Source organism: Paramormyrops kingsleyae, chromosome 3, assembly GCF_048594095.1.
Source record: "Paramormyrops kingsleyae isolate MSU_618 chromosome 3, PKINGS_0.4, whole genome shotgun sequence".
Lineage (NCBI taxonomy): Eukaryota > Metazoa > Chordata > Actinopteri > Osteoglossiformes > Mormyridae > Paramormyrops > Paramormyrops kingsleyae.
The window spans coordinates 36,326,225-36,394,945 of record NC_132799.1 but is presented as its reverse complement, the minus strand read 5'-3'; the positions used below and the strand labels follow the sequence as shown (position 1 = coordinate 36,394,945).

At 46.0% G+C, this 68,721-nt stretch overlaps 1 gene segment (V, D, J or C); it reads right to left on the bottom strand.

Moving 5' to 3' along the window:
* Positions 1-26,241: 26,241 nt before the first annotated feature.
* On the bottom strand, positions 26,242-64,064 carry LOC140588285 (Ig kappa chain V-V region MOPC 21-like). The segment is given in 4 exon segments: positions 26,242-26,785; positions 27,620-27,657; positions 63,470-63,791; positions 63,941-64,064. Coding segments are annotated over 4 exon segments (723 nt in total).
* Between the last annotated feature and the right edge of the window lie 4,657 nt (positions 64,065-68,721).

Genomic DNA, 68,721 nt, shown 5'->3' with positions numbered 1-68,721 from the left:
GTAGTAGAGGTATGGTGTTATATTTACTAGTCGGCAAAACAGCGAGATAGACATAAGTCACCGAAGTGTCGATTTTATAAGTCGGCAAAACGGCGAGTTATATTTACTAGTTGACAAAACGGCGAGATAGACATAAGTCGCCAAAGTGTCGATTTTATAAGTCGGCAAAACGGCGAGTTATATTTACTAGTTGACAAAACGGCGAGATAGACATAAGTCACCAAAGTGTCGACTTACAGTAGGTGTATCTCGTCAATTCTCTAAGTCGTCACTTTTAAGCTGGTCCCGCGAGTGTCGACTTAGACTGGTTTTACTGTACATGAAAATAAAACATTAAACCGTAAAACAGAACAACAATTGTTTTTGCACAGTGGCTTCTCAAGCAAAACATTGACATTCCTCAGTCACTGAACTATTTATGATGATCTTAAAATCTTTTAAAGATATTAGTGTTTGCAATTTAAGAACTTTTTGAAGGTTGTTCCATGACCATGGTGCGTAATAAGAAAATGCTGTTTTGCCAAGGTCTGTCAGGACCTGGGGGACATACAAAGGCAACCACTTGGAGGCACGCAAGTCGTAGCTATTGGAGCTGATGCAGAGTAGGGTACTGAGATATTCTGGGAGTTTACCCAGCAAGAGCTTTATAAACAAACATGTACCAATGCCGTTTTCTACGGATGGTTAATGACGTCCAGCCAACTAAGTCGTATAAAATGCAATGATGAGTGAGGGATTTTGCATTTAAAATAAAACGTAGAGAGGCATGATACATTGAATCTAGGCTCCTTAACGTAGAGGAGGCCGCATGCATGTACAGCATATCACCATAGTCTATCACAGGTAAAAAGGTAGCTTCCACTAGTCTTTTCTTTGAGGCAAATGTAAAACATGATTTATTTCTAAAATAAAAACCAATCTTCATTTTGAGTTTCTTAACTAAATTAGAAATATGTATATTGAATGAAAGCTTTTCATCAATCCATATTCCCAAATATTTATATGAAGAGACCCTTTCAATCACTATGCCATCAGTAGTAGAAATGTGCAAATTATCAAAATTTTGTGAGAATGCTTTTGTAAAAATCATAAACTTTGTTTTCTGGGTATTTAAGATTAATTTTAAACCTGTTAAAGCTCTTTGGAGTGAATGAAATGAAATCTGAAGTTCTTCTAAAGCCTGTGCTGCAGACTGAGCAGATGTATAGACAATTATTTCATCCGCATACAAATGCATTTTAGCTTGGATATGTTTATGTAGGTCATTTATGAAAATAGAGAATAAAATAGGAGCCAAGATTGAACCTTGTGGCACACCTGTACTTATATCTAGAAAATCTGATTTATAGTCCTACCTGTTAAATAGTTTCTAAACCAATTCAAGGCTGTCGGACTTAAACCGATATTCCTGAGTTTATCTAAAAGTATAACATGATCTACTGAGTCAAATGCTTTTGACATGTCTACAAATAAGGCGGCACAATGCTGCTTTCTGTCCAAGGCTCAAATAATATCATTTGTCACAGCCATAACAGCAGTGATGGTACTATGACCATTTCTAAAACCTGACTGCAACTCACATAGACTATTTTGATCAGCTAAAAACTGTTTCAACTGTAAATTGACCTGAGATTCAAGTATCTTCGCCAGAACTGAAAGTTTAGAAATGGGACGATAATTATTTATTTCAGAATAGTCTCCACCTTTATGTAGAGGGAGAACATATGCAGCTTTCCAAATTGTGGGTATTGTATTTAATTTGAGACTTAAATTAAAAATGTATGCAATAGGCTCAGCAATGACATCTGCAGCCACCTGATGCATACTGGGCACTGACATATTTGTGTAACTTTTTTTCTATGGTCCTTTGTTGATTGGGGTGTCTGGGCCGTGCATGAGAAGCATAATCAGGGATTAAGCTAGACTGCAGGATATGGGATAAGCACTGCCCCAAGCGAATCTCGGTGTTTGGACTGCCGCTTGGCTCTGATAAGTTTAGACTAGATCTTCAAGTGCAAAACTGTCATGCATCTGCTGAGTTCAGTTGGTCGGGAGCTCTTCCCTTCAGGACCTTGTGTGGCTGCCCATGCTGGGCTGCAGTAAATACAGGCTGAGCCTCTGAGGCACTGTATTTGGTTAGGCTGAGAAGCTGGACCCGATTGACCAACTAAGCTGACATTGGGTTAGTTGTAGCGATCCCTGAATCTCTGAACTGAGACCAGACATGGCAGATCCGAAGATCGCCTTATCCGCCGAGGTGAATCCGGTGTGACTCCACCACCCAAAACAAATTAAAGTTAAGCATTAGTCAGGAAAGCCCAGAAGTGACCTGAATAACAGAAATGTCATGATTAAAACATTCTAAATAAACCTTTAATTAAATTCGATTTCGTTAGGTTTTGCTTTATATGGGTAAGCAACTGTCCAGGTGGGCTTGGAAGGACCTACACACATTCAGAGCCTTCAGCTGTCCAATTGGATTCCATCGTTGGGCCAGTGGACAGCTCCCTATGGTCTCCTGTAACTTCAGCCTGGACTACAATGATGGTCAGAGTGAAGTCAGAACTGTAGTTAGATCCACTTTCAGTGAATCGTTCTGGAGCTCCAGTTGCATGGCTTTTTATTACTGCATGATGTGCTGCTGATGCAGAACAAAATTAACTGTATCCTTCAGGTTCTTATAACAATATCACTGGCAATCTGCTTGATTTCCTCACCTGAGGAAATGGGGTTCCCTACTGGCCAATTGATGGGGCATAAACTTACAAGAACAGTTGCAATGTGTGATCTGTTGCTGTTATTGTATGTCTTTAAAAAAAAGACTAAATGTGTGTGTGTGTATAAATATACAGTGGAACCTCGGTTCTCGAACTCACTAGAACTTGAATTTCTTGAAAGTCGAACAAACCAGTTTGACCTAGAACTCGATCTGAATATCAGAAGTCGAACCGTGAGCGCTGACATAGTATAAATTGTACGCGCCAGGAAATGAGTCATACTACAATGCAATTCTTACTTGAATGCCTTCTTCACAGACTGGACGATTAACCAAATAAAGCAGCGCAACATTACAGTAACTAACAATAAATAAACCACTAACTTACGTGTACTATTAGAGCATTTATGTCATTTATTTAAACTTTATTTTACCAGGTAAATGAACTGAAAACCAGTTCTCACTGCTTTACGTGATATTCTGGAGAAATAGCAGATAACGCATCGGAACTGCCTGGGATACAAACGTCATGCGTGTAACTAAACTCTTCAGCCAATAGGATTTTAACCCTTTTACACTTACCGAAAAGTGAACTTTATAGAGCTCTGGTTTAACTAACCCCTCAGCACCTGCAGTGAGTCCCAGCTGCAGCAGTGCAGTCACTGTGCAGTCTGACTGAGGGAGGTTTTTGTACGGCTCCGTATCACTGTGTGAACACATGTTTACTACTGATCCAGTGCTGACTCTGACAGTAATATTCTCCTGCATCTTCAGCCTGGACTCCACTGATGGTCAGAGTGAAGTCAGTACTAGATCCGCTGCCACTGAATCGAGATGGAATCCCAGAGTAACGGGTACTTGCATAATAGATCAAGAGTTTAGGAGCTTCTCCAGGTTTCTGCTGGTACCAGGACATGAGGTGGTTATTATTATAAGTACCAACCGGGCTGCTGGTTTTACAGTTTATAGTGACTGTCTGTCCTGAGGAAGCTGATATCAGCTCTGGTGTCTGAGTCACAGTCACTTGTCCTCTGGATTCTGAAAAGAAATAAGAAATAAAAACAAAAAAACAGAATGAACTGTTAAAACTAATTCAGACAAGGAAGCTCCAGATGTCTATTTCAAGTATTTAGCAAAATTCATCCAGCAATATGTTGCTACTGTAAATCTTCAGGCTTGTTCTGCTTTACCGTGAGTGAGGATGAAGAGCAAGATGCTGAGGCTGATCAAAGTCATGTTTGTTTGGAGTCTGTTGTGATGAAGGGCAGCTGTCAGTCATGAAGTGTTAAACCTCCTGGAATATAAACCCTCCCAGAGCACTGAGGCATGAGCTGAAAATGCAAAGTATCTTCTGACTGACATCATAACCGCAGAGCAAATATGTAATATTTGCTGTTCCAAAATGATAAACACTTCATTATGCCCTGGAGGCAAACCTTTTCATAGTCTGTTTGTTACAGTGGGGCACCGAGGGTTCTAAAGTGAAGTAAAATCAAAATGATGACTGATATATGTAGGAATTATTAGCTCAAATAAATTTTAATATTCTCCACCAATATGTTTGAATTAATTAAAGTTTAATTGATTATTATTTAATGCTGATTATTAACCAATTGTTATGCCGAATGGTCGGCTCCTCCAAACTCAATTGCGGTATCCCTGTGAGTCTGTTAATGTGAGACCTAAATGGGATTCACTAATTACCAGTATCGCTTAGTAACCTGGGTTAGAAGGCTCGTCCAGCGAGCTGCATCACCAGGTAATGTACACGATTGGTAGCGAAGCTCCCCTCACGGCCGATGAGAGAGAGTCTCACGATATTTCAGGCGAGTTTGAGGTTCAGAGCGTGTAGCAAGATCGCACAGAGGCAGGGACTTAGTGTGGGACACTCAATGATGGAGGCTAAAGTTGTGTAAAAGACATGCATTTATTCCTAGCTAACACTACAACTAACATAAGACAGACATTACATCTAACACAAACAACAAACACGAAATAACGGAATAAAACAAATGATGTAATTATGAAAATGCAATGACCGGATTTAAATGAGTAACCTTAAATGGGAAATACTGTTCTGCAAAGCAAGACCCGTTTGTGGAAACATGACCCTAAAGTCTTATAGCAGGCTAACAGAACAGCTTAAGTTGTTAGAATGAAAGGAAGTTGGTTTACTTGGTTGAAGAGTGGGGGGGGGGGGGGGGGGTCTTGGCAGTTGATGGCAGAGCTGCTGAGCTGATGGCACTCAGGAAGGCGCGGCGTTTGGAGCAGTGGAGTGGAGCCCCTCTGGATTCTCTCTCCTGGTGAAGCTTTGTCTTGGGTGCTGTTCTCTGTTCAGCTGGGCCTTCACCGGAGGGTTTCTTGTGGGCTTCTCTCCTCCCGGGCTGATGTTCTCCTTCGGGCTGGCGGTTATTCTCTGCGCCCCTTTGTTCTGAGGTGCTAGATTTTTATGGTCTAAAGTTCTTGAATAGGGATGACCAGGAATTCGACTCCTGGCCCAATGGCTGGCCATCCATTTGGCGGGCTTTCGGAAGGGGGTCTGTATCAGTCCTTTTGGGATTTATGGCCCGACTGATTCTCCCTTTACTGATGATTTTCATTAAGCTGTTATAACTTTTGATACATCCACTTTTATGGTAATCACTGACCAGATTTGGAATCAGGGGTGATTAACAATCAGTTTGACACCAAACATGCCATACCAGCTTCACAGGTACATACCTCATACCGTCTATATTAATTGATTAAACAATTAATTATTTTATCTATGTGACTGATTCACATCAGTATAGGATACAGGTGTTTTGGGTTGCACCTCAACAGATGTTACACTTTGTGCGGATATTACATCAAATATTCATATTACAAACAGCACATCTTATCCATAGATAGGCGTGGCCGTTAGTTTGTGGTAATATCAATATAAGTTGCACATCTGGAAACAACATATTTTGTTTGGTGTGGCTTATGCCAGTTCATCTTCTCCAGAATGGATAAGATACACCGTTCTTTTAACATAGCATGGTAGAAACAAAGAAACTTGGTGAGGTCCACCAAGGTCAGATAAGGACCACAAAGGAATGTTGGAAGAGAAGGGGGGGGGGGGTTTAACACAGAAGACTCTCTAAAAGTTAGGACACATTGGTTACACTAATTTTCCAGATTCTTCTGGTATACCATGAGAACATACAGTATATACAATGGTAGCTATACCTATCTATTTATTTAAATTTATATGTGTTCAAGTGCAAAGGGGTAAAATAGGTGATACTCTGTGAACATGGTTATAAGGGTGGCACACAAAACACTAAGATTGTCTAAGGACACATACAAACATAACCTATCTGTATATTGAGACTAGTAGTCGTGAGTAAATCAATATACAGGGTATACAAAAGCCAAACTTAAATGAAATTTCCTTTAGGGTGTTCGTCTGTTGGGTGAGTGAGATGTAAGGCAGAGTGTATGTGGAGGGGGTTGTGTGCCAAGTCGAGGGACCCCTGTCCGTGAAGTCCACTCTGCTTGTCTGTAGGTCCCTAAATCTTTGGGCAATAAAAGTTGGAGTGCTGGCCTCCCTTGATATCTGTGTGTGTGTGTTTATGTGTGTAACCCCCCTTTGGTGCCTCTCGTATCAGGCTCGGCCTTGTCTCAGGCCACCTGGAATTTAGGCCCTGTGATATGTGCATGTGTGATCCTACATATAAATGTGTTACCATCTGTCCCCTTCCAAGACTGTTAGACCTCATTTCTGTCCTTCCTGGTTCCTGTCCTTTTCATTTCTTCAAATAACAAACTAAAATTCTGTGATGAATTAGCAGGTGTCACGATCGCAAGCTGGCGAGCGGGGAAGCAGGCGAGCGGAGCCGTGAAGACAGACAAATGGGGTTTATTGTTAATGAAAGGCAGACAGGCACGAACATCCACTAACAACACAATGACGGATCTGGGGAATACTGACTGAGACATGGACTAAATACACAGGACAAGTCAAAAGGAACAGGAAACAGGTGATGACAATCAGGGATTAACACGAAGTAACGAGGTGGGCGTGGCACACACGAGGATCGGACGGAGCTGGGCGTGACAGCAGGTTGCATGTGCATCAGATATGTGTGCTAATGTGTAATAAGGCTAATGTTGATCCCATCTGCAGCAATAATTCTTATTACATAATGTTAATACTGTAGTTATGTTTTGCAGCTTAAAATATGTTTTGCAGTAATTTTACAAGACATGCATAAATTCCCTTCAGAAACATGACAAGTTCAATTTATAGTAGACAGGGGGCAGTAGATCATGAACTTTGTGGATGGAGACCTGTGTGTCTCAGTACAGTAACTGTAATATCTGGAGAGAATACAGATAAAATAACTAGGTAACATCACCTGAGTCTCTGCTGATATAAGTAACACTCTTACTGTCTCCTCCAGCCAGGATGTCAGTAACTGTCACACCTGTCCTCCATTGGTGGTCAGGTGCCTGAGCCTGTATTGTGTGATCTTACTCTGAGCCTGTGGTACTTAGCAGGGTGTCCAGCCTTGGCTGTAACCTCACTGTTGCAATAAAGACTGAATCTGAAGATCTACACAAGAGGCTCCTGACTCCAGATTGGTGGGGGAAGAAAAAACCACAACAGATCCTGCAGGCTCTTCCCATGGGCCAGTTGCAGCCCCTGTCTGCGTCTCAGCGCCTATGGACCTGCATAATCATGGACTTTATTTCAGGTCTTCCAAAGTCTCAGCAGTGTACAGTTGTGCCGGTTGGTCACAGGCCGGTTTTCAAAGATTTCAACTCATCCCTTTGCCCAAGTTGCCCTCCGCATCAGAACTCACCGAGACTGTTTTCATAATGTTTTTGGGATATATCAGAATCAGAATCAGAATCCGGATTCACTTTATTAACCTGGTACCAGTAATTCATTGTGGCAGCATTGGCGCTTGCATTCACAGATAACATAGAAGAACATAAATAATAATAATAATTCTAAGAACATCAAAGGGAACAGAGGTATGTTGAATATTGGAATTTATAAATATGAAAATACATGATGTCCAACATGAAAAAGATGTAGAAAGACGTGTGCAGAGTGAGTGGGGGAGTGACAGAGGCAGGGACTGTGTCAGCGGCGGTCAGGGAGCTTGTTGATGAGTTCAACTGCTGAAGGGAAGAAGCTGTTTTTGTGGTGTGTGGTTTTTGATGGACCTGAGTCTCTTGTCAGAGGGTAGTTTTTTGAACACTCCATGTTCAGGATGGGAAGGATCAGCCATAATGTTTCCTGCTCACGTCGGAGTTCTGGAGGTGTGTAGGTCCTGTAGGGATGGCAGATAGCAGCCAGTCACCTTGAATCTGGAAGGCATTTTGTCATAGGATGGGGTTGCCTTGAGTTTGTCATCTGGCTCCCACCCGCAAACCAAGAGTCAATGGGAGAATCTGAATCAAGACCTCGGTTGGTTCCACTACTCATTATGTGCAAATAATCAGTCAGACTGATTATTTGCTCCTAACTCTGCTCCTAACGCAGCTGTAGTGTGTGAAAGGTTACCGGCTTCCACTCTACCCCTGCTAGATGGCTCTGTCAGGTGTGACACCTTAAACCGATGCCTTATATCATAAAGAAATGTGAGCAACGGCACTCAGAACAGAAAATATTTATTTTTAAACAACATATACAGTAGGCAACAATGGACAGGTTTGGCAATGGCATTCCACACAAAATAGGCTTAAAAATGAAGGAATCAGTGGGCTTAATAGCCTAAAGAATATACAGGCTAAGCGCATCCACGTTTTAAATTTCTCAGTTATTTTCTGTTGATGCTGCTGCTGCGTCTCTCTCTATAAAATAAAATTTCACTGACAGCGTTACGTGAATTTAAAAAATCCTATTAGCCCTAATTTGAATGACAAACTAATTTATTTGATTACCAAATTATAGGCTTTTATACTTTTATTTACTTTATAGACTTCATATGCTACAACCATATAAAACTTGCTCACGTTTTGCTCTGGCCTCCGCGTGTTCGCTTAGCACACTCATGTTTCCGAGAAAGGTCTTTTTAGATTCCAAAGCGGATCTAAATCTTGACAATTGTATAGATGAATTCTGGGAAGATTTGCGCACGCCTCAGAATCGTAGTATGAGCGGTATCGGAGCGAAATTGGAGCAAGACAGAGCGACCGCTCCACCCTTAATTAAAAAACCGCTCCGCGCTCTGGCCAAATTTCGCCCACTCCGCTCCTCGCTCACGCTCCGCTCCTCGCTCACGCTCCGCTCCTCGCTCACGCTCCGCTCCTCGCTCACGCTCCGCTCCACTCCGCTCACATGCTCTGGTACAAACAGGTCAAATGAACAAATGTAGTCGCTACTTGAGATAAAACATGTGTCACGATTCATTAATGATGAACAAACATGCTGCAACGTGTGATCTGTTGATGTACATATTTAAACAAAAGGAAAGGTTTACATATAAATAATAAATAATAATAATGATAAGAGTTCATTTTTGGTGAAAATTATAATATTTTAAGGTGTAGTTTAACCCTGTTACATTAACCAAAAAGGGAACTTTATGGAGCTCTGGTTTAACTTTCCCCTCAGCACCTGCAGTGAGTCCCAGCTGCAGCAGCAGTCACTGTGCAGTCTGAGTGAGGGAGGTTTTTGTATGGCTCTGTATCACTGTGTGAACACAGCTTTACTACTGATCCAGTGTTCACTCTGACAGTAATAATCTCCTGCATCTTCAGCCTGGACTCCACTGATGGTCAGAGTGAAATCAGTACTAGATCCACTGCCAGTGAATCTAGACGGAGTCCCAGAGAAAAGTTGTGTTGCTCTGTAGATTAACAGTTTAGGAACTTCTCCAGGTTTCTGTAGATACCAGGCTAAATAATCATTGTTATACACAGCCGGACTGACTTTACAGCTCATAGTGACAGTCTGTCCATGGGCAGCAGACATTGCTGCAGGAGTCTGAGTCACAGTGATCTGACCACTGGATTCTGCAAGTGAAATCAAAATGTAAACATTTTAGTAATAAAATAAAATGATTAGTAATAACAGGTCAAATAGTAATTTTTGGATTTAATTTTTTTTTTTTTATTAAAAAGGAATATTAATGGTTATACTTAGCCGGAGAAGTATGAGCTGAATATCTATATTAAGCTTTAGATATTATTTTTGAATTTCTATATGAATAATGACCATTATTTGCCAATAAAAAGTACAGAATATTACCTTGAGTAAAAAAGGCAAAGACCACAATGAAGATGCTGATAGACGCCATAGCTGTGTTGGTGTCTGTCGCTGTGAAGTACAGACAGCTGTCAGTCATGAAGTGTTATGAACAGGATTATAAGCACCATCAAGGCACTGAAGCATGTGCTGCTTATGCAAAGTGTCTCCTCTATGCAAATTACCATCCTGTGCCATCAGACCCATAGAGTGAAGGTTAATGGGCCACGCTGGACTCAATCCAGTCTCAAGTGGTTGTGTAATATTATATAATTGTCAGGGTCTGTACTGTATGACCCCACCCTCTATGACTCTTCCACGTTTGGCCAAAATGCATTGCTGGCCATTCTATGTTTCCCCCTCTCTGTCATCTAGTCCATCCCTTTCCTATGCATTCAGTCCCTGGTCGGCCAGCAGATGGTGCTGGCCAACCTGCTCCCTTTGTGTTAGTTCCTACTGTAGTTCCTAGTGTGTTTTCCCAATTCCCTGGACTGCTGTGTAGCTTAGTGGGTTGACCATGTGACACGCAGTCTGTTAACCCTCTGCTCATGGGTTTGAAGCTGGCCTTGTGGTATTTTGTATTTATTAGTTTGCTGTTTTTTTCCCCCTAGTGTTTATTATTCGCCTTCCTGTTTCAGTTTTCCTTTCTTGTATCCTGTTGTTGAATTTGGTTTTGCTTGTACATGTTCCTAGTGCTGTTATCCCTATAAGTGCTTTGTTAGAGTACCCTAGTTCTGTGTCTATTATGAGTTACTCTACTCTACAATGTTCCATCTGTTGCTCCTTGTCCTGCCCCCTCTGTGATTGGTTAATTGTTTTGATGATTGACACCTGCCTTTTGTCAGTCCTCCTTGTCTGTGTATTTAAGTGCCTGCCTTTGTTCAGTTCCCCAGTCAGTCATTGTATTAGGTGCCTGTGTTGTGGTATGGTCCTGTGTGTTGTGGTCTGTCCCCTTACCTGTTCTTGGTCATTTTGGATGTTTAGAGTTCTGTTTCTTTAGTAAACTTCCTTTTTGTCTTGGAGCCGGTAAGAGGATCATCACCCCTTTCCTGCCTGCATCACACCCCTGTGCCGTAACTATAATATAATTTAATATAATTTGGAGTTTCCCAAATGTCTGTGCCTATTTTGGAAACTCAGTGATACAGTTGTCGATGCCAATTTGTAACTTGCAACTACACTTTGTTGGCAATTCCCAGAAACTAGTATCTTCAGAGTGATGGCAAGTCTCTCTGGAAAGTTGACCAGGGTGCAGTAGGAATAGTCGTGCTTCTGTATGGCTGGATACGCCGCTACAGGTCGTTGAACCAGTATACAGACATTCAAAAATACCTGAAGTGCATCTCTTCATCAGTATCACTCATTGTTCTGATAAGGCTATATTGACCTTCAGTGAGGCTGCCCACATGCAGTGGATGAACTGACCATCACCATTTGTGCTCTTGTCTTTGAAGAAGATGCCATAGTGATTCTTCCTCTTCGTTCAGCAGGTGATTTATTTATTTATTTACCTTTATTTTACCAGGAAGTCCCATTGAGATATAAAATCTCTTTTACAAGAGAGACCTGGCCAAGGTAGCAGCCATACAAAACGTAAACATATACAGTAAAACTGGTCTAAGTCGCCGGCTTGTAACTCGTCAATGTGCACAAGTCGACGCCAGGGACGGATTATGGGTTGTGTGGGCCCCTGGGCAAAACATTCGCGAGGGCCCCCCCCCACCACCAGCACCACCACCACAACCACCACAATTCAAGGGCCCTTGGCAGCCAAACGCCCTCCCTCCATGTTTCCATCAGAGGCCCTATAGGGTCAGGGGCCCTTGTAGGCAGAGGATCAAAGAATGTAGGCCCTCTAAAATAGACAAACGAAAATATATTGTTGATAAGCGTTGCAAATTGTTTTGGGCTAGGGGCCCCACGGGCCCCCTGCACCCCAAGGGCCCCTGGGCAGCAGCCCCGCTGGCCCGGTCCGTAATCCGTCCCTGGTCGACGCTCAAGCAAAAGTCCCGATTTTTCCTAATGATGTTTCCTTTAAAATTCCTTGTGTAACTCATCGCTTGTAAGTAGGACTGGACGATATGGCAAAAATTTATATCACGATATATTTCTTAATTTTGGTCGATACGATATAATTCCGATATCGATATGGACAATATTAAAAAGCCTCAGGAAAAAACTGCCGAGGACACACACAATGGATGTCTGCAAACTGAATTTGCAAAGTCTATAATACCTCCAGGCTCCTCCTATTAAAATTATATCATCTTTTAAAAAATAAAAACAGTACAAAAAAAAATAAGGTTCACTTTTTATTTGTATTTAGCCTTTACAAACAAGAAATGTGAAATAAACTATCAGATAAATAAAACTCTCAGACTCAGCTTATTAACAATAATATATTTCCATTTAAACTAGAACAGACTGATTATTCATATACAGTCGAACCCGGTTATGTCGCCAGCCTAGGGTGTTGCCAAAAAGCGTTGAGATAACCGATGATCGAGATAACCGAAAACCAATATGGCAGCAATATATTAACATGTGCTTGAAATTTATTTATGTGCGTTAATAACTGAGGATGTACATGCACGGGTTTTTGGTGTTTTTGGCATTGCCGCAATTTGTTTGACGCGATCGGCATGCTATAAATATGTACATACATCAGGGCCGGTTCTAGACATGCATATATGAGGGGGCAGACAGAAATGTGAAGGGGGCACATGGTGGCGACAAAGGCGGGAAAGGGGTGGGGTGGTGCTCTGGATAACTGTTTTTGTCATGTAATTGGATTGCACTTTGTCAGGCCTCTACCCTAAGACCTGTCCAACTTGGGTGTCCCACCTGAAGGCTAAGTTTCTGCTGGTGTAGCTCTTAGGGTCACTGAGGCACGCAAAGCCCCTGACCACAGTAAGGTGGCAATCCCTCAGGGGGAAAACTGAAAAGTAAAACAACAAAAAATAAAATAAAATATTCCTCATCAGATTAAAACAAGTAAAAACATTATGTTTACCTTAATTGGATGGCCTATATCAAACATATTTGAACCCAACAAAACACTTTTCACTATTGCCAATATTAACAAAACTAAAAAGGGTAGGCTAAGTTATGAAAAAGAAAAAATCAATTCACCGAGTCTTGAAATATAAAACTGAAAAATAGGATCGGTCAGGGTTCATTTCACTACATGTTGTACTTGTTATAACTATGTATGTGACGAATAAAGAATCTTGAAATCACAACGAACAACTCGCTCAATGAGAATGAATGACATAACCGACTGGCTAAGCTGCTTCTAGCACCGAGGTGGTTAAAATGGTACGGTCCACACTAGGGGTGTCTGAAATCGTTTTACATAAAATTTTCCTACAAGGTTAGGTTATCTTTCTTTAAAAAAAAAAAAAAACAAAAGAAAAATGTTAAGACCTTAACCCAACTGCTACTTTTGTCTATTTGTGGCGTGCTTGATCGGGGGGTACTGGGGGGTACAGTATCCCACGATCAAGACCCCCCCCCAAATAGACAAAATGATGATTTTGACGAGAGAGATTGCTGCTTCCTCTAAACCTCCCGCAATCGCGCAGCTCATTTCGCTCTGCCCTGCCTACTGAGAAACTGGCTCATTTGCATACTAACAGTGATTGGATGTTTAGCTGGGGGGAGGGTGAGTGGGGGAGCCCGTGCGCAAACAGAACGCGGAGGGAAAGAGCGAGCAAGAAGTGAAACTTATCATCTCGTTTGTGCCTTTTTCAATGGATTTTTCACCTACTGTAGTGAATCTTGTCCATATTCAGTTTGTGGGTAATTATTATTTTCTTCCTCAACTTCTAAAAGTTTGATTTAAGGGGGCAGGACGTTTGCTTACGGGGGCGTTGCCCCCTCTTGCCCCAGTGTAGAGCCGGCCCCGACATACATATTGTGCACCAACTTACAGCAGAGATTTACCAGTATACAATAAAAACCACCGTTGTTTCTAGATACAAACCTTTAATTATATTCTTTGAAATATAATTAAATATATTCTTCTATATTGAAAACACAAAGATCGCTCACAAAATCACAAAAACCTGCGGGGTGTACTGTAGTTCGTTTTCACAAAAAGCTAACCAGTGTCAAAATTAAATTCACGAGTCATTTCGCTCTGACACAGCTCTGAAAAGTATCATACACGCGGTTACTATGGTTTCTTTACAAAGTCTAAAATGCTTTGTTGCTTTTGCCTTTAACAGTCTGCTTGAAAACAAATGCTTCAATATTATTTATGCTGTCTAAAAAAGTTTTACCTGGATCGGTTTCACAGCTGCGTTGTTCAGCAAATTACCATGCGAATGCGATTTGAATACGCGCTGTTTAGCACTTGTGATACATTTTTAAAAGCCGGCGAATCGTCACCGGGATGGAGATAACCGATGTTAAGTGGCGATTTTGGCCCTCTTTTGTGCTCAAGATATTAGGGTTCGGCGACGTAAAAGAATCGACATAACCGATGAGAAAATGCTAAGACAAAGGGGAATTTGGCGGTTCCCTCTATACATTTGGTATATTCAAATGTATATCGAAATATCGGAAATGTGTTTAAAAATCGTATCACCGTTATTGAAAAAATTATATCGCGATATATATTGATATCGAATTATTGTCCAGCCCTACTTGTAAGTCGTCAAATTCCCTAAGTCGTCACCTAAATCCCGGTCCCGAACAACACAAATGAATGGATTTTCCTACCTGTAAGTCGACACCCCAATCGCTGCATTCCCGCCGCCTGCTTCACACCGCCTGCTTGTCACCACGGCCAAAACGGGGAATCCCCACCTATCGCACTAGTTGCTCCCTGGTCTTAAGTCTCTCGTGTATAGTGCGGTGTAGTAGAGGTATGGTGTTATATTTACTAGTCGGCAAAACGGCGAGATAGACGTAAGTCGCCGAAGTGCCGATTTTTATAAATCGGCAAAACGGCGAGTTATATTTACTAGTTGAAAACGGCGAGATAGACATAAGTCGCCAAAGTGTCGACTTACAGTAGGTGTATCTCGTCAATTCTCTAAGTCATCACTTTTAAGCTGGTCCCGCGAGTGTCGACTTAGACTGGTTTTACTGTACATGAAAATAAAACATTAAACCGTAAAACAGAACAACAATTGTTTTTGCACAGTGGCTTCTCAAGCAAAACATTGACATACCTCAGTCACTGTACTATTTATGATGATCTTAAAATCTTTTAAAGATATTAGTGTTTGCAATTTAAGAACTTTTTGAAGGTTGTTCCATGACCATGGTGCGTAATAAGAAAATGCTGTTTTGCCAAGGTCTGTCAGGACCTGGGGGACATACAAAGGCAACCACTTGGAGGCATGCAAGTGGTAGCTATTGGAGCTGATGCAGAGTAGGGTACTGAGATATTCTGGGAGTTTACCCAGCAAAGCTTTGTAAACAAACATGTACCAATGCCGTTTTCTACGGATGGTTAATGACGTCCAGCCAACTAAGTCGTATAAAATGCAATGATGAGTGAGGGATTTTGCATTTAAAATAAAACGTCATTAAGGCATGATACATTGAATCTAGGCTCCTTAACGTAGAGGAGGCCGCATGCATGTACAGCATATCACCATAGTCTATCACAGGTAAAAAGGTAGCTTCCACTAGTCTTTTCTTTGAGGCAAATGTAAAACATGATTTATTTCTAAAATAAAAACCAATCTTCATTTTGAGTTTCTTAACTAAATTAGAAATATGTATATTGAATGAAAGCTTTTCATCAATCCATATTCCCAAATATTTATATGAAGAGACCCTTTCAATCACTATGCCATCAGTAGTAGAAATGTGCAAATTATCAAAATTTTGTGAGAATGCTTTTGTAAAAATCATAAACTTTGTTTTCTGGGTATTTAAGATTAATTTTAAACCTGTTAAAGCTCTTTGGAGTGAATGAAATGAAATCTGAAGTTCTTCTAAAGCCTGTGCTGCAGACTGAGTAGATGTATAGACAATTATTTCATCCGCATACAAATGCATTTTAGCTTGGATATGTTTATGTAGGTCATTTATGAAAATAGAGAATAAAATAGGAGCCAAGATTGAACCTTGTGGCACACCTGTACTTATATCTAGAAAATCTGATTTATAGCTTTCAGCGTGAACGCACTGAGTCCTACCTGTTAAATAGTTTCTAAACCAATTCAAGGCTGTCGGACTTAAACCGATATTCCTGAGTTTATCTAAAAGTATAACATGATCTACTGAGTCAAATGCTTTTGACATGTCTACAAATAAGGCGGCACAATGCTGCTTTCTGTCCAAGGCTCGAATAATATCATTTGTCACAGCCATAACAGCAGTGATGGTACTATGACCATTTCTAAAACCTGACTGCAACTCACATAGACTATTTTGATCAGCTAAAAACTGTTTCAACTCTAAATTGACCTGAGATTCAAGTATCTTCGCCAGAACTGAAAGTTTAGAAATGGGACGACAATTATTTATTTCAGAACAGTCTCCACCTTTATGTAGAGGGAGCTTTCCAAATTGTGGGTATTGTATTTAATTTGAGACTTAAATTAAAAATGTATGCAATAGGCTCAGCAATGACATCTGCAGCCACCTGATGCATACTGGGCACTGATATATTTGTGTAACTTTTTTTCTATGGTCCTTTGTTGATTGGGGTGTCTGGGACGTGCATGAGAAGCATAATCAGGGATTAAGCTAGACTGCAGGATATGGGATAAGCACTGCCCCAAGTGAATCTAGGTGTTTGGACTGCCGCTTGGCTCGGATAAGTTTAGACTTGATCTTCAAGTGCAAAACTGTCATGCATCTGCTGAGTTCAGTTGGTCGGGAGCTCTCCCCTTCAGGACCTTGTGCGGCTGCCCATGCTGGGCTGCAGTAAATACAGGCTGAGCCTCTGAGGCACTGTATTTGGTTAGGCTGAGAAGCTGGGCCCGATTGACCAACTAAGCTGACATTGTGTTAGTTGTCGCGATCCCTGAATCTCTGAACCGAGACCAGACATGGCAGATCCGAAGATCGCCTTATCGGCCGAGGTGAATCCGGTGTGACTCCACCACCCAAAACAAATGAACGTTAAGCATTAGTCAGGAAAGCCCAGAAGTGACCTGAATAACAGAAATGTCATGATTAAAACATTCTAAATAAACCTTTAATTAAATTGGATTTCATCAGGTAGCTTTATATGGGTAAGCAACTGTCCAGGTGGGCTTGGAAGGACCTACACACATTCAGAGCCTTCAGCTGTCCAATTGGATTCCATCGTTGGGCCAGTGGACGGCTCCCTACGGTCTCCTGCAACTTCAGCCTGGACTCCAATGATGGTCAGAGTGAAGTCAGAATTGTAGTTAGATCCACTTTCAGTGAATCGTTCTGGAGCTCCAGTTGCATGGCTTTTTATTACTGCATGATGTGCTGCCGATGCAAAACAAAATTAACTGTATCCTGCAGGTTCTTGTAACAATATCACTGGCAATCTGCTTGATTTCCTCAACTGAGGAAATGGGGTTCCCTACTGGCCAATTGACAGGGCATAAACTTAGAAGAGAAGTTGCAATGTGTGATCTGTTGCTGTTATTGTACAGTATATCTTTTTTAAAAAAGAATGTGTGTGTGTGTATATATATATATACAGTGGAACCTCGGTTCTCGAACTCACTAGAACTCGAATTTCTAGAAAGTCGAACAAACCAGTTTGACCTAGAACTAGAATATCAGAAGTCGAACCGTGAACGCTGACCTAGTATAAATTATACGCGCCAAGAAATAAGTCATACTACAATGCAATTCTTACTTGAATGCCGCCTTCACAGACTGGACGATTAACCAAATAAAGCAGCGCAACATTACAGTAACTAACAATAAATAAACCACTAACTTACGTGTACTATTAGAGCATTTATGTCATTTATTTAAACTTCATTTTACCAGGTAAATTAACTGAAAACCAGTTCTCACTGCTTTACGTGATATTCGGGAGAAATAGCAGATAACGCATCGGAACTGCCTGGGATACAAACGTCATACATGTAACTAAACTCTTCAGCCAATAAGGGCAAAGGTGTGTCGTCACCGAGGCGGTTCGAGTTTGTGCAGCCGGGTGAGAGGTCGCAATGCATCTAACCGTAATGCATTGAGTCAGGATCAGAATGCGTTGCTTTAAGCCAGCGCTGTAAGCAAGTCGAACGCATCCAATGACCGGACTGGGGAAACAAACTGAAACGCGGACTTAATACAGAGGACTAATGACAACTCCAGAAACAGCTGATCACATGGGGATCCCACACGAGGTTAACGAGGGGGCGTGGCACACGGAAGGAGCGAACGATCGGGGCAGGGCAGGGCAGGACAAGGGTAATGTTGAGATGAGATCTTTATCGTTTTGGAAGCCATTAAGAAAATAATGCTCTTTTCATGTTTAAATGCTAAAAAAATAAATAAAAAAAATTAATTGGTTTTCCATTATTTCTTATGGGAAAAATTCGATCAGAACTCGAACTTTTTAGGATTCGATCTGGAGTCCGGAACGGATTAAGTTCGAGAACCGAGGTACCACTGTGTATATACACTCACCTAAAGGATTATTAGGAACACCTGTTCAATTTCTCATTAATGCAATTATCTAATCAACCAATCACATGGCAGTTGCTTCAATGCATTTAGGGGTGTGGTCCTGGTCAAGACAATCTCCTGAACTCCAAACTGAATGTCAGAATGGGAAAGAAAGGTGATTTAAGCAATTTTGAGCGTGGCATGGTTGTTGGTGCCAGACGGGCCGGTCTGAGTATTTCACAATCTGCTCAGTTACTGGGATTTTCACACACAACCATTTCTAGGGTTTACAAAGAATGGTGTGCAAAGGGAAAAACATCCAGTATGCGGCAGTCCTGTGGGCGAAAATGCCTTGTTGATGCTAGAGGTCAGAGGAGAATGGGCCGACTGATTCAAGCTGATAGAAGAGCAACTTTGACTGAAATAACCACTCGTTACAACCGAGGTATGCAGCAAAGCATTTGTGAAGCCACAACACGCACAACCTTGAGGTGGATGGGCTACAACAGCAGAAGACCCCACCGGGTACCACTCATCTCCACTACAAATAGGAAAAAGAGGCTACAATTTGCACGAGCTCACCAAAATTGGACAGTTGAAGACTGGAAAAATGTTGCCTGGTCTGATGAGTCTCAATTTCTGTTGAGACATTCAAATGGAATTTGGCGTAAACCGAATGAGAACATGGATCCATCATGCCTTGTTACCACTGTGCAGGCTGGTGGTGGTGGTGTAATGGTGTGGGGGATGTTTTCTTGGCACACTTTAGGCCCCTTAGTGCCAATTGGGCATCGTTTAAATGCCACGGCCTACCTGAGCATTGTTTCTGACCATGTCCATCCCTTTATGACCACCATGTACCCATCCTCTGATGGCTACTTCCAGCAGGATAATGTCACAAAGCTCGAATCATCTCAAATTGGTTTCTTGAACATGGCAATGAGTTCACTGTACTAAAATGGCCCCCACAGTCACCAGATCTCAACCCAATAGAGCATCTTTGGGATGTGGTGGAACGGGAGCTTCGTGCCCTGGATGTGCATCCCACAAATCTCCATCAACTGCAAAATGCTATCCTATCAATATGGGCCAACATTTCTAAAGAATGCTTTCAGCACCTTGTTGAATCAATGCCATGTAGAATTAAGGCAGTTCTGAAGGCGAAAGGGGGTCAAACACCGTATTAGTATGGTGTTCCTAATAATCCTTTAGGTGAGTGTATACATATATATATATAAATGAGTCAATTTTCATAATCAACTGGTTTTGCTTGACAGATAATGCTAGTTTGGGGAAATTGCTTAAAAGATCCTAAAGTGTTATCAAATTAATAGGGCTAAATTATTATCTTCCCCCTCAGCGGCTCAGTGAGTCCCAGCTGCAGCAGTGCAGTCACTGTGCAGTCTGACTGAGGGAGGTTTTTGTACGGCTCTGCATCACTGTGTGAACACACCACCACTATGGTAACTCTGACAGTAATAATCTCCTGCATCTTCAGCCTGGACTCCACTGATGGTCAGAGTGAAATCAGTACTAGATCCACTGCCAGTGAATCGAGACGGAATCCCAGAGTTACGGGTACTTGCATAATAGATCAAGAGTTTAGGAGCATCTCCAGGTTTCTGCTGGTACCAGGACATGAGGGGGTTATTATTATAAGTACCAACCGGGCTGCTGGTTTTACAGTTTATAGTGACTGTCTGTCCTGAGGAAGCTGATATCAGCTCTGGTGTCTGAGTCACAGTCACTTGTCCTCTGGATTCTGAAAAGAAATAAGAAATAAAAACAAAAAACAGAATGAACTGTTAAAACTAATTCAGACAAGGAAGCTCCAGATGTCTATTTCAAGTATTTAGCAAAATTCATCCAGCAATATGTTGCTAAATCTTCAGGCTTGTTCTGCTTTACCGTGAGTGAGGATGAAGAGCAAGATGCTGAGGCTGATCAAAGTCATGTTTGTTTGGAGTCTGTTGTGATGAAGGGCAGCTGTCAGTCATGAAGTGTTAAACCTCCTGGAATATAAACCCTCCCAGAGCACTGAGGCATGAGCTGAAAATGCAAAGTTCCTTCTGACTGACATCATACCCAGAGCAGAAATAGATCTTTTGCTATTGGAAATGATGGAAACTTCTTCATACACTTGAGAAAAGCAAACCCTTACCTGGTCTATGCACCTTTTTATATACTGACCATCCATGTCCACTGTTCAGGGTTGTTTTATAAACAGACCAGAACTGTAGGTGAAACGGGGTAAGAGACAGTCAAGCAAACTAGATGCGTGAAAAATAAAGGTACAACGTGTCCAGTGATCTTCACTGTAAGTTAACTTCTAAAAGGGTCCCAGTAAGTAACTGTAAGCCATTCAGCCACTTCGACTGTATGACCAGGTGAACGTAACACCTCCAGCAAGGCTTCTCTTCATTATTTAGTCTCAGGTATCGTTAGTCTAATCTAACAAAGACAGGAAGGAGTTTTTAAATCCTTATTATCTCCACATTTCACAAGGCATAATCTCTTTGGCAAAATAAGAATGGACAGTGTGCTGATTAATTATGTTATTAACTTTTATTTTTATGCCCTGTCATGAAAACAAAAACAGCCATGACTCTGCCATTCATTGCTTAGGGCAGGTTTGTGTTGTATTACAAATGTGTGAAATTTATTTTTAAATGTTCTTTTGCTTCCCTCTAGTGGTTGTAGTTGTCAGTAGCTTTACAAGGAATGAGCCCATGATGTGGTTTATGAACTCAGTATGGAGGAACTGTTCAATATAAACCTTTCCAGACCTAAATTAAACGTCTCTCAATGTATCTATGTGTCTTTCTGTTTAATAAACAGGGATGATTTTGTACTTCAAACAAAAAATAGAACTGTGTTTAAATTCAGACAAAAAATCTTTAAAGTTATAGAAAGGTTCAGGATCATGTCTTGACAACAGTGTTATGATGGCATCACTGTGTGCTTGTTAAAATAACCATATTTCTGCAGCATTCAGGAATAAAACACATGGGAGGCTCTGTCACCCAGGGGGCACCAAAGAAACTTTGGATCAGAGTCCAGTGCAAACGTTAAGTGCTGTATAACAATACATACTAAGTCAATATGACATAGTGGACAGAATCTATGACTGACAAAACATTTCTTTATGATTCAACAGAGAGTAAAGTGTTGCATTGGTTAGCACTGTCACCTCAGACCTCTAAGACCAAGGTTCCATGTGTGTGGAGATGGCATGTTCTCCCTGTGTCCTTATGGGGAAACTGACAGTAATAATCTCCTGCATCTTCCGCCTGGACTCCACTGATGGTCAGAGTGAAATCAGTACTGGATCCAGTGCCAGTGAATCGAGACGGAATTCCAGAGTTACAGGTACTTGCATAACTGACCAGGAGTTTAGGAGCTTCTCCAGGCTTCTGTTGGGGTCAGGCTATTTTAGTCAAATCTCCCCCAGCAACATGCACTGGAGTGCAGCAGGAATTATTACTTATATTATTACATATATGATGATGCTGGTTCTACTTTTACATCATATGTTATAATGGAGACAGTGAAAATGAATGCATGCTTATCATGTGGTCAAGTTTCAGCCAATCAGTTGTTATAATGATGTATACACTTATACACATATGAATGTATACATATATGTACTTTATATGCATTATTTATATTATATTTTATACATACATACTTATATGCAAATGTAGTAGATTCTGTAACAGATACTATAAGGTGTGGTTACAAAGTATTTGGCCATTACAGTTTTATAGCTAGATGTACTCGTGATGCACTATGTCAGCATCTAGCTCCATGATTCTCTGAAGCAGAAAAGGCAAGAGCCTTAGAGAACACTCTCAACAGATGTGGAGTAGTCAATACTGTATGGTGTAATAATGCACTGTTATACCGTATCTATACGTTATACGGGTTTGTGTCACACTAGTTGTTCTTTTGCTCCCTCTAGTGGTAGCATGTGGCATGTGTATAGTGATTTTGAGGTGTTGATCCATGCTTTTATTTCCTCGCGCCTGGACTGCGCTGTCTTATCTGCAGCTGGTGCAAAATGCTGCCGCACGCCTACTAACCAAATCCAAAAAATCACGCCACGTCACTCCGATTTTACCATCGTTATACTGGTTGCCACTGAAACTTACAATTAAGTACAATTTAACAAACAACTGTTTGTTTTTAAAGTGCTGAACCTCATACATCCATACTGTCCACCGAGAGCCCTGAGGTCATGTGATCAGCCGCTGCTCTTCATACCAACCAGCTGTTTGAGGAGGAAAGTCAACCGCGTTTTCTTTGTGGCCGGGCCCAAGTTGTGGAACAACCAACCTCTCCATGTCCGATCTGCCCCCACCATTGAATGTTTTAAGTCGAGGCTAAAAACTCACTTATTTGCTGAGGTTTTATAGATAAATGTGCTGTGTGTTTTATTACAAAAGTGTAATGTTTGTTTTACTATATTTTACATTTTACTTTGTTTTATTTGTTTTATGTAATTTGCTTCCCCCCCCCTCGCTTTTCATGCTTATTGTTTTTGTTGATGTAAAGCACTTTGGTCAGTCACTGGTTGTTTTTAATTGTGCTGTATAAATAAAATGACTTGACTTGATGACTCTTTTCTCCTAAATTGCATATTTCAACATGTTATCATCTTTACATGTCATGTTCCAAGAAACTTATACTTAAAAGCAAATGTTATTACTCTAGTAATAGGTTGTGTTTACACTCTCTAGTACACTACTATCACGTCTGACAGATTAGTAACTAAAGGTGCATCAGGATTAAAAAGTAATAATGGGGATGTATTACTGTATGAAACGCTTTGGCACTTTGCACCTTTGGCTGGTACCCTATAGGCAGACAGAATAATAGGTTCTGTGTGCACCAGACACATGTGGTAACATGTAATGAGGTAATAAGGGAAGCAGGATGCACGTTTTTTGCCCCCCAAGTGCAAACAACAAACTATGTCTATGGTTCTCTGGCCCTGGGTAAGATTACTTTGGATCCCCTCTGCACCAATAATTATTAATGTTATATCAATCAGTAAACCCTCTGAGAACTGGGCCACTGCTCCTGATTACTCTGTTTCTCATTTGATAATGTTGACATTTCTATTCTTCAGCTTAAAATGGCACCAATTCCATTTGCAGCAGACAGGGGGCAGTAGACCATGAAGCCGGTGGATGGAGACCTATGGGTCTCAGTAAAGTCACTGTAAGCTCTGGAGAGAATACAAATAAAATAAGCTGATCAGATGACACTGTCACTGTTACTAACCACCTGATAAATAAACATCAGTGTATCTGTGCTGCATCTCTCGAAACAAACACTCTTACTTTCTCCTTGAGCCTTGTCACACTTGTCCTCCATTGGTGGTCAGGTGCCTGAACCTGTACTGTCTGATCTTACTCTGAGCCTGTGGTACTGAGCTCTGAATCTTATGTAATTTGTCATTGCTCTTAGATCATAGGGCTCAGAGCTTGAGCTGTGTGCCTGTGTGTCTTGCTGTAGCTTAGCTTGTGTTATTCTTGGGTGTTTGTCTTGCTAAGTCGGCATCAAGGGCATCACTAGGGCTCCATAGCCCCCCCCCCCCCCAGTATATGTACACTAATTAGTTTGAATGGTGTGCTATAACTCCATTTCATTATCCCTTAGTAAAGGCTTAGCCCCCCTTATCATAAATCTCTAGTGACTCTCTTGGTTGGTGCCCCCTCAGAAGATGGCGCCCTAGTCGGTTGCCTATGTTGCTTAATGGGTTGGATCCGCACTGGTTGCCAGCATGGTCATTAGCTTAGTGGTTTGTGTACCAGCCTCTTGTTTCCAAGTTTGTGGTTCTTGATGACCAGTGTCCTGCGTTGAATTCCTGGTCCTGGTTAGCCTATGTCTCGTTCCTCGGTTCATGGTCCTGATTAGCTAAATTTCCACAGCCGGTGTGCTTGGAAACTAGTGTCTTGTTCTTAGGTTTGCCGTGAGCATGCTGGTTTTGTGTTTCAGCCCCACTTCCTGTTTCCTGGCATGCAGACTGCTTCTACAAACATTTGCAAAATAATGGGTCGCTCTCAGGAGCTCAGTGAATTCAAGCGTGGTACCGTGATAGGATGTCACCACTGCAATAAGTTTGTTCATGAAATTTCCTGGCTACTAAATATTCCACGGTCAAATGTTAGTGTCATTATAACAAAGTGGAAGCAACTGGGAAAAACAGCAACTCAGCCACGTAGTGGTAGGCCACGTAAAATCACAGTGAGTTCAAAGCTTGCTGAGGTGCACAGTGTGCAGAAGTCGCCAACTGTCCCCAGAGTCAATAGCTACAGACCTCCAAACTTAGTGTGGCCTTCAGATTAGCTCGAGAGCAGTGCGTAGAGAACTTCCTGGAATGGGTTCCCATGGTCGAGCAGCTGCATCCAAGTCTTAGGTCACCAACTGCAATGCAAAGCGTTAGATGCAGTGGAGTAAAGCACGCCACCACTGGACCATAGAGCAGTGGAGACGTGTTCTCTGCAGTGACGAATCACACTTCTCTGTCTGGCTATCTGATGGACATGTCTGGCGGTTGTCAGGAGAACGGTATTTGCCTGACTGCACTGTGCCAAGTGTAAAGTTTGGTGGAGGGGGGATTATGGTGTGGGGTTGTTTTTCAGGGGCTGTGCTTGGCCCCTTAGTTCCAGTTGATCAAGGCCAGAGATAATGCTTTCCCATGTAACTTCCTTCAATGGCCAGTAGAGGGACACATTGCTGTCGTGAATGTTGCACTGAGATCAGGAGGAACGTTTTTTTTGTTTCCCTGTGTGCTGTAGGCCTGCATGGCTGATACATAAAGCTTTACTGAACTCTACATAAGAACTGCAACAGTATTTAAGCAAAAACTATTAATACTAATGTCAGGATTTCTTGCAATTTGTAAACTGTTCAGACAGTTGCAGAGATTATTTCTTAATAAAATATATCATTAAAAATTATTCTGCAAAGGGGATGATTTTCTGCACTCAGAGATCAGAAAATGTGTCATTACTCATGCAGAATAAACAATTGTTCATGTAGTATAATGTACAAAGTACTGATGTAGCCAGTGAGTAGCTGACATTTCTGCTTCCTGCCCCCTGATCAGAAATGGGGTCAGTCCCTCCCCCTCACAGCTGCCCCAGTCCAGCCTGTTTTAAGACCTGAAACTAAACTCTCAGCCGTTGGAGCGAAACTCATATTTGCATAAACTGAGCAGGACGGTTCTGCTGCCCCCAGAATAGAGCAGGCAAATGTCCCCCAGTCCCCCTGGGGTTAGAGTGAGGTGGGGGCTCAGCCCGTGTCACAGAGCAGCAGATTGTCTCACACGATCATTGACTGTCTTTACTGTTTAAACATTTATTATAATTTGGATACATTGTGGCAATATATTTATTGAGTATGTATGCTCTACATTGGAGATAATTATGGGATGTTAATTGCGTTTAATTAGAATTGTTTTCTGTTTTATGTAGAATGAGCCCATTATGTGGTTTGCAATATCAACTGCTCAGTATGAACCTTTTCAAAGTTTTAGTTTAAGTCCCTCAATGCATCTACTTTACTTTCTGAAAAATAGGGACGATAAACAAGGAATATTTTGTACTTCTGACAGAAGACTTATATTCAGAGTTAAAAAATCTAAACTGAAAGGTTCAGGATCACGTTCTGTGTCATGATGGTATCACTGTGTGCATGTTAAAATAACCAGTTTTGATGTCAGTTTCTGTATCAGACAGGATGAAATTTTTATTTATCTATGCAACATTCATGAATAAAACACACAAGATAAAACAAGGAGACACCAAAACTAATAATACATCAGATAATATATTCACTCATGGATCAAGCAAAGCACAATACATATTCAGTTAGTAAATCTGAAGCATGTAGCACAGCACAGTAAAAACACAGTAATCAGTCACTCATCACAGGTGACGCTGAGCCCATCTACTCTGAACAGTCGGCCCTCTTCAGCGTTTGAGTGACAGGAGCCTGGGAGCCCTGATTGGCCTCACAGACGACTGAGCCCGCCTTCTTCCACTCGTCCGCAGTGAGGCTCAGGCTGCTGCTCCAGCTGTACAGGCCGTCCTTCTCCAGGAGCCCGCGGCTCGTCTCTGAGGCTTTGCTGTTACCGTCCACCTTCCAGCTCAGCTTCCAGTCAGAGGGGAAGCCCTTGTTGGCCAGACACATCAGGGTGGCCGAGTTCTTGCTGGACACCTCCACACTGGAGGGGGGCAGGACCGTCAGGGTGGGGGCTTTGTTACCTAGGGGACACCAAAGGGACTTTAGGTCAGAGTTTAATACAAACTTTAAGTATAAATAGATACACTAAGTGGAATATGACATAGGTTGGGTATTGATAAAATGGGACGCTTTTGAAAATTTCATTTCTGGAAAGAATTACAGAACCATCTCAACGTCTTGATACCATTCTAAATACATTAATGCCCCTAAAACACTATATAGAAGAGAAAATAAAGTATTACTAAACACATATATTTATTGCAAAGTTTAACTGTCCCATTTTGCCAGGTATCCCATCTTAGCAATACTCATCTTGGTTAACAGAATCTGTGATTACATAAGTAGTTCTGCATGTGACAAAACAGACCCATTCTTAAAATATACAGTAAATAGTCTAATGTTGCCCTTGTGCCTTATCTCAGCTTAACATATTCCCTTTTATATGGGTCTTAAGATGAATCCATAAATACACGTGTAGAACAATCTAACTGTGAATATGAAATACGTTAAGTAGGCTATCATACGTTACTGGATATCATGTCAGACTGTGTATCAAAATCACATTGTATATAACAATCACATTGTTTATGATTGAGATCCTTTTTACATGCATTAATGACCGCGTGTTCACTCACTCAGACACTGTTCGAAATAATGCGAAGTATCCCACCGAACATACACACCACGAAAAATGCATCTTAAACTACAAGGCATTGCCTTCGGGACAACGACAATCGTTATCAGTTATTATAATAGTTGTTTGCAGATATATCTGTCAGAACCGCCTTATCACGTTAAAACCATGTGTCGACTATAGATATCAAAATATTAATATTACACAGAGAGACACTTACTTCCAACGTCCACTCTGGTACCGCCGCCGAAAGTGTACCACAGTGATTCACGGCGCATCAGCCGCCGTACAAAAACCTCGCAGCAGCGCAGTACAGACAACTAACCGTTATATACCTAATATTCTATCGGTATAAACCTAACGAGTGAAAATGTCACGTTTTCTGTCACTTGGACAAATTAAGTATGCTGAAAAGTAACGTGCTGTTCGATATCTGATATTATAGGTACGACTTGACGGTTATTATATTATTAACAAGTAATAGGCCTGTGCTACAACTAATGTGTTATCTAACGCAAGCGAGTATATAATTGATGTTTTAAATATTTTCTATCTTGTAGGTCTATATATACGTCATCCGAATCATATTCCTATTGAAGTCCCAGATATTCACCCTAATACATTTGCGATAACAACAGAACTTAATTGTGCGTATGTGTTAAAGATTTCTACTTGCATAATTCTTATAAAAAGCTGGATACTTACTGCCAATATCAAGTCTGGTCCCGCTGCCGAAAGTCCACCACAGTAACTGAATCTGATTGACACGCCGTACAAAAACCTCCCAGTGTTACAGCCGTGTTTCTCGTCGCAGTTACACATTAATGGACGGTTAATACTCTACTTACGCCCACATTTAATAAAATACACGTGGTACGTATGTTTCTCTTTCTATGAATGTAGGAATCACAGTAATTTACAACATTTCGACTGTTCAAACCAGTATTGCTTTGCAGAAATAACAGCAACTTCTGTCTGTGATTCTGTAAAATGCCGTATTTCTTCAAAATCTCCTTCAAACCGATCCTGTTTGTTGCAGACATAATATGTGAATTTCCACCCAGATGATAGAAACCGCAAGGCTTTAGAATTACTGAATATCCAAATGGCACGTGAGATCATATCACCCTCTGCATAAGGAGAAACACCGTATGTACAGGAACCTACTGTAACCGGACAGAGTATTTGCATAGAAACAATACTGTAATGTATTGATGGCACGTGTCTAAGTGGCTCAGCCAGCAGCCTTGAGGTTTTCCACCTCAGGGGTTGTGGGCAATGATCCCTATAATTAGAGTGTGAATTACTCCTCCATAATTGGGGGGTACTGCCTTCATAACACTTCTATGACCATTATGGTTTGCTACCGCGTCAATACGAATAGCCACCAGGATCAATGTTAAGAGTGCAAGATGCGCCAGGGGTGTTTACTAACATGTATGTAACACACGGTCATGGTCTGGACATGCGACACAATGAGAATCAATACAGAAGATCTCATTATCCTTATCCCTATCCAAAAGAATTTGGTTTTGATAACTCCCAGGAATTATCCTAGGAGAAGTATGCTAGTAAAAGTAATAAGCCTATACATTTACAAACAGTCTGTTCTGGTCCAGCAATCTGGTGTTATTCCTGCCCTCTCAGTCCCCCCAGCTCCAACAGCCTTCAGAAATAAATATTTGCCGATTAGGCTAATATCTGTCTTGATGATACAGTAGATCTTAAAGTACAGCCTAATTTCTAACTCACCTCTTGGTCCTGCGCGCTGCCCTCATCCTGCCATCTCCCTGCTGCCTGCACACTGTCCTCATCCTGCCATCTCCCTGCTGCCTGCTCACTGTCCTCATCCTGCCATCTCCCTGCTGCCTGCACACTGTCCTCATCCTGCCATCTTCCTGCTGCCTGCACACTGTCCTCATCCTGCCATCTCCCTGCTGCCTGCTCACTGTCCTCATCCTGCCATCTTCCTGCTGCCTGCACACTGTCCTCATCCTGCCATCTCCTTGCTGCCTGCACACTGTCCTCATCCTGCCATCTTCCTGCTGCCTGCACACTGTCCTCATCCTGCCATCTCCCTGCTGCCTGCACACTGTCCTCATCCTGCCATCTTCCTGCTGCCTGCACACTGTCCTCATCCTGCCATCTCCCTGCTGCCTGCACACTGTCCTCATCCTGCCATCTCCCTGCTGCCTGCACACTGTCCTCATCCTGCCATCTCCCTGCTGCCTGCACACTGTCCTCATCCTGCCATCTCCCTGCTGCCTGCACACTGTCCTCATCCTGCCATCTCCCTGCTGCCTGCACACTGTCCTCATCCTGCCATCTTCCTGCTGCCTGCACACTGTCCTCATCCTGCCATCTCCCTGCTGCCTGCACACTGTCCTCATCCTGCCATCTCCCTGCTGCCTGCTCACTGTCCTCATCCTGCCATCTTCCTGCTCACTGTCCTCATCCTGCCATCTCCCTGCTGCCTGCACACTGTCCTCATCCTGCCATCTTCCTGCTGCCTGCACACTGTCCTCATCCTGCCATCTTCCTGTTGCCTGCACACTGTCCTCATCCTGCCATCTCCCTGCTGCCTGCACACTGTCCTCATCCTGCCATCTCCCTGCTGCCTGCTCACTGTCCTCATCCTGCCATCTTCCTGCTCACTGTCCTCATCCTGCCATCTCCCTGCTGCCTGCACACTGTCCTCATCCTGCCATCTTCCTGCTGCCTGCACACTGTCCTCATCCTGCCATCTTCCTGCTGCCTGCACACTGTCCTCATCCTGCCATCTCCCTGCTGCCTGCACACTGTCCTCATCCTGCCATCTCCCTGCTGCCTGCACACTGTCCTCATCCTGCCATCTCCCTGCTGCCTGCTCACTGTCCTCATCCTGCCATCTCCCTGCTGCCTGCACACTGTCCTCATCCTGCCATCTCCCTGCTGCCTGCACACTGTCCTCATCCTGCCATCTCCCTGCTGCCTGCTCACTGTCCTGATCCTGCCATCTCCCTGCTGCCTGCTCACTGTCCTCATCCTGCCATCTCCCTGCTGCCTGCTCACTGTCCTGATCCTGCCATCTCCCTGCTGCCTGCTCACTGTCCTGATCCTGCCATCTCCCTGCTGCCTGCTCACTGTCCTGCACACTGTCCTCATCCTGCCATCTCCCTGCTGCCTGCACACTGTCCTCATCCTGCCATCTCCCTGCTGCCTGCTCACTGTCCTGATCCTGCCATCTCCCTGCTGCCTGCTCACTGTCCTGATCCTGCCATCTCCCTGCTGCCTGCACACTGTCCTCATCCTGCCATCTCCCTGCTGCCTGCTCACTGTCCTCATCCTGCCATCTGCCTGCTCACTGTCCTCATCCTGCCATCTCCCTGCTGCCTGCTCACTGTCCTCATCCTGCCATCTCCCTGCTGCCTGCTCACTGTCCTCATCCTGCCATCTCCCTGCTGCCTGCTCACTGTCCTCATCCTGCCATCTCCCTGCTGCCTGCACACTGTCCTGATCCTGCCATCTCCCTGCTGCCTGCTCACTGTCCTCATCCTGCCATCTCCCTGCTGCCTGCACACTGTCCTGATCCTGCCATCTCCCTGCTGCCTGCACACTGTCCTCATCCTGCCATCTCCCTGCTGCCTGCTCACTGTCCTCATCCTGCCATCTCCCTGCTGCCTGCACACTGTCCTCATCCTGCCATCTCCCTGCTGCCTGCACACTGTCCTCATCCTGCCATCTCCCTGCTGCCTGCTCACTGTCCTGATCCTGCCATCTCCCTGCTGCCTGCACACTGTCCTCATCCTGCCATCTTCCTGCTGCCTGCACACTGTCCTCATCCTGCCATCTTCCTGCTGCCTGCACACTGTCCTCATCCTGCCATCTCCCTGCTGCCTGCACACTGTCCTCATCCTGCCATCTCCCTGCTGCCTGCACACTGTCCTCATCCTGCCATCTCCCTGCTGCCTGCACACTGTCCTCATCCTGCCATCTCCCTGCTGCCTGCTCACTGTCCTCATCCTGCCATCTCCCTGCTGCCTGCACACTGTCCTCATCCTGCCATCTCCCTGCTGCCTGCACACTGTCCTCATCCTGCCATCTCCCTGCTGCCTGCTCACTGTCCTCATCCTGCCATCTCCCTGCTGCCTGCACACTGTCCTCATCCTGCCATCTCCCTGCTGCCTGCTCACTGTCCTCATCCTGCCATCTCCCTGCTGCCTGCTCACTGTCCTCATCCTGCCATCTCCCTGCTGCCTGCTCACTGTCCTGATCCTGCCATCTCCCTGCTGCCTGCACACTGTCCTCATCCTGCCATCTCCCTGCTGCCTGCTCACTGTCCTCATCCTGCCATCTCCCTGCTGCCTGCTCACTGTCCTCATCCTGCCATCTCCCTGCTGCCTGCTCACTGTCCTGATCCTGCCATCTCCCTGCTGCCTGCTCACTGTCCTCATCCTGCCATCTCCCTGCTGCCTGCTCACTGTCCTGATCCTGCCATCTCCCTGCTGCCTGCTCACTGTCCTGCACACTGTCCTCATCCTGCCATCTCCCTGCTGCCTGCTCACTGTCCTGATCCTGCCATCTCCCTGCTGCCTGCTCACTGTCCTGCTCACTGTCCTCATCCTGCCATCTGCCTGCTCACTGTCCTCATCCTGCCATCTCCCTGCTGCCTGCTCACTGTCCTCATCCTGCCATCTCCCTGCTGCCTGCTCACTGTCCTCATCCTGCCATCTCCCTGCTGCCTGCACACTGTCCTCATCCTGCCATCTCCCTGCTGCCTGCACACTGTCCTCATCCTGCCATCTCCCTGCTGCCTGCTCACTGTCCTCATCCTGCCATCTCCCTGCTGCCTGCACACTGTCCTCATCCTGCCATCTCCCTGCTGCCTGCACACTGTCCTCATCCTGCCATCTCCCTGCTGCCTGCACACTGTCCTCATCCTGCCATCTCCCTGTTGCCTGCACACTGTCCTCATCCTGCCATCTTCCTACTGCCTGCTCACTGTCCTCATCCTGCCATCTCCCTGCTACCTGCTCACTGTCCTCATCCTGCCATCTCCCTGCTGCCTGCACACTGTCCTCATCCTGCCATCTCCCTGCTGCCTGCACACTGTCCTCATCCTGCCATCTTCCTGCTGCCTGCACACTGTCCTCATCCTGCCATCTCCCTGCTGCCTGCACACTGTCCTCATCCTGCCATCTTCCTGCTGCCTGCACACTGTCCTCATCCTGCCATCTCCCTGCTGCCTGCACACTGTCCTCATCCTGCCATCTTCCTGCTGCCTGCACACTGTCCTCATCCTGCCATCTCCCTGCTGCCTGCTCACTGTCCTCATCCTGCCATCTCCCTGCTGCCTGCACACTGTCCTCATCCTGCCATCTCCCTGCACACTGTCCTCATCCTGCCATCTCCCTGCTGCCTGCACACTGTCCTCATCCTGCCATCTCCCTGCTGCCTGCTCACTGTCCTCATCCTGCCATCTCCCTGCTGCCTGCTCACTGTCCTCATCCTGCCATCTCCCTGCTGCCTGCACACTGTCCTCATCCTGCCATCTCCCTGCTGCCTGCACACTGTCCTGATCCTGCCATCTCCCTGCTGCCTGCTCACTGTCCTCATCCTGCCATCTCCCTGCTGCCTGCACACTGTCCTCATCCTGCCATCTCCCTGCTGCCTGCTCACTGTCCTCATCCTGCCATCTCCCTGCTGCCTGCTCACTGTCCTCATCCTGCCATCTCCCTGCTGCCTGCTCACTGTCCTCATCCTGCCATCTCCCTGCTGCCTGCACACTGTCCTCATCCTGCCATCTCCCTGCTGCCTGCACACTGTCCTCATCCTGCCATCTCCCTGCTGCCTGCACACTGTCCTCATCCTGCCATCTCCCTGCTGCCTGCTCACTGTCCTCATCCTGCCATCTCCCTGCTGCCTGCACACTGTCCTCATCCTGCCATCTCCCTGCTGCCTGCACACTGTCCTCATCCTGCCATCTCCCTGCTGCCTGCACACTGTCCTCATCCTGCCATCTCCCTGCTGCCTGCACACTGTCCTCATCCTGCCATCTCCCTGCTGCCTGCTCACTGTCCTCATCCTGCCATCTCCCTGCTGCCTGCTCACTGTCCTCATCCTGCCATCTCCCTGCTGCCTGCTCACTGTCCTCATCCTGCCATCTCCCTGCTGCCTGCACACTGTCCTCATCCTGCCATCTCCCTGCTGCCTGCACACTGTCCTCATCCTGCCATCTCCCTGCTGCCTGCACACTGTCCTCATCCTGCCATCTCCCTGCTGCCTGCACACTGTCCTCATCCTGCCATCTCCCTGCTGCCTGCACACTGTCCTCATCCTGCCATCTCCCTGCTGCCTGCTCACTGTCCTCATCCTGCCATCTCCCTGCTGCCTGCTCACTGTCCTCATCCTGCCATCTCCCTGCTGCCTGCTCACTGTCCTCATCCTGCCATCTCCCTGCTGCCTGCACACTGTCCTCATCCTGCCATCTCCCTGCTGCCTGCACACTGTCCTCATCCTGCCATCTCCCTGCTGCCTGCACACTGTCCTCATCCTGCCATCTCCCTGCTGCCTGCACACTGTCCTCATCCTGCCATCTCCCTGCTGCCTGCACACTGTCCTCATCCTGCCATCTTCCTGCTGCCTGCTCACTGTCCTCATCCTGCCATCTCCCTGCTGCCTGCTCACTGTCCTCATCCTGCCATCTCCCTGCTGCCTGCACACTGTCCTCATCCTGCCATCTCCCTGCTGCCTGCACACTGTCCTCATCCTGCCATCTCCCTGCTGCCTGCACACTGTCCTCATCCTGCCATCTCCCTGCTGCCTGCACACTGTCCTCATCCTGCCATCTCCCTGCTGCCTGCACACTGTCCTCATCCTGCCATCTCCCTGCTGCCTGCACACTGTCCTCATCCTGCCATCTCCCTGCTGCCTGCTCACTGTCCTCATCCTGCCATCTCCCTGCTGCCTGCACACTGTCCTCATCCTGCCATCTCCCTGCTGCCTGCACACTGTCCTCATCCTGCCATCTCCCTGCTGCCTGCACACTGTCCTCATCCTGCCATCTCCCTGCTGCCTGCACACTGTCCTCATCCTGCCATCTCCCTGCTGCCTGCACACTGTCCTCATCCTGCCATCTCCCTGCTGCCTGCTCACTGTCCTCATCCTGCCATCTCCCTGCTGCCTGCTCACTGTCCTGATCCTGCCATCTCCCTGCTACCTGCTCACTCTCCTCATCCTGCCATCTCCCTGCTGCCTGCTCACTGTCCTCATCCTGCCATCTCCCTGCTGCCTGCACACTGTCCTCATCCTGCCATCTCCCTGCTGCCTGCACACTGTCCTCATCCTGCCATCTCCCTGCTGCCTGCACACTGTCCTCATCCTGCCATCTCCCTGCTGCCTGCACACTGTCCTCATCCTGCCATCTCCCTGCTGCCTGCACACTGTCCTCATCCTGCCATCTCCCTGCTGTCTGTACACTGTCCTCATCCTGCCATCTTCCTGCTGCCTGCACACTGTCCTCATCCTGCCATCTCCCTGCTGCCTGCACACTGTCCTCATCCTGCCATCTCCCTGCTGCCTGCACACTGTCCTGATCCTGCCATCTCCCTGCTGCCTGCACACTGTCCTCATCCTGCCATCTCCCTGCTGCCTGCACACTGTCCTCATCCTGCCATCTTCCTGCTGCCTGCACACTGTCCTGATCCTGCCATCTCCCTGCTGCCTGCACACTGTCCTCATCCTGCCATCTCCCTGCTGCCTGCACACTGTCCTCATCCTGCCATCTCCCTGCTGCCTGCACACTGTCCTCATCCTGCCATCTCCCTGCTGCCTGCACACTGTCCTCATCCTGCCATCTTCCTGCTGCCTGCACACTGTCCTCATCCTGCCATCTTCCTGCTGCCTGCTCACTGTCCTCATCCTGCCATCTCCCTGCTGCCTGCACACTGTCCTCATCCTGCCATCTCCCTGCTGCCTGCACACTGTCCTCATCCTGCCATCTCCCTGCTGCCTGCACACTGTCCTCATCCTGCCATCTCCCTGCTGTCTGTACACTGTCCTCATCCTGCCATCTTCCTGCTGCCTGCACACTGTCCTCATCCTGCCATCTCCCTGCTGCCTGCACACTGTCCTCATCCTGCCATCTCCCTGCACACTGTCCTCATCCTGCCATCTTCCTGCTGCCTGCACACTGTCCTCATCCTGCCATCTCCCTGCTGCCTGCACACTGTCCTCATCCTGCCATCTTCCTGCTGCCTGCACACTGTCCTGATCCTGCCATCTCCCTGCTGCCTGCACACTGTCCTCATCCTGCCATCTCCCTGCTGCCTGCACACTGTCCTCATCCTGCCATCTCCCTGCTGCCTGCACACTGTCCTCATCCTGCCATCTCCCTGCTGCCTGCACACTGTCCTGATCCTGCCATCTCCCTGCTGCCTGCACACTGTCCTCATCCTGCCATCTCCCTGCTGTCTGCACACTGTCCTCATCCTGCCATCTCCCTGCTGCCTGCACACTGTCCTCATCCTGCCATCTTCCTGCTGCCTGCACACTGTCCTCATCCTGCCATCTCCCTGCTGCCTGCACACTGTCCTCATCCTGCCATCTCCCTGCTGCCTGCACACTGTCCTCATCCTGCCATCTCCCTGCTGCCTGCTCACTGTCCTCATCCTGCCATCTTCCTGCTGCCTGCACACTGTCCTCATCCTGCCATCTCCCTGCTGCCTGCTCACTGTCCTCATCCTGCCATCTCCCTGCTGCCTGCACACTGTCCTCATCCTGCCATCTCCCTGCACACTGTCCTCATCCTGCCATCTCCCTGCTGCCTGCACACTGTCCTCATCCTGCCATCTCCCTGCTGTCTGTACACTGTCCTCATCCTGCCATCTTCCTGCTGCCTGCACACTGTCCTCATCCTGCCATCTCCCTGCTGCCTGCACACTGTCCTCATCCTGCCATCTCCCTGCACACTGTCCTCATCCTGCCATCTCCCTGCTGCCTGCACACTGTCCTCATCCTGCCATCTCCCTGCTGCCTGCACACTGTCCTCATCCTGCCATCTCCCTGCTGCCTGCACACTGTCCTCATCCTGCCATCTCCCTGCTGCCTGCTCACTGTCCTCATCCTGCCATCTCCCTGCTGCCTGCACACTGTCCTCATCCTGCCATCTCCCTGCTGCCTGCACACTGTCCTCATCCTGCCATCTCCCTGCTGCCTGCACACTGTCCTCATCCTGCCATCTCCCTGCTGCCTGCACACTGTCCTCATCCTGCCATCTCCCTGCTGCCTGCTCACTGTCCTCATCCTGCCATCTCCCTGCTGCCTGCTCACTGTCCTCATCCTGCCATCTCCCTGCTGCCTGCACACTGTCCTCATCCTGCCATCTCCCTGCTGCCTGCACACTGTCCTCATCCTGCCATCTCCCTGCTGCCTGCACACTGTCCTCATCCTGCCATCTCCCTGCTGCCTGCACACTGTCCTCATCCTGCCATCTCCCTGCTGCCTGCACACTGTCCTCATCCTGCCATCTTCCTGCTGCCTGCTCACTGTCCTCATCCTGCCATCTCCCTGCTGCCTGCTCACTGTCCTCATCCTGCCATCTCCCTGCTGCCTGCACACTGTCCTCATCCTGCCATCTCCCTGCTGCCTGCACACTGTCCTCATCCTGCCATCTCCCTGCTGCCTGCACACTGTCCTCATCCTGCCATCTCCCTGCTGCCTGCACACTGTCCTCATCCTGCCATCTCCCTGCTGCCTGCACACTGTCCTCATCCTGCCATCTCCCTGCTGCCTGCACACTGTCCTCATCCTGCCATCTCCCTGCTGCCTGCTCACTGTCCTCATCCTGCCATCTCCCTGCTGCCTGCACACTGTCCTCATCCTGCCATCTCCCTGCTGCCTGCACACTGTCCTCATCCTGCCATCTCCCTGCTGCCTGCACACTGTCCTCATCCTGCCATCTCCCTGCTGCCTGCACACTGTCCTCATCCTGCCATCTCCCTGCTGCCTGCACACTGTCCTCATCCTGCCATCTCCCTGCTGCCTGCTCACTGTCCTCATCCTGCCATCTCCCTGCTGCCTGCTCACTGTCCTGATCCTGCCATCTCCCTGCTACCTGCTCACTCTCCTCATCCTGCCATCTCCCTGCTGCCTGCTCACTGTCCTCATCCTGCCATCTCCCTGCTGCCTGCACACTGTCCTCATCCTGCCATCTCCCTGCTGCCTGCACACTGTCCTCATCCTGCCATCTCCCTGCTGCCTGCACACTGTCCTCATCCTGCCATCTCCCTGCTGCCTGCACACTGTCCTCATCCTGCCATCTCCCTGCTGCCTGCACACTGTCCTCATCCTGCCATCTCCCTGCTGTCTGTACACTGTCCTCATCCTGCCATCTTCCTGCTGCCTGCACACTGTCCTCATCCTGCCATCTCCCTGCTGCCTGCACACTGTCCTCATCCTGCCATCTCCCTGCTGCCTGCACACTGTCCTGATCCTGCCATCTCCCTGCTGCCTGCACACTGTCCTCATCCTGCCATCTCCCTGCTGCCTGCACACTGTCCTCATCCTGCCATCTTCCTGCTGCCTGCACACTGTCCTGATCCTGCCATCTCCCTGCTGCCTGCACACTGTCCTCATCCTGCCATCTCCCTGCTGCCTGCACACTGTCCTCATCCTGCCATCTCCCTGCTGCCTGCACACTGTCCTCATCCTGCCATCTCCCTGCTGCCTGCACACTGTCCTCATCCTGCCATCTTCCTGCTGCCTGCACACTGTCCTCATCCTGCCATCTTCCTGCTGCCTGCTCACTGTCCTCATCCTGCCATCTCCCTGCTGCCTGCACACTGTCCTCATCCTGCCATCTCCCTGCTGCCTGCACACTGTCCTCATCCTGCCATCTCCCTGCTGTCTGCACACTGTCCTCATCCTGCCATCTCCCTGCTGCCTGCACACTGTCCTCATCCTGCCATCTCCCTGCTGCCTGCACACTGTCCTCATCCTGCCATCTCCCTGCTGTCTGTACACTGTCCTCATCCTGCCATCTTCCTGCTGCCTGCACACTGTCCTCATCCTGCCATCTCCCTGCTGCCTGCACACTGTCCTCATCCTGCCATCTCCCTGCACACTGTCCTCATCCTGCCATCTCCCTGCTGCCTGCACACTGTCCTCATCCTGCCATCTCCCTGCTGCCTGCACACTGTCCTCATCCTGCCATCTTCCTGCTGCCTGCACACTGTCCTGATCCTGCCATCTCCCTGCTGCCTGCACACTGTCCTCATCCTGCCATCTCCCTGCTGTCTGTACACTGTCCTCATCCTGCCATCTCCCTGCTGCCTGCACACTGTCCTCATCCTGCCATCTTCCTGCTGCCTGCACACTGTCCTCATCCTGCCATCTCCCTGCTGCCTGCACACTGTCCTCATCCTGCCATCTTCCTGCTGCCTGCACACTGTCCTCATCCTGCCATCTTCCTGCTGCCTGCTCACTGTCCTCATCCTGCCATCTCCCTGCTGCCTGCACACTGTCCTCATCCTGCCATCTCCCTGCTGCCTGCACACTGTCCTCATCCTGCCATCTCCCTGCTGCCTGCACACTGTCCTCATCCTGCCATCTCCCTGCTGTCTGTACACTGTCCTCATCCTGCCATCTTCCTGCTGCCTGCACACTGTCCTCATCCTGCCATCTCCCTGCTGCCTGCACACTGTCCTCATCCTGCCATCTCCCTGCACACTGTCCTCATCCTGCCATCTTCCTGCTGCCTGCACACTGTCCTCATCCTGCCATCTCCCTGCTGCCTGCACACTGTCCTCATCCTGCCATCTTCCTGCTGCCTGCACACTGTCCTGATCCTGCCATCTCCCTGCTGCCTGCACACTGTCCTCATCCTGCCATCTCCCTGCTGTCTGTACACTGTCCTTATCCTGCCATCTCCCTGCTGCCTGCACACTGTCCTCATCCTGCCATCTTCCTGCTGCCTGCACACTGTCCTCATCCTGCCATCTCCCTGCTGCCTGCACACTGTCCTCATCCTGCCATCTCCCTGCTGCCTGCACACTGTCCTCATCCTGCCATCTCCCTGCTGCCTGCACACTGTCCTCATCCTGCCATCTCCCTGCTGCCTGCACACTGTCCTCATCCTGCCATCTCCCTGCTGCCTGCACACTGTCCTCATCCTGCCATCTCCCTGCTGCCTGCTCACTGTCCTCATCCTGCCATCTTCCTGCTGCCTGCACACTGTCCTCATCCTGCCATCTCCCTGCTGCCTGCTCACTGTCCTCATCCTGCCATCTTCCTGCTGCCTGCACACTGTCCTCATCCTGCCATCTCCCTGCTGCCTGCACACTGTCCTCATCCTGCCATCTCCCTGCACACTGTCCTCATCCTGCCATCTCCCTGCTGCCTGCACACTGTCCTCATCCTGCCATCTCCCTGCTGTCTGTACACTGTCCTCATCCTGCCATCTTCCTGCTGCCTGCACACTGTCCTCATCCTGCCATCTCCCTGCTGCCTGCACACTGTCCTCATCCTGCCATCTCCCTGCACACTGTCCTCATCCTGCCATCTCCCTGCTGCCTGCACACTGTCCTCATCCTGCCATCTCCCTGCTGCCTGCACACTGTCCTCATCCTGCCATCTCCCTGCTGCCTGCACACTGTCCTCATCCTGCCATCTCCCTGCTGCCTGCTCACTGTCCTCATCCTGCCATCTCCCTGCTGCCTGCACACTGTCCTCATCCTGCCATCTCCCTGCTGCCTGCACACTGTCCTCATCCTGCCATCTCCCTGCTGCCTGCACACTGTCCTCATCCTGCCATCTCCCTGCTGCCTGCACACTGTCCTCATCCTGCCATCTCCCTGCTGCCTGCTCACTGTCCTCATCCTGCCATCTCCCTGCTGCCTGCTCACTGTCCTCATCCTGCCATCTCCCTGCTGCCTGCTCACTGTCCTCATCCTGCCATCTCCCTGCTGCCTGCACACTGTCCTCATCCTGCCATCTCCCTGCTGCCTGCACACTGTCCTCATCCTGCCATCTCCCTGCTGCCTGCACACTGTCCTCATCCTGCCATCTCCCTGCTGCCTGCACACTGTCCTCATCCTGCCATCTCCCTGCTGCCTGCACACTGTCCTCATCCTGCCATCTCCCTGCTGCCTGCTCACTGTCCTCATCCTGCCATCTCCCTGCTGCCTGCACACTGTCCTCATCCTGCCATCTCCCTGCTGCCTGCACACTGTCCTCATCCTGCCATCTCCCTGCTGCCTGCACACTGTCCTCATCCTGCCATCTCCCTGCTGCCTGCACACTGTCCTCATCCTGCCATCTCCCTGCTGCCTGCACACTGTCCTCATCCTGCCATCTCCCTGCTGCCTGCACACTGTCCTCATCCTGCCATCTCCCTGCTGCCTGCTCACTGTCCTCATCCTGCCATCTCCCTGCTGCCTGCACACTGTCCTCATCCTGCCATCTCCCTGCTGCCTGCACACTGTCCTCATCCTGCCATCTCCCTGCTGCCTGCACACTGTCCTCATCCTGCCATCTCCCTGCTGCCTGCACACTGTCCTCATCCTGCCATCTCCCTGCTGCCTGCACACTGTCCTCATCCTGCCATCTCCCTGCTGCCTGCACACTGTCCTCATCCTGCCATCTCCCTGCTGCCTGCTCACTGTCCTCATCCTGCCATCTCCCTGCTGCCTGCACACTGTCCTCATCCTGCCATCTCCCTGCTGCCTGCACACTGTCCTCATCCTGCCATCTCCCTGCTGCCTGCACACTGTCCTCATCCTGCCATCTCCCTGCTGCCTGCACACTGTCCTCATCCTGCCATCTCCCTGCTGCCTGCACACTGTCCTCATCCTGCCATCTCCCTGCTGCCTGCTCACTGTCCTCATCCTGCCATCTCCCTGCTGCCTGCTCACTGTCCTGATCCTGCCATCTCCCTGCTACCTGCTCACTCTCCTCATCCTGCCATCTCCCTGCTGCCTGCTCACTGTCCTCATCCTGCCATCTCCCTGCACACTGTCCTCATCCTGCCATCTCCCTGCTGCCTGCACACTGTCCTCATCCTGCCATCTCCCTGCTGCCTGCACACTGTCCTCATCCTGCCATCTCCCTGCTGCCTGCACACTGTCCTCATCCTGCCATCTCCCTGCTGCCTGCACACTGTCCTCATCCTGCCATCTCCCTGCTGCCTGCTCACTGTCCTCATCCTGCCATCTCCCTGCTGCCTGCACACTGTCCTGATCCTGCCATCTCCCTGCTGCCTGCTCACTGTCCTCATCCTGCCATCTCCCTGCTGCCTGCTCACTGTCCTCATCCTGCCATCTCCCTGCTGCCTGCTCACTGTCCTCATCCTGCCATCTCCCTGCTGCCTGCACACTGTCCTCATCCTGCCATCTCCCTGCTGCCTGCACACTGTCCTCATCCTGCCATCTCCCTGCTGCCTGCTCACTGTCCTCATCCTGCCATCTCCCTGCTGCCTGCACACTGTCCTCATCCTGCCATCTCCCTGCTGCCTGCACACTGTCCTCATCCTGCCATCTCCCTGCTGCCTGCACACTGTCCTCATCCTGCCATCTCCCTGCTGCCTGCACACTGTCCTCATCCTGCCATCTCCCTGCTGCCTGCACACTGTCCTCATCCTGCCATCTCCCTGCTGCCTGCTCACTGTCCTCATCCTGCCATCTCCCTGCTGCCTGCTCACTGTCCTGATCCTGCCATCTCCCTGCTACCTGCTCACTCTCCTTATCCTGCCATCTCCCTGCTGCCTGCTCACTGTCCTCATCCTGCCATCTCCCTGCACACTGTCCTCATCCTGCCATCTCCCTGCTGCCTGCACACTGTCCTCATCCTGCCATCTCCCTGCTGCCTGCACACTGTCCTCATCCTGCCATCTCCCTGCTGCCTGCACACTGTCCTCATCCTGCCATCTCCCTGCTGCCTGCACACTGTCCTCATCCTGCCATCTCCCTGCTGCCTGCTCACTGTCCTCATCCTGCCATCTCCCTGCTGCCTGCACACTGTCCTGATCCTGCCATCTCCCTGCTGCCTGCTCACTGTCCTCATCCTGCCATCTCCCTGCTGCCTGCTCACTGTCCTCATCCTGCCATCTCCCTGCTGCCTGCTCACTGTCCTCATCCTGCCATCTCCCTGCTGCCTGCACACTGTCCTCATCCTGCCATCTCCCTGCTGCCTGCACACTGTCCTCATCCTGCCATCTCCCTGCTGCCTGCACACTGTCCTCATCCTGCCATCTCCCTGCTGCCTGCTCACTGTCCTCATCCTGCCATCTCCCTGCTGCCTGCTCACTGTCCTCATCCTGCCATCTCCCTGCTGCCTGCTCACTGTCCTCATCCTGCCATCTCCCTGCTGCCTGCTCACTGTCCTCATCCTGCCATCTCCCTGCTGCCTGCACACTGTCCTCATCCTGCCATCTCCCTGCTGCCTGCACACTGTCCTCATCCTGCCATCTCCCTGCTGCCTGCTCACTGTCCTCATCCTGCCATCTCCCTGCTGCCTGCTCACTGTCCTCATCCTGCCATCTCCCTGCTGCCTGCACACTGTCCTGATCCTGCCATCTCCCTGCTGCCTGCTCACTGTCCTCATCCTGCCATCTCCCTGCTGCCTGCACACTGTCCTCATCCTGCCATCTCCCTGCTGCCTGCACACTGTCCTCATCCTGCCATCTCCCTGCTGCCTGCACACTGTCCTCATCCTGCCATCTCCCTGCTGCCTGCACACTGTCCTCATCCTGCCATCTTCCTGCTGCCTGCTCACTGTCCTCATCCTGCCATCTCCCTGCTGCCTGCACACTGTCCTCATCCTGCCATCTCCCTGCTGCCTGCACACTGTCCTCATCCTGCCATCTCCCTGCTGCCTGCACACTGTCCTCATCCTGCCATCTCCCTGCTGCCTGCACACTGTCCTCATCCTGCCATCTCCCTGCTGCCTGCACACTGTCCTCATCCTGCCATCTCCCTGCTGCCTGCTCACTGTCCTCATCCTGCCATCTCCCTGCTGCCTGCTCACTGTCCTGATCCTGCCATCTCCCTGCTACCTGCTCACTCTCCTTATCCTGCCATCTCCCTGCTGCCTGCTCACTGTCCTCATCCTGCCATCTCCCTGCACACTGTCCTCATCCTGCCATCTCCCTGCTGCCTGCACACTGTCCTCATCCTGCCATCTCCCTGCTGCCTGCACACTGTCCTCATCCTGCCATCTCCCTGCTGCCTGCACACTGTCCTCATCCTGCCATCTCCCTGCTGCCTGCACACTGTCCTCATCCTGCCATCTCCCTGCTGCCTGCTCACTGTCCTCATCCTGCCATCTCCCTGCTGCCTGCACACTGTCCTGATCCTGCCATCTCCCTGCTGCCTGCTCACTGTCCTCATCCTGCCATCTCCCTGCTGCCTGCTCACTGTCCTCATCCTGCCATCTCCCTGCTGCCTGCTCACTGTCCTCATCCTGCCATCTCCCTGCTGCCTGCACACTGTCCTCATCCTGCCATCTCCCTGCTGCCTGCACACTGTCCTCATCCTGCCATCTCCCTGCTGCCTGCACACTGTCCTCATCCTGCCATCTCCCTGCTGCCTGCTCACTGTCCTCATCCTGCCATCTCCCTGCTGCCTGCTCACTGTCCTCATCCTGCCATCTCCCTGCTGCCTGCTCACTGTCCTCATCCTGCCATCTCCCTGCTGCCTGCTCACTGTCCTCATCCTGCCATCTCCCTGCTGCCTGCACACTGTCCTCATCCTGCCATCTCCCTGCTGCCTGCACACTGTCCTCATCCTGCCATCTCCCTGCTGCCTGCTCACTGTCCTCATCCTGCCATCTCCCTGCTGCCTGCTCACTGTCCTCATCCTGCCATCTCCCTGCTGCCTGCACACTGTCCTGATCCTGCCATCTCCCTGCTGCCTGCTCACTGTCCTCATCCTGCCATCTCCCTGCTGCCTGCACACTGTCCTCATCCTGCCATCTCCCTGCTGCCTGCACACTGTCCTCATCCTGCCATCTCCCTGCTGCCTGCACACTGTCCTCATCCTGCCATCTCCCTGCTGCCTGCACACTGTCCTCATCCTGCCATCTTCCTGCTGCCTGCTCACTGTCCTCATCCTGCCATCTCCCTGCTGCCTGCACACTGTCCTCATCCTGCCATCTCCCTGCTGCCTGCACACTGTCCTCATCCTGCCATCTCCCTGCTGCCTGCACACTGTCCTCATCCTGCCATCTCCCTGCTGCCTGCACACTGTCCTCATCCTGCCATCTCCCTGCTGCCTGCACACTGTCCTCATCCTGCCATCTCCCTGCTGCCTGCTCACTGTCCTCATCCTGCCATCTTCTTCCTGCCTGCTCCTGTGCCTCTCTTGCCTTCTGCTGACCACCACTTTCCTTCATACACATTAGCTGTTTGCAAAACAGCATCTATACTTTTCGTGTAATGTTCTGTAGCTCTTAACACTAATATTTCCTACTTACTCTTCTTTTACCACCAAAAAAGTGTCTGTCTCCATCTTTCCTTTTCCTCATATTGTGACTGTGAATAAAATCTTATCTATATTTAACAAAACAGTATCTGGGCTATCAGACGATAGAAAATGTCTATAAATATGAAATTGTGGAATGCAGAATCAATACCATTAAAATTCAAATAATAGGGCTTATTATTTGCTAACTAGTTTTTTTACGTTGCCCCTATAGGTTTCACTTATAATAATGTTTTTTCAGAGCATAACGTTAGACCTCCTTATGCATTAACATTAGCCTAATAACAAACCACACACGCTAAGTGGGGAATTAATTTCAAGAAAGGCACGATTTATTCATGATAAAATGAGAATGAAAACATAGGGAGCTCATCTCCTTGGAAAATGACCATGAGCGATTTTACCTCACCAAATAAGCCTGGTTTAAATAGAAAACTTAGCTTATCTTGCTAGTTAACGTCGCTAAAGTTGACTGTACAACTGTTCTGTAGAGATGAGCTACTTTGTCGAGGTAAGCTATGGTTAGAGCTATCGATTAGCACTACGGTAGGTTACCTCGACAAAGTTAAAGTAGCTCAACTCGACAGAACACCGGTCTCAGAAGGACAATGGTATAGTAATTTAACTTATAAAGACGTCAGGTTGCATTAGTCGATGAAATACGTAAAAGAATAAATGAAGGTTTTAAAATAACACATTTTCAACAGGCTAGACTTCAGCTGGCTACTCACATATACCAACGCACAACAAACAGTAACATAACAGACAAACACAATGAACAGGTTACTCAATGACAATGAATGACGCAACCGACTGGCTGCTTCTAGCGCCGAGGTGTTTAAAATGGTACGGTCCACATTAGGGGTGTCTGAAATCGTTTTACATAAAATTTTCCTACACGGTGAGGTAATATTTTTTTTTATAACAAAACAAAAATGTTAAGACCCCCCCCCCCCCCAACTGCTGTTTTGGTCTCTTTGGGGGGGTCTGGGTCTTGATCGGGGGGTACAGTACCCCCTGTAATTCGAACCATGCCTATAATCCCCGCGCGCAATTGCGCAATACTCTGGGGCACGCGCTCGTAATGATATAAACCCGCGCGGACGATAAAATTGGTTTTTCTTTGTCTTTATAGTCTGATTATGAATTTTAACTGTAATTGCGGTTTTTTTATAATTATAATTATATTTATATAATAATTATAGGCTATTACAAAAACACTTGTCAATATTGAAAATTTCCTTCTACAAAGACAAAAGTGCAAATAAACCATGCAAACAGTTCAAGTAGGAATGGTTGTCCATGTGTGTTTCAACAGGCAAAGGAGATGTATAATTGGGGGTGGTACACTATGTGGACAAAAGTATTGCGACACACCTCTTAATCATTGAATTCAAGTGTTCCATTCAGACCCATTGCCACAGGCATATAAAATAAAGCACTTAGCCATGCAGTCAAGTTTACAAACATTTGTGAAATAATGGGTCATTAGTCATAGTATGCTACCTTTGCAATAATTCAATTTGTGAAATTTCTTCCCTGATAGATATTCCACGGTGAAATGTAAGTGGAATTATTGTAAAGAGGAAGCGTTTAGGAACAGCGGTCAGAAACTCAGGCTCTGGTGCAGTGGAAATGCGTTGTTGTGCCGTACGCGGGACGCGGAGAGGAGACAGAGGAGCGTCAGTCCGGAAATCAGGGAAAACGGGATTTAATAAATAATAATAATATAAAAAGGGCAGGCAAGGAAACACGCAGTAACATTACAATGACCGGACTGGGGAAACAAACAGAAATGTGGACTAAATACATTGGACTAATGACAACCATCAGAAACAGCTGGTAAACACTGGGAATCCAAACGGGGTTAACGGGGGGCGTGGCACACTGAAGCAGCGGACGATGACGGCATGACACGTGTTCTGTGTAGAGACACTCAAACAGTATTAAGCCCTCAAAATATTCTCTGCACTCAAAAAACATTTAGCTCAATTACATTCCATGCACAGGTTATGCATTTCAAAGGTGTTATCACCACCTGTTGATTTCATTTAAAATCATATTTAATGTACTAATTGATTATATAGCACAAGACAACCAGAAGTTCAATGTGAATTTATCACTGTTTATTGCGACACAACAATTTAACATAAAAGGCAACTTTGGTAAAAATTATAATATAACTTTTGTGCAATTGCTATACACACAAAATTAAACATTTATGCTCATAGATACTCTGTCTTTCAAAAGAATAGGGGTGGTACCCTGATGTACTGGCTACAATTGCCCACTGTGCCTGTCATGTTTCTGGACGGCACGGGAACGGGAACGAGGCATCACAGGCACAAAAGAAGGGTGGACGACCCACTTGTGGCTCCAGGAAACAGAAAAGGGGTTTATTAAAGAAAACAGATAAACACTACAAACGACTAACCAAAAACAAAGGACCACGAGGGGTCAAAACTAAAACAGGGAGGAATTAACTAGACTAAATACACACAAGGAAAACTAACAAACTAGGTAAACTACACTCAAAGGAGAACCAGACACGACGCGATGAACAAGAGTTTAGACACGATGAACCAGCGGGGAACAGAACAAAGGCAGGAACTAATATACACGGGGTAATGACTAACACAGGGCAGGTGAGGCTGATTAACAAAGACTAGGGAAACAGGACACAGGTGAAACCAATTAACTCAAAGACACTACTAAATCAGGGAAACTAAACACTAACCAAGGAAGCATACATCAACACACGGAAGGTACAAAGGCAATAACAAAGGCAGGGGAACAAGAAACAAAACCAAAACCAATAACAAAGCAAACACCAGGAATAATTAAGCATAAAGAAAAACACCAGGGAGCTAAATACAAAAACAGAGGAGGTGGGATTCGAACACAAGACAAGAGGGAACTCATGGACCGAGGGGCAAACAGACAGCACATGCTAAATACATTAAGCCACGAGACCAGACAGGAGACAGGGGAGAACAAGGACTGACGTGAAGGACGGAATGACCAGCACCACCTGCTGGTCAAACGGGGAAGGGGCACGAAAGGACCACAGTGGGGGCTGACCCTGACAGTGCCCCTGTCAGATATGACCTCCTAATCATCCTCTGTGTGGTGAGCGTACTGGTGCAGAATGGCTGCCTTCTCATCTTCCAGGTGGGAGTTACACAGTGGTGGGGGTTGAAGTGCCTCCCTATTGCTTCAGTGAAGCGCTTTGGGTGTCTTGAAAAGCACTGTATAAATGTAATTTTCATTCATTCATTTATTCATTTCATAAAACATACATATGCAAACCTCTCACAGGGGACTTTATTAACAGGAGCACATGCGCGAACAGGCAACAATAACAGAACTGTGGAGCTCAGGGCTTTTCCAAAAGGAACTTAAGTGATTTGTGCTTAGCATGAATTAAGACCAATTTGGTAAGAATAAAAATAAACACAGCTCATACAGTACAGAGAAGAGGTCAGACACCTGACAGCCTGGTGCGCTGACAACCTGTCTTTCAATGTCGACAAAACGAAGTAGATGATTATCGACTTCAGGAAGTCCTGCCCAGCTCCACTCCGCATAAATGACAGAACCATAGAGAAGGTCGACAACATCAAACTCCTCGGTGTTCACATCACTGAGGACCTCAACTGGTGCCTCAACTGCTCATTTGTTGCCACGTAAGCACAATAGCGGCTTTACTTCCCGCGACAGCTGAGAAAGGCTTGACGACCGCAAGTTACTACAGAAGATTATCAAGACAGCAGAGGACATCATCGGTGTCTCTCTTCCCCCCATACAGAATGTCTACTGCACACGCAGCCTCTGAAAGGCGTCCAGCATTGTGGCCGGCCCCACACATCCTGCACACAGGCTCTTTGTGCTCTTGCTGTCCAGCAGACGGTACCACAGCATTCGAGCCAAGTCAGCCAGACTGTGTAGTAGCCTATTGCCCCACGCCGTCCAGCTCCTCAACACCCTTGCAACCCTCAGTACCTGCTGCTGAACTGTGAACCTGAACAATACTGTATATTTGTGTCACTACACTATACTGTGGGTCTAACAATGAGTAGGGAGTGAGACACAGGGGGCTGGGCATTGAGGACTGTCACTGGATTGGCTGAGGGTTATTGGGTGGTTGAGCCTTCATTGAGTGGCAGCAACACTGCCGGGGCAGATGAGCACCAGACAGGAGGGAGGGATGTAGGGACCACAGGCACAAGGGGAATCAGAGGAGGATCTGTGGGTGTAGGAAAGATTGCCTGCAGAGGATCCGGAGGGCACTGATGGCGTCCATACCCCAGGCGACCTCTCCAGAACATGGAAACACAAGACCAGGACCAAAGTCTGCTGCTGGGCAACTGTGAAGGCTGGACAGGTGCTTGCTGCACCTGAGTGTGGCCACCTGGGGTGTTCAGGTCTGAGATTGGAGACACAGACACAGGAGTGTGATGCGCTGACGACATGGCCTCTTCTGAGTTGCTGGCAACTTGCTTGGGGTTTGGAGCTGGCAAACCTGAGTCTGGCAAGACGGGTGCTGGTGACCCGAGCAAAGCAACTGCCTCTGAGCCGGGCGCTGGAGACTTGGGCAGAGTGTCGGCACCCCGGGCACTGAATTAGCTGCCCCCTGCTACGTCATGATATGACATATTGGTTAAATGCAGAGGACACATTTCGTTGTTGTGCACTGTGTGCTGTGGTGTGTCAACAATGACCACTGATCAACAAAGACTAAATTCTAAAATTCTCTGGGCTGGACGGAGAGACTCTTTCTCTCCGTCTTTAAAAATGTAGCCTAATTGTAATGGAGGTACTGCTGGTACCAGGCCATGCAGGGGTTATTATAATGAACATGTACTGGGCTGCTGGTTTTACAGTTTATAGTGACTGTCTGTCCTGAGGAAGCTGATATCAGCTCTGGAGTCTGAGTCACAGTCACTTGTCCTCTGGATTCTGAAAAGAAATACAAAATAAAAACAACAGAATGAACTCTTAAAATTAAGTCAGACAGGGACGATTCAGATGTCTATTTCAAATATTTCCCAAAACTCATCCAGCAATATGTTGCTGAATTGTCAGGCTTGTTCTGTTTTACCGTGAGTGAGGATGAAAAGCAAGATGCTGAAGCTGATCATTTTGTCTATCTTGCAATATTCCCTTCAAATTCTACTGCAACAGCAGCTTTTTGTTCTGCCTCTAATATTCCCATGTTTAATCTGTCTGGAGGGTGAGAGATGTGCCCTGACCTGGTCGTCATTATTGTTTGTGGAGTTTTTTATAAGTAACTCTGAGCAAAGTCTCTCATGGGGTTTTCTTCATGGTGCTGATGTAATGGGCACAAATGGATTCTATTGCACCTCAGCAAATCCCTGCCAGTAGACACAGGGTAATACCTGGGTGCCCCTGTGCCTTGATTACAGCAGCTGTGCTCTGTTCCATTGTAAGCCAGACTTTCTGGCCTGTTGGCAGTAGAGACTGTTGTCGGGTTTGATGGCGACGATTACAGTACATTGTCTGACACTGTCATACTGCCTTGTCTGCTGCGTTATGTTTTTGGAGGTTTGACCACTTCGGATTAAGCGTGGCCAGTAACTGCAGCACTGTGGTGCATTAAGAACTGTGCAGTTGAGATGCCATCTTCTAGCGGCGCTGCCCGGGGGGCCAGCAGCGCCTCACTGTGATCTCCTCCTTTTCTCCACAGCCTTTCGACTGTTGCTATCACTCATTCTGCCTCCCCGCTGGCCTGTGGAAAGTGAGGACTGCTTGTAATGTAGTCAAACTTAAAGGCAGAAGTAAATTCTTTGAAAACGTCTGAGGTAAACTGAAGATCATTATCTGAAACAACAATCTCAGAAATTCCATGTCTTGCAAATATCTGCTTCAATCCTATAATCACTGATGTTGAGGTTATGGATTTGAGGCGAACCACCTCAATGTAATGAGAAAATTAGTCCGATCAGCAAGTACGTATGACACTGCCACCAATACAAATCCATCCCAATTCTTTGCCAGACCCTATCAGGTGCTGGTGTAAGAAGAAGTGTCCCTCGGTAAAGTTGTTGGTCCAAACCCCAGCTCAGTGTAAGGTATTGTCGAGTACTTCAAGAAACATACTGAGCATGTTTACCCCTGTCTTTTGCCCAGCTCCGCTCAGCCCTGCCTGATCTTCCTGCTCCTCTGGCCCAAGCCCCTTCCAGTCTTCCCTCTCCTCCTTCGTCCCTCTCGTGGTCTCCTTGTGTGCATCATCTGCATCAACGGACAGACCGCCCTGGCTCCAGGACCTTTGGACCCTGCTCTCCTGTCTATGACTCTGCATCCCGACTTAACCTGTGATCGCCGCGTTCCCTCCTCTCCGGATCTCACCCTCTTCGCCTCTCTGACCACGATTCTGCCCGCCCCTACTGTGCATGTTTGCCTCGCTGCTGAAATAAACTCAGCTTTGCGAATATTTCTCCTGACTGGCATGTGTTCCTTGCAAAGCTAGCTGCTGCTCATCTTTAGTTGTCCGGATTGATCCATTGTTGATGTTTATTTTTAAAACCTTAGCCATGTCTGAAAGCAGTTCAAAGCCCATGCGGATTGATTCTCAGTTTTAACTTCATTTTTGTTCATCTCTAATTTATCTATATCGACTGCTGTCATGTGAGCACACCTGGTGTGTTGTATTGTAGTACCCAGACTTGTTTCCTTGATCTACTTGCCAAATTTAGTTAAGCAGATTGGAGATTCAGGAATAGGATCAGTTGTCGGAGGTGAGGTCCGATTAGCAGAGAAGCCTTGATATAGGGTCACAATTTTGACTTGCAGTCCACAAATGAATTACAGTGCTCAGCAGAGGGATTAGGAGTTTTAACAGGGGGTTGACAGAGTCTGTTAACTGTAGTGAAAAGAGATCTAGGGCAACAAGTATCAGAGTTAATAAGGGCGGAATAGTACTTTGAACGCGCAGCAGATAAGGCACTTTTGTAATCCTCAAGGTGTTCAGTGTAAGCCAGAGCAGGAACAGTCAGACCAGTCTTCTTCCATAGCATCTCCAAGTGACGACCAACTTGTTTCAAGGTACGCAGCTCAGATGTGAACCATGGGGAAGTCCGTGCAGTAGGGATCTAATAGGTGCATGATGGTCTAAAACTTGTGACATTGTGGAATTATACAGAGACAGAATCTGCATTGGGCAAGACAACTGAAAAACATCATGGAGACAGGAAACATCGAGAGACATACAGAAGGATAATTGATCAACATTCTTAAATGTTACGATAGGTTATTTTAGATTTTTGACTTAGTGTAGGCAGCGGATAATTGAAACTAAATTCAACCAGCTTGTGATCTGAAATACCAATGACAGAACCAGATGTACAAACATTCTGTAAACCAGTGGAACAAATGAGATCCAGCAGATATTCAAATGATGTAATCTCATGAAAATCAACAATAGTTTTAACACAGTCACGATCAATCACCGCTAGACCACCACCCCTGCCTGTCAGACAGGGTTTAGATAAAAAAAAAAACTATAACCAGGAGGTCTAAGCAGATTTAGTTGCAATTAATCACCAGGATTTTGCCATGTTTCTATAAGAAGCAACATGTCCAGATTTTTAGAAATAGACAGGTCATTCAGGAAAGTAGTTTTATCTGTTAGTGACCTACAGTTCAGCGGAGAGTTAAGGCAGTATGTAGTCCTTGGTTACTCCAGTCCGGTTCCTGCGGCAGGTGCCTCAGCCATTTCATTTGCCTACACCTGCTTCCCGAAGACAGTCTATTTGAGAAGACAGGTCTTACAGACCAAACTGTTGGAATACCGTCAGCGGGTGTAGAGGTAATAATGAAACGAAGTCGAGTGGAGCGGTGAATGTACCGCGGACGACGAGCAATACCAAGCTGCATGCATAAGCCATATGTCCCCGCATTTAATCTGGAGTGCTTGCGGTAGAACATAGTTGTGCCGAGGAATAGGCAATCACCAGCCACCTCCATGTTAGCCAGAACCCAAAAACTATACTCAACCAAGCAATAAACATAGTCAGTTAAGAAAGCAGAGACTTACCCACCAACATTGCTGGCACAGGGAGAGTATAGGGGGAGAGAGCTCGTGGAATAGGGAGTGAGCAGAATAAAACTCCGAAAAACTCCAGTATGAATCCAGTGAGAATCCAACGTAAATTATAAACAGCACGAAACTAGGCAGAAGACGAAGTGAACAGGAACAAAACAAAAACAAAAACAAAAAGATGCCGGTGAAAAGCGGTAGCTAAAGCGCGCACAGCGTACTTTGAACCGGAACAGGTGTTATGCCGAAAAAGGCATCCCTGCCGTAGAATGCGTGCCTCAGGGGCGTTTCTAGGATTTTAATTTAAGGGGGGCTCAGCCCCCATAGATGTTTAACATATATTTGGCTTGTTCAGAATCAGTACTCAAATGAGTCTTCCTGATTCCTCATAAATAAGACAGTAGGTTCTACATTCAACCCCTTAAAACATTATATCTACTAGGCTATTTATTCTAATTCATTAATATAGACAAACATTGTTTTAATGTAATTAAACAAAACATCTTTTTACATCATTCTTTTTTTGTTTTTATTCATTAAACTTTTTCTAAATCAAAGTGACAAAAAACCCTACTCTAAGGCTAATAAATGTTTTTCACGATCTGGGACATTATTTAATACAATACAATATTAATTACAAAAAAAAACAGGATTTTTCTGTCTCTGTAAATCACACTGCTATGCAGTTAAAACGAGTGCATTGAATGCTGTCTGTCACTGTTTTTAATAATTTATGTGAATAACTCTATGGCAGTTAATGCCATGCACTGTGTAATGTTTTATATAGACAGTTAGGTTTTCCAATTAAAACAGCAACAGCATCATTGTTTTATAAAGTAGACTATAGGTTAATAGGGTATGTATTAAGGGCTTTATTTTCGCTAGAGAAAACAGCTGGTGTGATGGCGTAACACAGCGAAAATTTTGACATTTTTGTAAACTGTATTCATGAAAAAGGACTGCACTGATGCAGATATAACAATTTATCGAAATACACACCTTGGCTTAATCCTCGCTCTGTGATGCCGCAGTCCGTGATGCTTCAGTTGAAGACCGCGCTGAAAGACGGGGCGGAGCCGAAGTCTGCCGCCGTTTTCATATGAAATTTAAAGGGGACGTGGGCGATCACCAATTTGTGTAAAGTTTATGGAGAATTTTTAGGGGGGCTGAGTACAAATGTTAGCTAAAGCCCCCCTAAAAATGGCCTAGCGACGCCCATGGCGTGCCTGTCACTAAATGACCGATTGGTCGCTGATCTGAAACGAGTTGAGCTACTTTGTCGAGTTACGCTACCTTACTGCTAATTGAAAGCCCTAACCCTAACCCTAACCCTAATCCCCAAAAAACCCGTAAAACCCTAACCTTAAACACCAAAACACCCTTAAAGCCCTAAAACCCAAAAAAACCCCTAAAAGCTCAACTTGTCAGAACACCAGCATGCATTCTACGGCAGGGATGGTGTGCGGCAGAACGTTCATGTAAAAATAGTATGTAAAAGCAAAAATTTGAAGTTTTTATAGATTTGAAAGATAAATTATCTGAACCAAAAACACTTAGTTGGCTTTGGTTGATTTTCTTCAAAACTTAAAATTTTCAAATGGAATCAAAACTTAAAAATCTGATGCAGTAAATTGCCTTGAAATTTTAAGTTGTCTTAACTTTTTCTTTTTTCAGTGTATAAATAATAAGCTATTTTCTGTAAAAATTGTAATATTTTTTAAGTGTTTTTAACCATGTTACACTTAGAGAAAAGTGAAGCTTTGGTTTAACTTTCCCCTCAGCACCTACAGTGAGTCCCAGCTGCAGCAGTGCAGTCACTGTGCAGTCTGACTGAGGGAGGTTTTTGTACGGCTCTGTATCACTGTGTGAACACACGTTGACTATTGGGGTAGTGGAAACTCTGACAGTAATAATCACCTACATCTTCAGCCTGGACTCCACTGATGGTCAGAGTGAAGTCAGTATTAGATCCACTGCCAGTAAATCGAGATGGAGTCCCAGAGAAAAGTTGTGTTGCTCCATAGATCAAGAGATTAGGAGCTTCTCCGGGTTTCTGTAGATACCAGGCTAAATGATTATTGCTATACACAGCTGTATTGACTTTACAGCTCATAGTGACAGTCTGTCCATGGAGAACAGCCTTTACTGCAGGAGTCTGAGTCACAATGAACTGACCACTGGATTCTGCAAGTAAGATCAAAACGTAAACATGTTAGTAAAAATAAAAAGATAAGCACTAACAGGTCAAATTTTTCGATTTTAAATTTTGTAAATAAATCCATATGCAAACATATGATTTATAACAAATGAATATCAGTGGTTGTCTTTAGCGAAAAAACAATGACCTGAATATCTATATTAAGTTTGCATATTATTTTTGAATCTCTATATGAATAATGACCATTATTTGCCAATAAAAAGTACAGAATATTACCTTGAGCAAAAAAGGCAAAGACCACAATGAAGATGCTGATAGACGCCATAGCTGTGTTGGTGTCTGTCGCTGTGAAGTACAGACAGCTGTCAGTCATGAAGTGTTATGAACAGGATTATAAGCACCATCAAGGCAGTGAAGCATGTGCTGCTTATGCAAAGTGTCTCCTCTATGCAAATTACCATCCTGGGCCATCAGGCCCATAGTTGGGAGTTAAAGGGTCACGCTGGACCCTATTAAATATATATACAGTATATATATATATATATATATATATATATATATATATATATATGCAGTTAATCAACCTGGAGATATGATCAGATTCTCACCCGAATTATAGATTTATACAGCTCTTGTGAAGAAAGCATATCATCTGCACAGCTGTAAAATCAGTGATCAAGACAAGTAATGAGCGCCTCACATTTGTTGTGTGACATGTGCTGTCTGTCTGAGACCCTGCCTCAGAGGCACTCGAAAGACAGTGTCGTTTGCTGTCCCGATGATATGGCAAGAACAGAAAGACCATGTGACGGACTGTTACTTCTGTTTGACTAATGTGTCTGGTTTCTCTGCCAAAAACAAGTAGTCAATTGAATACCCTAATCTGCCTTCAGCAATGAGATCCGTGCCACATGACCACAGTCTTCCAATTCCGAAACCATCAGAGGAGTGTATTTTAGACGAGCCAGATGAAGAAACTGCAATGCAGGGAACTGGCAGGGACATTGATCTGGATTTTGAACCGTGCTCGTCTGTCAAAAGCAAAAGGCAAATTGTTGGGTTCAACACAGATAGAATGGCGTTTGATGTGACCAGGTACGAATATTTTCTGCAACGTGATGTACCTGACATTGAATACAAATGAAAATCAAGAGCAAAACACTTCTAATTATGTTGAATTTAATAGCGTATGAGAAACATAAACGCAATTAAATGTGTTATTGCTGGCAACGACTTAACTGTCTATTTCCCAGAGTTCCTACATGATGCAGCAAAACCAAAATTATATTTCTGCATACCCAACAGGTACCTGTCTCAATCAGCAAAAACTTTCCAGGAAGCAAAACTAGAAAAAAATAGATGTGCAGTGTTTCCAGACGTGTAAGCCGGCGAAAATGCATTACTATTTATAGATTGACTATAAAAAAAACTTCATTTCCATTTTTCTCAAAAACTGTACATGCTAGAAAGGAACCAAAGTTAGATTTGAATTCAGCAACAAAAACTTCTTTAGGAACATCAGTTTTTGTTGCCCAGTGTTACAGGTCTCTGTGTGTACCTTTTAATTGTGACTTTTAATAAATATTATGAGTTTATCAGCAGGGAATCGGGTGATGTCACATCATGTCAGTCTTTTTGTTTCAAGCAGGGATTCTTAAGCTGGGGGCCAAGAATAGATTACAGGGGGTCTGTGAACTTGGATGGGAAAATGGTATCTTAATCTCCAGTGACCTCTAGCAATAAAGTGTTAAAAACAATATTCTGATAAGAGATCAGACGGCCAAAGGGCTCCATAGCACAAAAAGGACAAGAATTCCTAGTTTAAAGAGATGGAGATGAAACACATCAACATAAGCACACTGAGGTTTAATTATGTGGTTCACTGAGGTAATATTAGTAATAATAACCTGGGGGACCAGGATCAGTGTCATATAATGTAAAACTGTGAGTGTGTATTAGAGGATGACATGGGAGTGGATTTTCACTCCTGTCCCGTCCCACTCCCAGACCCAAGTTTAAAAAATAATCCCGTCCCATCCCGCTCCTGGTAAAATGACTCCCACTCCCATCCCACTCCTGGTAAAATGACTCCCACTCCCATCCCGCTCCTGGTAAAATGACTCCCACTCCCATCCCGCTCCTGTTTAAAATGACTCCCGCTCCTGTACCGGTCCCATATATTTTTTTCTTCATTTAGTGTTTAGGTAATACATAGAATTTGATTTTATCTGCTCCCCGTCCTGTTTTAGACCAGCTGCTGAGCCCCTGCTTCCAGATTTTCTCCAGAAAATAAAAGACAGCAAATAAAAGAAAAACAGTACATAGTTCACACCATGTCTACAATAGTTTAATAAACCCAAAGAGCACATAAAGCTGCATTTTACTCATTTATTGTTGAGTAAACAATACATTTATAGTTTACATTTATAGTTTTTTTTAATTACATGTTAACCATTTTCATCCATTATGCTCTTGCATAATGAGTCCATCTTAGTTATATGTTGCTGTGTAGGAACAAAAGTGCATCTACATTTTCTGGATTGAGGGTAGAACGCCTCTCCTCTATCAGTCTTCCCGCAACACTGAAGCTACGCTCAGAAGGAGTACTTGTTGCGGGGATAGCTAGCAGCCTCTTGGCAACTGGTACGAGCCCACCTGACATCTCCCGCCAGAAGTCAAGAAGAGACTGGAAACGTGTCACTCATGTATTGCAGCACCAACTGGCATTATAAGGTAATCCTCATACCTGTGTGTGTCTCTCTAAATGAATGAAAATACATTTTGTCATTTGCTCTGCAAATGCTGTTGATGCTAGTGTTATTCACCCTCTTTCTCCACAAGGCCTCTCACTCTCTCCTCTGTCCCTGCCGTTTCTGTGAGTGCTGTCAGGGTGTTGATGACCTCCTCATGCTCCTGACCGTTGAGAGTTTTCCTTTAGAAACTCCTCAGGCTAGGAGAGAGAGCTGTGGCTACCTTATGGTACAGGTGGACTTTGAATTTCATCTCCACTGCCTGGGCTAACTTCCCTTTCAGCTAGGGGAGGAGGAGCATGATGATACGTGCAACATCACTGCACTGTGCTTACGTTTGCTACTTGAATGACCACCAACTAAATGAAAATCAGAAATGTATTGTATTACCTCTTTTACAATCACACTGTCTCCATCCTGGATCGACAAACCCCTCAGTAGAGTAGCCTTGGTCGGGAGGACAAGGTGAAGGGTAGGTGTCTGATCAGTGGAGAGATGCCTGGTACCCTCATCGAAAGGTTTCAGGAGTTGGACGATGTCTTCAAGAAGTTCGCAGTCTATGTTGTTGAGGTAACGGAGCTCGTTTCGGCGAAGCAGGATATCATGCAGCTTCCCAGATCTCAGAGCATCATTAACAGATTGGAGCATTGCTAGTCTGGTATTCCACCTCGTCTCCACAGATTGCTTCAGTGACTGGTCCAGTGCTTTTTGCAACCTAAAATATAAAGAGAGTGCACAAGAAAAATAGATGTTACAGTGACATAAATTCCAATTCATTGGCCTCTCTTTTGGGAAAACAACATTTATTTAAAAAAAAAGAGATTTAGTTAAAATTGAGTAAAAAAAAAACACGACCTGTGCAGGTATAAATTACAGTAGCTTCTTTTTATTTATTTCACCTTAATTTCTTTCAAATTATATAAGCAGCTTTACCAGGAAGACATAAGATTTTATGCTATCTTACCCTGCTCTTTTGAAGTGTGTGACACAAGGGTCTTTGTGTCCTTAAACAGCTTGATGATGCTGCTGTGCACTGGGTTGTCCTCGTCCAAGTGGTCAAATACATGTTTTAAGATTAAGTTGATATTATGGCCGGCACAGGAGAGTCGGACATAATCCTTGAATGCTGCTACCACATTTGAGCCATTATCCGTTACAAAAGTGGTGTCGTTGCTCAGGATGCCAAATTCCTGTGTGAGGTATAAAAAAAAAAAAAAAGATTAAAAAAAGACTAACACAAAAGCTTTGCAAAAAGAAGCCCAGATATAAGAGCATCAAAACAGAATGACTAACGGCCCTGTAACTGAACAGAGAACTTTTCAATAAATGTTTATAACTATATTAGGACAAAACATACAGTGTTTACACATATGCTTAATGCATATCAGCACAGGAGGACACTAAGATATAAAAAAATTAAAACTATTTTTAAAAGTTTGAAATTTTTATGAAATGTTTTCCTTAATCTATCAAAAAAGTAAAACTGCCTCTGACACAGAGAGCAGCAAATGCAGCTGCCTGCAACAAACTGATGTACAGTACAGTAAGGGACAGTGACACACACATGGCTACTGTTGTATTTATTGATAAATGTCTCTTATTGTATAATTTTTCTTGTAAGCATGTTTTTTGTTGTTGTTACTGTTGCACTCTGTTCTCATACTTTTCCCAATTTTATCATTAATTAGCAATATTAATGACATATGCCTTGTGGATAAAGATGATCTGATTTGAGAGACAGACAGACACACAGAGAGAGATACCTGAAGGATTCCCTCCACAGTCCTTCTGATGTGGTCACTGGATTTAACACCTTCCATCTCTCTTGTGGCCAGAATCCGGTTTACCATCTTCCAGTCAAGGATGTAATGCACTGTAACAGTGATGTAGCGTGTGTTGGTCCTTTCCTACGGTGGCCGAGAGAGCTCAACGCGCTGCAACTTCAGAAAACAAATGCAAACAGAAAAAAACACATGCAAACATAAAAAAACCACAACAAATTAAGAAAACGTCTCCATCAGTTTGACAACACAGGCGCTGCAAATACGGAAACGCGCTGCAAACACACGAACGCGCTGCAAACACACGAACGCGCTGCAAACACAAAAAACGCGCTGCAAATAGCAGACCACAACGGAAATGTTTCAGGGGGACCTCAAAAAGTGACGAACCCAGCTGGGAGCTGATTATTTGTTCAGTGGCTTTTGGTCAGAGCAGAGGTGTTGTGCGTGAACTAAAAGGTGTTTTTTTTTAACAATCTGATCATACGATTCATTGGTCTTTTGGATATTATTAGACTAATCTGACGAATCACACACTTAACTGTGGAACGTTATTAATTTAATTGCCAATGAATATCTAAATAAATATATGCAAATAAATGACAAAATTCTGCAGTGCTTCATTAATTGTTAAAATCAGGTCAAAATTCATTACAGATTGATAGAAAAAAATATATTTTACAATTTATTCAGACCCTTAATAATAAAGAACAACGGAATACAAATAAAGCATGCTAAAATCGGTAACATTGTTATTTTTTGTTTTTTCAGATCAAAATGTATTGTCCGTTCTGTGGCTTTCAGCTGCCAACTTTGCACAAATTTTGTAGCTCATGTGGGCGAAATGTTAGTTTTGTCGTGGAGAATGACCCTAAACCTGCAGGTGAGGACCAGTGGCCTGTACTACGAAGCGGGGTTACTGGCTTATCGGGGTAACTTGTCGGATTTAAGGTAGTCTGGGCAAAATGTAAGTGAACGAATATGAAGTCCATTTAAACTGTGGTACCTTAAATCCGACAAGTTACCCCGATAAGCCAGTAACCCCACTTCGTAGTACAGGCCACCGGTGTCATGCCAGGCTGTGCCCAGAGGTAATATGAACAAATAATCAGCTCCCAGATGGGTTCGTCACTTTTTGAGGTCCCCCTGAAACATTTCCGTTGTGGTCCCTGCTATTTGCAGCGCGTTTTTTGTGTTTGCATCGCGTTTTTTGTTTGCAGCGCGTTCGTGTGTTTGCAGCGCGTTTCCGTATTTGCAGCGCCTGTGTTGTCAAACTGATGGAGACGTTTTCTTAATTTGTTGTGGTTTTTTTATGTTTGCATGTGTTTTCTGAAGTTGCAGCGCGTTGAGCTCTCTCGGCCACCGTACTTTCCTCTGTCCAAAGGTCTGTGGTTACAGCATGGTCTCTAGTCTGCATGAAAGGAAGAATTATATTTTTAATGGGCCACAAAATATCTTACATGTAAAAAAGATTACCAGTTTAGAATATGGAGATATTATGGAGTTTAAAAATTGTAAGGAAAATCGGGTGTAGGGTTTAGAATCTATAGATCACAGACTACTGCATGACAGGTACAATTTTTGTATAAAAAGAGTGCAGAGTGACATACCTGACGGAGCTCCTCCATGACCAGCAGTTTTATTTTCTCATACTCCCCTTCTACGTGACGGGAAACTGTGCGTGCACATGGCAGTATGTCTTCCACCTGCACGTTACTTCCATATTTGGCTCCAATGTCGAGCAGCTCCTGTGCTACGTTGGTAAAGCCTTTCCCCTCTACCACAGCAAAGGGTCTGAGATCTTGGCTGCACATGCGAGCAATTTTGTCGGTCAGACGAGACTTGACACCCGACGGCAATTTTCGCTTGATGAATAAAGCGATGCTTGACTGATTCTTTCCCGAATTTGCCTTGCAAGTGTGCCTCTTCAGACCGCTCGTCCCTGAATCACTTCCGTACTTGACTAAGACTAAGCATGTCTTACAAGCAGCGTACATCGTGCTATCACCGTCACATTCTACTCTCATAAACTTACTTAATATTTCAGACTTTCCGACCAGTTCTGTGAACTTAATAGACATGTCATTACTTCTGACTTTGCGCTGTAAATCATTTTTTGCCACATCGACTTCTCCGCGGGTGTTAGCTCCCTCCATCACTGCTCTTTGAATTCCGGCGGGAAAGCCGTGACAAAAAGATGGCTTCTGGGACGGCTGGGTCGTGTAGTTATTTTTTAATTGCGTTACATTGTAGGCGTATTAAAAGGAAACTACAAAATTGTGCATTTACTTTTTTTTTTCCTCTTTCCTATTTTTATTCCCGCTCCCGTATGCTCCCGTTAACTATTTTATCCTGTACCGTCCCAGTCCCGTGATTAATAGCAAAGATGACTCCCATCCTGCAGGAATCCCACGGGAATCCCGTGACCCGTGGGATTCCCGAAAAAATGTCAGCCTCTAGTGTGTATGTCAGACACAGCGAGGGAGTGGATAGTTCAGGGGAGGGATGAGGTCAGGGAACAAGCCCAACTGCACACCGGTGATCAAGTGTTTATGAAGACAGAGCGAGAGAGCAGGAGCAGTGGTCCAGTTCTCAGGGGGATTCCTGATGGATGAAGAATTATTGCTGCAGAAGGGATCAGCAGTAATGTTACCCAGGGCCTGGAAACCTCAGTCACTGGTGGCCTTGCTGCAGCCAGTCACAGTTAGATGTGGCCTCTGTGGAAACTTCTGGTGGCCAATTGAATGTGAATGATTGTTAGGTTGAGAAGTTTAAAGAAATTTCCACCTTCTGCTAGTACCTAAACTTATATTCTGCTGATTAATAGCACAGGACTGAGATGTTCAAAGCGCTGTCCTCTTCAAATGATACATGACGAACAATCAACAACATGAAAATGATCATGCAAAAATGTGATAGTCACCAAAGTAGGACAATAACTTTGAAATGTCATTCCAGTTGGTTTGATCCCACTGAACTCCTACAGAACTAATGATGCATATGAAGTCATGTGCTGCATAATGACGTGTCAGTCAGCGATGGACTACATATAGAATGATGTTCCATCTATTTTCTGAAAACACTTATCCTATTGGGGCGGGGGGGTCCAGAGCTTATCCCAGAGGCTACAGGCACAAGGTAGGGAACAACCCAGGATGGGGCACCAACCCATCACAAACAGAGATTTCTCCCACAGGGATCCTCAACATGTGCCAACTCTTATTTATTATTATCATGTTTAAAATAAACATGCTAATTGAATTGTTTTGTTGTCTTAATTAATAATAAATAGTTGGCACAGATTTTGCTGTTTTTCAAGGTTTTTGCGCATATTCATGAAAGACATGGTCCGAACAAAAGACTATAAGTTGGCTCTTTCATTGTTAGGAATTCTTAGTGTGTAAAAGCAAAAATTTGAAGTTTTTATAGATATGAAAGATAAAGTATTTGAACAAAAAATTATTAGTTGGCTTTAGTTGATTTTCTTCAAAACTTAAAAGTTTCAGTTAGCCTCAAAACTCAAAAATCTGGTGCACTAAGTTGCCTTAAAATTTTAAGTTGTCTTAACTTTTTCTTTTTACAGTTTATAAGTTATCTGTAAAAATTGTAATATTTTATGTGTTTCTTTTACCGTTTGATGAAGAAATTAGTATGACCTACAGGAAAATAAAAAGGTATTTTATAAGGAGTAATCATACAGCTAAATGTAAGATACCTGTGTGCATTCAGTCTGTTGACCTTGTTTGATCTCCTCTGAGGGACTTTATCTTCCCCCTCAGCACCTGCAGTGAGACCCAGCTGCAGCAGTGCAGTCACTGTGCAGTCTGACTGAGGGAGGTTTTTGTACGGCTCTGTATCACTGTGTGAACACATATTGACTATTGAGGTAGTGGAAACTCTGACAGTAATAATCTCCTGCATCTTCAGCCTGGACTCCACTTATGGTCAGAGTGAAGTCAGTATTAGATCCACTGCCAGTAAATCGAGACGGAATCCCAGAGTTACGGGTACTTGCACGATAGATCAGGAGTTTAGGAGCTTCTCCAGGTTTCTGCTGGTACCAGGCCATGTGGTGGCCATTACTATCAGTATACACAGAGCTGCTGGTTTTACAGTTTATAGTGACTGTCTGTCCTGAGGAAACTGATATCAGCTCTGGAGTCTGAGTCACAGTCACTTGTCCTCTGGATTCTGAAAATACATACAAAATAAAAACATATGAACAACTGAATACATATACAAAACTACCACACTAAGAAACTTCAGACATCTAAATGTTTGGAAAAATGCACAATTCATCATGCAATGTGTTGCAAAAAGACAAGCTTGTTCTGTTTTACCGTGAGTGAGGATGAAGAGCAAGATGCTAAGGCTGATCAAAGTCATGTTTGTTTGGAGTCTGTTGTGATGAAAGGCAGCTGTCAGTCATGAAGTGTTAAATCTCCTGGAATATAAACCCTCCCAGAGCACTGAGGCATGAGCTGAAATGCAAAGTTTCTTCTGATTGACATCATAACCACAGAGGAAATAAGGAACTTTTGCTTTTGCTAATGAGAAAAAAATCTTTATGCCCTAGAGCACAGGTGTCAGACTCCAGTCCTGGGGGGCTGGAGCCCTGCACATTTTTGGGCTTCCCCTCGTTTAACACACCTGATTCAACTTCTTGTGCTACAGTAATTACCACATACTGTTGATCCGAATCATTTGTGGTGGAACAGGGAAAGAACTAAGCTACACAGGGCTCCGGCCCCCCAGGACTGGAGTTTGACACCCCTGCCCTAGAGAAAGGCAAAGCCTTCCATAGTCTATATGCCTGTTTATGCAGTCACAAGTTTATAAAATCATTTAAACTTTTTACATTGATTCAGCCAGTCATAGATATAAACATACCAGGTAACCAATCAAAATGCATTAAAATGAAGGTACTCTCACCTACAGTTCAGAGATGTAATCCATCTAAAGCTAGATGTAGGTTTTCACTTGGCCAATACTTGGATGGGAAACCAAGTAGGAAAGCTGGATTCCTGCTGGAAGAGGTGTTGGTGTGGCCACCAAGGTAGCCTATCCTGTTGCCTGTATGGGTCCCATTGTCTCAGTGCAGTGATGGGGACGTTGTGCTGTCCTTTGAATGAGACGTAAAACTGAGGTCCTGTCTCATAAAAGATCCCTGGGCATCTTTTGAAGGAGCCAGAGTGGTACCCTGATATCCTGGCTAAAATAGCTCACTGTGACCCTATCAAATCAGGCATAATAATCATCCCCAATATCTGATTGGTGAATTCTCTCTTGTGAGCTAAATATGTCATGTCATTATTGTGCAGACTCACAATAAAACCAACTTCTCTCTCCTACCCCTTTACAACCTTAGCTACTGTGTGGTGAGTGTACTGGTGCAGAATGGCTGCTGTTGCTTCATCCAGGTGGGTGTTACCCAGTGGTGGAAGTGTCCCCCCATTGCTTCTGTAAAGCATTTTGTGTGTCTTGAAAAGCGCTACATAAATGTAACATTCATTCATTCAAATAACTCTCTGTGCTTTAATACTATAGACAGGGCTCCATTTGTCATGGGGTACAGAGTGATGAACTCAGGGACCACCCCATAGGTATCCTGCTTGCATCACTATGGCCACGCCCCCTGGGGAATCCCCGTCATTCAGATGCGCCTGACTGGGAGAACCCGACCTCTCCATGACTGCCCAGGTGGCTCCACTCTGGAGCCACACCCTGCCCAGCTGCCCCCCATCTCCCCTGAGTCAGTTGTCTATATGGGGAAGTCAGGCTCAGCTGCTTGTTGTGAGATCTTCATGGTGTTACCTAAATTTGAACGTTTCCTTCTGAGTCTGCTACTCTGTGTTCCGACCTCTGCTTTGGTACATAGACCCCAATACCTGCCCAACACCGATCGTACAACCCTTGCCCATCCCTAGGATTCAGATTGTTGCCCCCGCTCATCTATGACCGATGCCAATGGCCCGACCCACGTCCGGTTACCTGACCGTGATCATCGCCTCAGCCCTCCACCCCCCAACACCGATCGCCCGACTCCTACAACAGCTTCCCCTGCTCCACCTCAGCTACTTGTCAATCGGCTTAACAACTGCAGATTCTCCTGTCAGCATCCATTCTTCGTATTCCTGTCAACCATACTCCTCACCACCCCTAAATTGTTCTGTACACTTTCACTCATGTAAAGGTAAATCTGCTGAGTATGTCAAGGGGGATCATCAAGCCTAATCGGAGTCATGTGATTGTTCCCACAATCTCACCAAGAGGGGGATCAGGAATCACACTCAAGGGGCAGCATGCAGAGGCACACGGCAGGAAACGGGGAGAGAGAGGAACCCTTGGTAAGTGTACATGGGCCAGTTCCTCTCACCTTGTAGAGTGGATATAATGGTTATATAGCCCATGATAATCATGGCAGTTCACACGAGAATGAAATGCAGCTGTCAGTATTTTGAGGAATGAGATGGTTGTTGTGCAGGTGATCATAGCTGAGACATACACCACTGATGATGTGAGTGAAGTCAGTTTTGTGTCCAGCATCACTGAATCATAGTAAATATTGGACAAATTAGCTTCAGCGTCACAGATCTTCATGTTCTGCATGTTCTTCATCCTTGTTCCACGTTGGATGGATCTTCAGGCTGAGCTGCGGTTTTTTCATTCATTGATTCCACTGTCAAACTGATGCTCTCCTCTAGTAGACAGACACACCAATGACATCTTACATGTCTGTGTTCAAATCATACTGACAAATAATTATTATCTCAGTGTTTAATTGGTCGTTTTCATTTCACTTTCAATCCATGGGTAATAAACATGGATGTCACTGTACATCTTCTTACATACAAGCAACTTAAAGATGTTAAAACCTACAAAATGCTACAAACAGCAGTAGTCACTCACCCTGAAATTTGAAAATATTCTTTCACATAGTATCCATCTGTCATTCAGTCCATCTTATTAGGAAAGGGTCACCGACAGGGGTGGGGGCAGTTAGGGGGGCTTTCCCAGGCATTAGTGGGTCTGGGGGGGGGGGGGGGGATGGTAGTCCATTGCAGGGTACAGACACACTGACACTCAAACACTACATGCAGGTTACAGAAGCAGAGGAGCTGAACTGCATGGCTTTGGGTGGCTGAGGAAGCTGCAGCCCCCAGAGGAAAGTCACAGCATGGGGGGAGCAAGCAAACCCCCCCACAAAGACATGAGGCAGGATAGGAACCCCAACCCTGCAGGTGTGAGGTAACAGTGCTACACACTGAGCTGCCCCCCCCCCCACCTCACACATTTTTTTTTTTATATATATAACGGAAACTGCCCAGTCAAAAATAAAAGGTCACACTTTACTATTTTGTTGGACTGCCTTTAGTTTTGATTATGGTGCATATTTGTCATGGCATTGTTTCCACAGGCTTATGCAGCATATCAGCATTTATTTTCATGCAAATTTGCATTAATTTCTCACCAAGATCTTGAATTAACATCCAGTGAGTTGAACTACTCCATAAAGTCTTCTTCAGCACATCCCAAAGACTATTAATGGGGTCAAGGTCACGACTGTGTGGTGGCCAATTCATGTATTAAAGTGTCCTCATGCTCCATCAACCACTCAATTTGAGTCAGATGATTCTTTAGGGAAGAAAAAATTCATTGATGATATAACCTTGCTGTTGAGTAGATTCAGGTACTCAGCTGACTTCACTTTATTGCTCCATAACATTTCTGAGCTGTAGTAATGATCCAATCAGCTGTTATGAACTTGCTGATTTAAATTCAAAAAGCGACCTGAGCAGCACCTGCAGTGAGTCCCAGCTGCAGCAGTGCAGTCACTGTGCAGCCTGACTGAGGGAGGTTTTTGTACGGCTCTGTATCACTGTGTGAACACAAATTTACTACTGATGTAGTGTTCACTCTGACAGTAATAATCTCCTGCATCTTCAGCCTGGACTCCACTGATGGTCAGAGTGAAATCAGATTTAGATCCACTGCCACTGAATCGAGATGGAATCCCAGAGTTACGGGTACTGGCATAATATATCAGCAGTTTAGGTGCCTCTCCAGGTTTCTGCTGGTACCAGGCCATACAAGGATAAGACTGTCCAACTGGGCCACAGTTACCATAAACATCACTGCTGGTTTTACAGCTCAGACTGACTGTTTCTCGTGCATCAACCCTTATCACTGGGGTCTGCGTCACAGTGACCTGTCCTTCACATTCTGAAAAAAAGAATAAAATAAAAAGAACAATATAATTATATATATCAGTGATTCAATTTGTGATTCTAAATATTTAAGAGCATGATGTTATCCTACTCACCTACTGTATAATGACAGTAGTAAGTGTCAAAATACAAATCGTGATTGAATTCATTGCTCCTGTAGGTTCTGCTGATGTAAAACACAGCTGTCAGTCACGAAGCGTCTGTATCGTATGACTATAAACAGTCAGAGTTCACTGACGCATGCACAGCCCATGCAAAGTGTCCCGTCTATGCAAATGGTTTTCATAGGTCCAGCTGAGCTGTGCTTGGAGAAGAATGTTGGGGCTAAAAGTGACTCACAGATCTGTGCTGTCAGAGACTCTAAATACAATTATATTGCAAAAAGAGAATTACATAACCTTGATGACTAATATATCAACCAATATAAAGTGTTTCTTCTGAATTATACATTTAAAAATATAAATTTAAAATGTTCAATTATCATGTAATGATCTGCATTTAAGATGTTATATATGTCTGGATGCTCCAGTAAAATATACTGCAGTAAAAGTTTTATAGATCAGTTATCATACTTATATTGTAGAGGTGTTATAATCTATGGTGTTTTGTTAAGTTAAATGCTCTAACTAAAGGCATGAGGCACACAGACAGCGCTGGGTCATGGCGTGCGGCCCTGGGGACCCATTGGGGTCTAGCTGGGGGGGCAGGCCAGCTGTGGGCCCTTGAGGCTGACAGGGGGCAGTGCCGTGTGCTGCTGGGGGCTGCCGGTGAGGAGTTGAGGGAAGAGGTCAGGGAACAAGCTCATCTGCACACCAGTGATCAACTGTTAAGTTTATGAAGACAGAGAGAGAGAGAGAGCAGGAGCAGTGGTCCAGTTCTCAGGGGGTTTCCTG